The sequence below is a fragment of the Cinclus cinclus genome, chromosome 4 (genome assembly GCF_963662255.1).
Source record: "Cinclus cinclus chromosome 4, bCinCin1.1, whole genome shotgun sequence".
In the NCBI taxonomy this organism is placed as follows: Eukaryota; Metazoa; Chordata; class Aves; order Passeriformes; family Cinclidae; genus Cinclus; species Cinclus cinclus.
In genome coordinates this window covers 39,335,986-39,399,814 of record NC_085049.1, presented here as the reverse complement: position 1 = coordinate 39,399,814, position 63,829 = coordinate 39,335,986, and the positions used below count along the sequence as shown (strand labels likewise).

Below are 63,829 nucleotides of genomic sequence, written 5' to 3'. Positions count from 1 at the left end.
TGAAAATTTAATGTTGTAATGTGTTCTGATTAGCTATTTTTCTCTGTGATTGCTCTCTGCTTAAGAACTGTTATTTGTTAAATCTGTATATGCACCAGTTTTCAACAGCCATACATCCTGGGATGTTCATGAAATGGTGGCCCCACAAAGACAAGTGGGATAGTGTTCCATGTAAATGAGTTCCTTCATGTGCTGATTGATTGTCTGGTTTCAGAAAGGAAAAGGGGGAAGAGATGGGGGGAAATTAAGCATAAATAGTTTATTGATAAAGTGTACAGTAATTCAGTTTCTTAGCTTCCTAATTTTGCCATTAATTATAGGTGGTATAAGAAAAAGAATAGATACACAGTTGACTGATCTCTTTCATGAACTTAAATCTATATACTGGAGATAAACAAAAATTCTACTCAGTAGCAGGCTCAGTTATGCCATATAAAATTATGACTCCAACAAAGAAAGTTGAAATAAATTATATTTAAAAATTTAGGATTCTTGATATTAAGAGTCAGTAATTAAGAATATGACTAAAGACTTAATCTATTATGTGGTTATCTAGATATTTGATGTTTTGGGGCATAGATTGTAAAATCGCAAAAAATTATTGATTTTATAATTTGTGCACTTTACTTTTTTTGATATTATGAATAGCACATTTTCAAGTAGCCATGTGAGACAGTACTTTCTAGAATTTGTTCTATTGGTTCACTGTAGTATTTAGGTAGGTCTTCTAAACTTCACATCTTGCATCTTAAATTCTTTGCTTTTTTTCTTTCCTGTCTCAAAAGCCTGACAGTTTCCTATGTTTTGCTGATTGATTTTACTTTACTAACAGAATTGGTTTGGTATGGAACTGTGTATTGTGTACTTCTTATCCAGGGTTCTTTAACTGTATCTGTTTGGGTTGTTTTTTTTTTTCTTTCTGTGACATGCCTTTATTTGGCTCTTCTCCCTGTTAGGGAGTCTGGGTATACTTCATTCAAAATCAGAAACTGTAGGGAAATAGAAAGGCATTTACATTTAATTTCTCCAAAGGCAACAGCAAGTGCTATAGTTGTAGTAAATTTAGCCTGTGCTTACTCAGGAATAAGATAGATAAGATAAAAAGTTAATGCTGGTTTTGGCTAGTGAACCAGTCAGTCAAATATGGCATTTTGAAAATGCATACTTCTATCTCAATGTTAAGATTTGGGTGTGCTGGAAACACAGTTTGAGCTTTCAGGGGTTTTCCTAACCTGAAGTTATGCCCCATCTTACGTCAGAGCAGTCTCAGTTTAAAAGGTTATAATTTCAAACTAGCAAAAACTGTACTGTAAAATCAGTCAAACTGTAGAAGCTCAGATGGCTTTCTTTTGTGCTGTCAAAGTTTTTAAAAGAGGAGGAACTGTTAAGCGAGACTTAGAAGACTTGTCTAAGACAACAGTCAGATATTGAGTTTAGCTTGGCATCTAAAGAACCCATGTTTTAGCAAGAATTAACAGGATTTTACCTCTAATTAAACTTGGAAAATTACTTCATACGTTAATTACAAATCAGTGGTCTATAGAAATTTTGTTACTTCCTGTCTGGAATGGAGTAAATGGTACAACAGCAATGGACAGTTGCATGATTGCTGGAAAATACAATTATCCACAGCAAGTGATGTATACATGACTTTCCTAAGACATTATGCCAGAAGATAGTGATGTCTGTGAATGAGGCCCAGGAGTCCAGGTGTGTCCCCCTACCTAAGATGTACCATTAGATTCAAACAGTAAAAGAAAATGCAGTGGAAAAACAAAGTAGTTTCAGATTCTAGAGTCTTAGTAATGCAGGAGCTGATTATAGCCTCTATTTAACAGTCTTGGTAAAAATTAATAAAAACAAACCACCACTGAATCATTCTGATGTATTCAATCCTAATCTTGCCCCTTTTATTATGGGAGACAGATAAAAGTCATCAGAATGAACATGCTCTGTCTGCTGATGGCAGATTTTAAGAGCACAGGAAGTTTTAGGTGTACTTTTAAGAAGATGAAGGGCAAAAACATATTCCATAGCTCTTAATGATTATTATTAAGAATAATTACAAGAGATTGGTGTCCCATTTGGGGTTTTGTAAAAGACAAAATTGTAACCTTATCTAATCGCTCCTTGCCCCATATATTTAAAAAGAAAATTACCAACAGAAAAAAATACTGTTCAGTAACAAGATTCTAAAAAGTAGTTCTGAAATGGTGATTGTTTTGTAGAAAGTATGGCATATCTTGATAGATGAAGGACTATTTGAGCAGGACTATGTTTTCAGGATCTACTTGGAAAAGTGTAGTCCTTGATTGTACTGTTTTGTGTCATGGTTTAACCCTAGCTGGCAAGTAAGTACCACACAGCCCTTTGTGCATTCTCCCTCTGTACAGTGTGGGAGAGAATTCACAGAGTAAGAGTCAGAAGACTCATGGGTTGGGATAAAGACAATTTAAGAGGTGAAGGAAAAGCTGCACATGCAAGCAAAATCCATTCACCAGTTCCCATGGGCAGGCAGGTGTTCAGCCATCCCCAGGAAAGCAGAGCTCCAACACAGGCAACAGTGACCGGAGCAGACAAACACCATCCCTCCAAACATCTCCCTCTTCCTTCTTCCCCCAGCTCTGTAGGCTGAGCCCAACAAACATCACATGGTCTGGGATGTCCCTGTGGGCACTTGGGGTCAGGTATCCCCTCACAATTCCTTGTGTATTCCCTGCTGCCTCACTGGTGGGACAGTAGGAGAAGCAGAAAAGGCCTTGACCCTGTGTAACCTCTGCTCAGCGACAGCTGATCTCTGTTATCAACACTGTTTCCAGCGCAAATCTAAAACACAGCCCCCTGCCAGCTACTATGAAGAAAATTAACTATCCCAGCCAAAACCAGCACATCTGTGTGTAAATACTAGTCTTGGTCAAAGCAAAGTGAACATGCTTCCTCAAGCATTTAAGACCTGAAGCTGTAGACCAATGGAGGTCTAATTTACAATGGAGTTATTGAGAAGATAACTGAGGAAAAGAGATTGTTAATGTATTTTTTGATAACCTGCAAACCAAGTGCATGTAATTTTCCTCTTTATAAAGAAGAAAAAGGATGCAGAAAAAGGAAATAAATGTAACCCAGGCTAATGAAATGTGGCTCTTTACCCTCTTCCCAAGATCACTAGATTCTACAAACTTCAAATTCTGTTGGGTTCAAATATAGTGTCAGATATTTGTCATTAAAGAAGGATGGAGTTCTTCAATCACTTTGCATCTGTTAAGACAAGTGAGGGGTTAGGCCAGGTCTACTTTCTGAATACCCACTATGGGAACACAGAGATCTAATTTGCCATTTAGATGCATCTAATATATAACTGTCATCCATGAATAATCTATTTCAAGCTGATGCTTCTTTGCACATAAATAAATAAAAATGCTTCCATGTCAAGCCCAGTTCCTGATGGCACAGATCTCTCAGCAGGAAAATCTGGCATCTGGCTGATCATCTCTCTCTGTAACAGCCTTCAGCTATTAAGTAATCGAGGCAAGGGAAATATCTTCAGATTACATGTTTTATTATTACTCCCACCTCTGAAGGAAACACATTCTGATTCCTGATTCCTTCTTCTCCCTTTTCTTTTGTTTCTCTTAAGTACGTCTATAGTATAAGTGGATGCAGTGAGTTTGAAGTAATTTATTATGCCTGCTTTTTTAAATGGGGAATTTGATTGCTATTCCCAGTTCTTCAACTATGTTTTGGTTTCTTTAAGATTAACATGGTCATTCAGAATAATGGTATGTGGGACCTTAGTGGTCAATATCAATTTTATCACTGTTTTTGTTTCTATATAATTGACTATCTGAACAGATTCTTGCTGAGTAAACTTAGTTACACTGATCCTGTATCATTCAAGCACTCTGTCTGAGGTACCTGGCATTCTGGGATGCCAATTATCTGCAAATTTCTGTAAATGCTATTATTCTATGCTGGGAGGCTTCCAAATGTGGCAAAATAAGCAAAATTCTTTCCAACTGATGGAGGTGAATGTTGCCAAGTAAAATGCTTTTAAGTCCCCGCTGGAGAAGGAGATCTGAGGAGCATACACAGATACTGAGTGCTTTCTCTGCTTTCCTACAAAAATTCCAAGTAGAAAGCTTCTGTTTCTAAAATGTCAAACACCTTCAAAAACCCTCAGTCCAACAAAAAGAGTAATAAGGAGAGGGGAAGGAAGAACAAAGAAAATGTATTTTCAGAATAGGCCCTAGGAGAGCCATATAATGGCTTCTTTGTCTTTTTTGTCTGTTTGGTGTTCCTTTCTCTGTGTACTGTATTGGAAGTAGGCAGCACACACGCTTCTTAGAGGTGTGTCTTGCTTTATAATTCTTGATGGCTGTTGGTTGAGTGACATTTGGCCTAAAGATGTAGGGTTTTGTGAATTAAATAGTAAATACCATGAATATTTCACTCTTGCATACAAGTTATTTATTGAAAGCGTGGAAGTTTTAATGAAAGAGTTAGGAACAAAATTAATTCCTCTCATACAATTAACTACTACACAATTTTAAAGGGTCTAATTCCTGGACTGCTAAGAAAAGAATAGCTTTTTGTTGCAAGGGTGATAAGTACCTAGACTAGAATGGATGTGGCTTCTGAAGAGTTTTGTGGCCAGTAATTCATATGGCTGTTTTCAGTGATTATTCCACACCTTAACCTGTTAATCTTGAAACATTCTTAGAGCATCCTTACGAACAAATCAAAACTACCAACAGTACTGTCAGATGCTCTTAAAGTTTACTAAGTGCCTTACACAGAGCATCACTGAGGCAATGATTCAATTGCAAGGAAAGTTGATAAAAGATTTATTCCTCTGGTTGAAGTCACAGGTTGTCGATTGTAACCAAGGTGATGTTCCTAGTTATACACATTAGAATCTTACATTTTATTGCTGATCCAAGTACCTAATAAAAAACAGTCCAGAAGTTTTTGAGGCTTTCAATTTGTAAAACATCCATTCTTTGGAGGAGACTTTTTTCTTCTAGCCAGTTGTGATGGTCTACTGGAATATCACAGAAGTGAATAAAACTTGTGAGTATTTTTGGATGCTTTCACATTTCTCAGTTTCTCAGCCGAGGACAGTATTACCTTTCTTGGAAAGGGGTACCTAAGTTGGTTTTGTTCATAGGGATTATGTTTATCAAACTAGTTTTTTAAGGGTTTTATTATTAGAAAAAGGGCTTGTTATTTTGAAAATAAATATCTTACCTGCCAGGTGTCTTCCCCAAAATGAGTAAGTGCCTTTTCTGTTCTGACTCTTAGAAGTATTTACTTTGTCAGATTGAATCTGAATGTCCTGGATAAACCAACTATTAAGTACCAATGGTTTGAAATCCTTTCACTGGAACAAGAGACAGATTGTAAGCCACTTGAATTGTTTTGAGACCTGATGTTATCAGAAGTTTTGTAACTGCTACAAGTAGTATACTTCTAAGAACAATGTAACTTTTCAGGAACTTGATATTGATAGGAAATAAATATTTATTAAAAGAAGTATATTAAATAAATATTTATTTACCATTTTGAGAAAGAGAAAATGTTACACCATGGGGGCAACAGTCTTGCTGTTAGCAGTCCTGACCACTTAATGGAAAGTAAAACTGAGGCCCTGGACTCTTAACTATTTAAAAAAGGGTAGTATTTGGTGAGAGATTGGGACTGTGAATCTTATGTCCATGTTCTAATAAAGTAATTTTTTCCTACCTAAGTTTTTACCAATTCTCAAGCAGAAAAGAAAGCATGAGCAGGTATCAGTAAGAGGCCCTCTGGTTTAATCGGTGCTGCTTCCTATCTGTAGTGAATTTTTTTTAATTTTTTTTTAACTTTGCTCAGGACTGGTACAGCTGAAAGTATATTTTCCCTTCATTCTTAAGCCTAGACTTTGAATGGAGTTTCTCTGAGACACTTTTGTAGTGAAATCGTATTCCCTACAAACATTGAAGACAAAAATAAACATCTCTGTGAATGAAAGAACTTGTGTGCTTGTAATTTTTTAATATACATAAATTGAATTTTAAAAATCTAAAGGTACTCCAAGAAAAACATAGTGTATTGATCTACTTAAAAGGTTTTTGTGTAGCAGTCAGAAAGAACAATTTGCATAATGAAATGTTACAAATTTTCTGTCTGGTAAACCATGTTCAATTCCAGCTTAGTACTCCTTTAAAGATGACCATACATTGCATTTAGACAAGCGTATAGTAACCCATTGAGATATTGCCTCCAACTGACCTCTTCATGACCTCAGTTCAAAGACTATATTAAATAATTTAAAATTCTGAAAGCTTGGCAGGAAAGCTGAGGGGAGGTGTCTGGAAAGAAAGAAACAGAAGGAAACACAGTGGAAAGACTTTTTTTAAAATTATGTAAATTATTAAAAAATGTTACACAATTAATGATAATGAAATTGTTTAAAAATTTATATCCCTATAGTTATTTCACATTGATGACATAGTGTTGGTTTCAGAGGAGCATAAATAGATGTTTTTTATGCCTAGAATAGTGACACACATTGAAATGCCTTTCCCACGAATAAATTAATATTTCTTGCCTGTGCAATCTGACAAGAAAGTATTTTTGGTGAAAACTAATGTAAGTGGACTAAAATCTTGACTGGCATTGGTGATGCTTAGGGTGTGTTATGATAAAATGGTAAATAAAATTATTAAATTGTTCAGAACTCCTTTCTGAATGTGTTATTTGTACTGTCTAGGAGAAAGTGAAAGAAATACAAGTCGGCAATTCAGGGATAAACAGCAGACTTTGGGAATTTGATCTCAAAATGGCAAGAAGCCTCTGCTAATTTATTGGCAGAGATGATTCATTACTGCTTTTGGTTATGATGGAAGTTGAGATATTCCTGGGAGTACTGTTTCTGAAGCAAGAAACTATGAAAGCATCCATGCTTGCAAATTAAAGTAACAAATGAGGTAAGAAACCTGAGAAGAGGGCTTTGTCTACAGCTTCATCTTATTGTATATAAAAACTGTACTTTGCTACTGAAGCAATTTATAAAACAGTGGTCTGTGTGGGTTGTCTCAATTTATTTTCAATTCTACAGTTCCTGTGTTCATTTCTCTGAATTCATCTGTGTTGCTTTGCAGCATGAGGCAAACGTCCTACAAGGCATTCTTGAAAGAAGCTGGTTCTCTTGTAAAGACCGTCGGAGTTTCCCATTTGTGTAGCAGGTAACTGAAATGTCAGCCACGAGTATGGGACCTCATCCCCACTCCAAGGAGGCAGGATGTGAGGCCGATACCTCTTTGGGTGCAGAATGCTTTAAATGCTACCCTGCTGTTACTGGGCATAAATCCCGAAGTGCAGGCAGCAAGTGTTGGGAAACTGTTGACATAACGACCAAATTTGGTACTAGCAGAAATACTGACTGAATTGAGATCAGATACCAGAATAGAGCTATTGTCACTAATTAACAGGGTCTAATTTAGTCTTACTTACTCATCTATTTTGCAAGAACAGAAGGGATTCAAAGGAGGAGAGCCTTGTTAAGCCCTTCTATCACCCTTTTATTCATTTCTTTCTGCTATTGACTGGCTATTGACTGTTCAGCAAGACTGCTACACAATTATGTGTCAGAAGATCAAAACAAATTTCTTAAATTCCACACAAATGTTTTGGCAGCCGTGGGAGTTCACAGCATTCCCCTGCAGATACAGGCCTGGTGCCTGGAGATAATTTAGGACAGTGTCCAATTTTATTTTACCCTTTCTTGTCCTGGGGAAAAAAAAAGGAAAAACTAATTTTGTAAAGTTACAGATTAAAGATGGGCAAAGGAAGGCTGAGTTATACTTAAATACAATCCTGAGTTAGCAGAACTTAAAATTATTTTGGGTGTTTCAAGCTCAGAGTTCAGCACTACACAATATCCTGACTACTCGCTGGCTCTGCTGCCACTCGTGCAGCGGAATGGTCTGAGAACAATCCAATTGACACCATAGATAAGGCAGTGTAGTATTACTCTGCACACTCCAGGACTGCACAGGGCAGTGCAGGGCGGGCTGACTGCTCACAGTAGTTACTTCTATGAGCTTCAGGCATGACCAAGGTTGTCACCAAGTGTAAGGGTGCTGGGTACCTTAGGCATTTGTCTGTGGCGTGGCTGTTCTATTCAGTGTTAAGCAGCCAGTAAAAAGGGCAATATAAGTGTCTTACCTCTTCTTCCTGATAATTCAAGTCCTGAATGCTTTAAACTACCACATTTGACTGCTTTTGAAGCAGTCATGATTTTGAATTTGTATTTATGAAAGTTGACCCACCCTTAGAGAAAAATGTGCAGAGAAAAACAGTAGAAATTTCTCTATTTCTGACATTCTCTACATCTGTTTACATGTAAAAGTCTACTTGAAGGGGCAGTAAAACCAGTAAAAACAGATGAAGAAAATAAACAGGTAAATAAATGAGCAAAGTCAGTCAACACTTTACCTGGTTTGACTGACTGACTGCTTTCCAAAACACCTCCTTACTTAACGACCATATGTTGTCTTTTCCATTTTGAAATAGGAGCTCCTGGCTCCAGTGTATCATCTGGCTTGTACTGCTGAGTGGCTTTTAGGGACCTGACAACTCTCCTATACCTCTGTTACCACTTATAAGGACAGCTGGCAGTTGTCATCTAAATTTTTTTTCATTTTAGCTGTTTGCTAGATGTAGTTTTGCTTTCTAAGACATGCAGTCTTTTTTCATTGGAAATAATAAAAGCATAAAATTTTTGCATCAAATATGAAAAAAAAAAGCAAGCAATGTGTTTTTGTTTATGGTGTGAATAATTCCTGGGATAGCGCATTCATTTTAAGGATCTTCAAAAAAGTGAATAGGATGACATACTTAGTACAAGTAGTATAAATTCACTGTGTGGAATCTGCACTGTTAATGTGAAATGGAAAAGGTAAAAAATACCTTAGAAAACTACTTTTAGATTATTTGGTACATTTAGTCTTAAAAATTGAATTTTCAATGCATAATGCAAAGTTACTGTTGCACATGGTTACTGCTAGTAAATATTTTTTTATTAGAGATAAAAAAAAATATATTGTAGAAATTCAAAAACCTGATCTGGGTATCAGGACTCAAAACAGCTGATGCTGTAGCAAGCAACAGCAGGACACAACAAGGAATTTTAAACTTGAGTATTATTATGTATAAATAAACAAGTAAAAATCAGCTCTGCTTGCCTTATTTCTGTATGTTTTGTATATGGTACAGATTTGTGTAAGTTTGCTTTGATTCTTTGCAAAAGTAAACACAAATCATAGAATCACAATATGGTTTGGGTTAGAAGGGACCTTAAAGGTCATGTAGTTCCAACTGCCCTGCCATGGGCAGGAACACCTCCCACTAGACCAGGTTGCTCAAAGCTCCATCCAGCCTAGCTTTGAAAACTTCTAGGGATGGGGCATCCACAGCTTCTCTGGGCAACTTGTTCTGGTGTTCTACATCTTCATAGCACATTTTTTTTTCTAATATCTAATCTAAACCTAACTTCTTTCCATTAAGGCCATGCCGCCTTGTCTTACCAATTACATGCCCTTGTAATAAGGCCCTCTCCACCTCTCTTGTTGGCCCCTTTAGATACTGGGAGGCTGCAGTTAAGTCTCCCCAGAGCCTTCTCCAGGCTGAACGAGCCCAGCTCCCTCTTAGCCTGTCTTCACAGGAGAGGTCCTCCAGCCCTCTGGTCATCTTCATGGCCCTCCTCTGGGCTCTCTCAGCACGTCCATGTCCTTCATATGTTGGGAGCCCCACAGCTGGACGCAGCACTACAGGTGGGGTCTCATGAGAGTGGAGGGGCAGAATCCCCTCCCTTGCCCTGCTGGCCACGCTGCTTTCATGCAGCAGGTTTGGCTTTCTGGGCTGCCAGCACACATTGCTGAGTCACGTTGAGCTTCTTGTCAACCACTGGTTTAGAGACAAGGATATTGCGAGGCACGGTTTCATATGTTTTGCACAATTGCGGGTATGTGACATCTCTGCACTTCCCTCATCCATCAGCATTCTAAGCCCACTGCAGAAGGTCACCAAATTTGTCAGGCATGATTTGCCCTCAGTAAAGCCATGTTGGCTGTTACCATCTCCTCTATATTGTACCCATGCCAGGTACAGTCTTTGGAAAATTTTAGATGATGCAAAGAAACAAATGCCTAACAACACTGAGAATCCCTTCTGGACTGATGTTTGGGAACTCCAAATGTAGCAATCTTTACAGAAAAAAGCACTTGACACACAAATATTGAAAAAAAGAGTGCTCCTAGAAAGTATTCATTCTGCTTTTTTAATGTAGTAAACTACTAAATCCTGTGCAAGTCTACATATACAGATGTTTATTGATTTAGAGTGTGAAATTTGAACTTTCTTAAGAGGAATGATATAAGTATTTTGACTAATGTTTAATAACTTAAAATTGTTCACAGAGGAGCTATTAAATTTTGAAGAGCAATATTGATGAAATTTATTCAAATTGGAAGAAACTAGGAAAAAAGTATCACGCCATTTTCTAAACAGTTTACAAGGCAGCTTACTTAATTTTGTGCACTATTGTCCTAGATATTTTTCCTGTTTCTGTTGTCCTTGGATATTATTACAATTATCAACAATAATTGCAAAATATTTTGAGTTCCTGCTTGAAGTAGCATCTTAAACACACTACACTCCCACTTAAACACACTACAACGCTAAACAATGAGAGCTAAATAGAAAAGGGATGGGGGAAGGTATTATTTTGGTTATAAATAAAAGTTGATTTTGAGAATTTTTTGGTTTTGTACATTAGGACATTTGAAGGGGTAGATGCAATAAAAGTGGAAGGCAGTTATACCAGGCTGTCTTTTTCTTAAAAAGTAATAGGCAGAGAAAAAAGTGATATCTGGCAGCAAAAGAAAATGGTCATTGCCCCAAGAAGTCTGGTGATACCATATGTACAACACATGGCAGCAAAGCAGTTTCTTCCTGCTTACCCAACATTGCAATCTATCATAGCCAAGTGCTGACACTGCAGCTTGTATGAAAGGGCATGTGAACATCAAAGAAAGTGTCTTTGCCTTTGAAAACCCTTAATGGGTCTGCATACAGGGCAGTATTGACACAAATCTATCAGCACAAAATCTTATTGCTTTACCAACTTAATTAAGAGTTTAATTTTGTAAAAGAACACAACCATGGGGAATGAGACAAATGCATTTGATTAGGACTTTTTTATTATTTAAGTTAATTTGATTTATCTCGATCTAATGAGTTGTTAGAATGTGGGTTTCCTTTTCTGGCTTACAATGACTACACTTGTAGAAGTATCAGATGCTGATTCTTTCAAGAAAATTGATTGTCTTAACAACTTATTTAACACCTGTAGTTTATTAAGATAGCTTTTGTCTGGATTTGAGCTATTTTCCTAAGTAACTGAATTCTAGTCAAGAAAAGGATTTAAAGATTTAAAATTGTTAATAAAAGGAATCTTGCATCTGATTATAACTCTTTGTGTTTGAAGCTAAAGACTAGCAGACCTTGTAGCATAAAATGTTACCTATTGTTCATAAACTATTCATGATAATAAAGATACATAATTATTGATATTTAAAGAATTTATAAACTGAATTGGTTAATTATATACCATCTGATATTTTTTCTTCTCAGTGATACAATTTAGCTATAGCATTTCAGTTACTTTTGCTTATGTTCCTTACTCACAAGGCCAAGTTCATAGTAAGAAGCGTTTCATCTTTTAGCAGACCAACTGATAGATTAAATTGACAGATTTTGCAGTGTGAAAAAAAGACCCTTGTGTTTGTGTAAATTTAGCTGTTTTTTTCTCCCCAATAGCAACAGAGAGCTTAACAATGACACTTTCTCTCTGACCTTCCCTTAGTTATATTTTTAGAGTACTGCAGTACATTCTCATTCATTAATTATTCACATATTACTGAACAGCACTGAATGAAGAGAGGTCCTTAAATTCATATTTGGTCCTTAAATTCATATAATGATATGGTTGATAATAAAAAAAAATTCTCCCTATGTCACCTCTCTTTAGCACTCCTTATTTATTCTTTTCTTCTCTAAGAATATAATTTCTTCTTCTGAAGCATGAGACCTTTATTACTACCCATCTGCCACATTCATTCTTGGTGCCACTATAACACCCTTCAGACCTCATTTTCCCTGTGTGGAGCACTCTTCCCACATAAAAGACAGGTGCCACTCCTCAGCAGGGAATGAGTGGTCTCTGCTTTTAAGGTTGCTGTCAGTAAATACTGCATTGTATCTCTCTACTCTGACTCTCATATCTCTGTGTTAGTCATGCCCAGCCATATGGACTTGGCAGTGTGTGTAAGAGGCTGTGAAGTGGGAGAGTGCAAGAATTCATGACGCAGGTCAGCAGGTAGATATGCAATGAGAGCAATGAATCCAATTTCGAGCACAAACAAAATCAGGGAAGCTGAATGGCAGCCTGTGGCAGAAAGCACTGAGAAACACAGAACAGAAGGGGCAGAAAGCCCAGCTAAGACCTTGGGTGGTGCTTTCAGAGCTAGTTCCTCCTGCAGTGCAAGCCAGTACTCTCTTTCCAGAGTTCTTACAAATCCTCTGCCATTTCATCTATGACTCTCCCATCACCACCCTGCCATCTTTGGCCCTGATTTCTCTTCATCCTCCCTAATTCCTTACTCCTTTTGGATTCTACATTCTGTTGGGGTTTTTTTCCTCAGCCCAAATTTCCCTATTTGTATCTTAATAATCATCCCAGTATCTCCACTGCAAACAGAGCTGAGTATCCCGTATTTTCTGAGGACCACCTTTTCTCATTTGTTTTTTATTTTGATGAAGAGGTTATGAACAATTTTGACATTACTTCTCTTCCAACTACCACAGTAGCCAGCTGGCATCCTGCTTTCCCCTTATTTCAAGCACAGCCAAGAACAGCAGTAGGCTAAGGCTCAGGTTTTATAGGCATTCACATATAGCATACATCTTTAGACCACAAATCTAGAACTGAACTATATTTTATGGCTTATTGGAAATCATGTTGGCACTTCTCTTAAAATGAAGGGTTCTGAATGGGGATACTATCACCTAATTTACAAAAGGATGTTTCTAGTCCATAGAAAAAATGTGAGCCAAATGCACTGTAAGGACAAAGAAGTAAGCAGAATTATTCCAAATGTGTAATTTTTTTTTAACCAGCACCAGAAGCTGAGGGAGCAGCACTGAATGATGACTTTAAAATACTTACCTTGGCAATAGTATAGGTTAGTTAAGATGTTAGGCCTTTGCTCAGTAGTCTGGACTCGAGAGAAGATGCACTACTGTGTTGGATTCAGCTGAAACCAAATCTATATTCTCCCTATCAAGATGTACAGCTGTTATTTCTTCTGCCATTTCAGTCATCTGTGTGCCAGGGCCAGAAGAGGGAAGGGGGCTGGGGGCCAAAGTGATTTGCATGCTCAGACTGTGTCTGTACAAGGAGAAAGGACATCTGTATAACTTCAGCTGCCTAAGGAATGAGTGGGAATATCATAAAATGGGTAAAGGTTGAAAGGGAGCACTGTGGGTAATCTGGTCCAGCCTCCCTGCTCAAGCAGGGTCTTCCTAGAACACATTGCACAGGATTATATCCATATGGTTCTGGAATATCTCCAGTGAGGGAGACTCCACTACTTCCTGGACAATCTTCCAGTGCTCCGTCATCTGCACAGTAAAAAAAGTTGTTCCTCATATTCAGGTGGAACTTCCTGTGTACCAGTTTCTCCTGTTGCCTCTAGTCCTATTGCTTGGCACAACCAAGAAGATTTTTGTCTCCATCCTCTTGGAACTCTCCCTTTAGATATTTATATGCATAGAATATCCCTGCGCAAATGCAGCTGTAAAGCTTTCACGCAGGTAAAGTTAGTACAACAGAAACACTGAGAGCGGGGAAAGAGTGTCATTTTGAGGGAGCTTTAGCCCCACTTTTGCCCTTAATGAAGGCACACTCCCTCTAACAGCATTATGTTCTTCTTATATTGAGGTTCTCAAAATTGCTCACAAGATTCAAGGTGAAGCTGCACCAGTGCGGAACAGACCGGGGCTGCCACTGTCTCTACTTTGGCTATTTCGTCTCTCGACTTTTCCCAGGGACCGATGTTCGGGAGGCCCGAATGGGGATGAGACCAAGCTGAGCAGGAGGCCGCGGTGGAGGGAGGCAAGCAGCGGGAAAAGGGCGGGGGGGGAGGTGCAGCTGTTTTCACTTTTGGAGCAAATAAACAGTGGGCGGCACTGCGGCCCCGCCCTGTGTCCCGCCCGGCCCGGTCCCGGTCCCGCCCCTGCCCGCCCCGCCCCTCGCACGCCGGGATCGGGCCGGGGATCGCGCCGCTGCCGCTCCCGTCGAGCTCCCGCCGCCGCAGGAGCCGCGGGCCCGCCCGGCCGTGCCGTGCCGCGCCGTGCCGTGCCGCGCCGGGCGGGAGGATGCGGCGGTTCGCGCGGGTGGCGCTGCTGTGCCTGGGCTGCGCCGTCTGCTCGCTGCTCTACGGCCTCAGCCAGCTGGCCCTGTCCCTGGAGCAGGAGCCTGGCGGCGGCGGCCGCGAGAGGCAGGCCCGAGACCCCGCCACGCCCGGCGCCCGGCGGCAGGCAGGGAGCGCGGGCCGAGGCGAGGCGGGGACCGGCAGGTACGCGGGGCCGGAGCCGGGGCCGGGCGCGGGGGGCGGTTCCCGCCGCATTCCTGCGGGGAGGGCCGGGGGGCGCTGGCGACCCCGGCTGCGCGGTGCGGGCCGGGCGGCGGCGCGGGGGCCTGGAAGGCGCTTTCGGGGGCGGCGGGCGGCGCTGTCTCCGTGCGCTCCTCCCGGCGGGCCGGACACCGGGGAACGGCGGCTGGGGAAGCCTTAAACGAACAAGGAAAACTTTCTCAGTTTTCAGGCCGTGCGCGGCCCCTTGGCGCTGAGCCCTTCCCTGGCCCCTGCTTGGGTGGACAGGGCGAGTGAAGCGACGAGGGTTGCGTTTTCTTTTTCCGAAAGGAGAAAATTTCACGGTGCTCCTTCAGGTCTGAAACTTAGTAACTTTATGATGGTTAAATATAACTTCAGTGGAGCAAAACGTTATTATGGGAGACCTTAATACGGCCAGTCTTCTCACAGAAACCAGTGAGTTCAGTTCTGTAATTAAAGGGGTGCATATCCGAGCATCTCACACTCTGCATAGTTCTTTTTCCCTCTGTCAGCAGAAATTTTAACGTGGCCAAGTGGTGAGTGAGGTTATGGAATGGAAATTACTAGTTTTCCTTTAGATCACAGTTTTGCAATCCTGTTTGCCTGTGGCTGCTGGAGTCCTAAAGCCAGGAAAAGAGGAGTGATGAGAAATCTGCTACTGAAAACGGAGGGAAAATTAGAACCAGACCATTCTAGCTGTACCTCTGCTCAGATTCTCCAGCAGTTTAAAGAAAAGTGAGTTTATTGGTTTGGCTTCCCAGTGCTGTACAAGTTCTGGCGCCCCCCAGTCCCTGTGCTGCTTGTGCTCCTCTGAGCGCATGAGTGAATTGATGTGGTGTGGTTACCTGCCTGAAAACCACCTAGTTTTTGGCCAACTCAGCGCTCTGTATTGCCTCATCATGTAATTATGAAAGTGTCGATGCTGTTGTAAAGGGCTTACGGAGGATGGCAGGATGACAAGGTCTGACTTAATAATCTTAAAATACCGTGAAAGAGCATTCTGAGCTGCTAGGGGTGGAGTCAGCTGAAATGTGAAACCCAGCTTTCGACTGGTGTAACTACTTAAAAGAATATTTTCCTCCGTGTTTTTGCTTTAGTTCAAGTTAATACAGATTGTAACGTGAGCTTCTAGTTCATGATTAAAAACTCCTTGTGAGTAGTTGAAATCTACTAGTTCTAAATAAAAATATGATGAAAAAACCATGTATGATTTTGCTTTACTAAAGAAAACATGCAGTTTAAATGAAGCAAACTTTTTTTTTTGGGTAGAAGATGATAATGTAAATAAATGATTTGTACTATTAAACACTGAAATGACTTTAAGCTACATCATACTGCTAGTAAGCAAAAGAAGAACCAAGTTTATTTTAAAAGCCATACTGTTTTAGTATTTGTACTAAAAGTGTAGTTTTAAAATATGAGTGAAGAAGAACCCCTCAGCAAGGTTCAAGAAGCTTCTTGCTGCAGTGATGTTAGATAAGACATAAATCTGCCCTGTGTTGTCAAATAGAAAAGCTTTACTGACTGAGAAGGTTCTTTTTTAGAGCTCTCAAGTGTCACAGATAATTCCACTACATACAGTTTTGTGGGGGCATATCTCCTTCCAAAACCGGTGTCTGTTGTCACCTGTGTGACAATTATTTGCACATAAACTGCTGTCAAGCTCAAGGCTCAGGTTAAACATCCTCTCTTGTAAATTATGGAAACATGCTGTATGTGCTAAACTTACTTGTGAGTCAGACTCTTAGAAAAGTCCCTAAAAGGCTTTTGTTTAAGGAAGAGCTCTGTCCTGTGGCCGTTAAGAAATGTCCCACTGAATGTTCGTTTAGATGCATTTGGAAATTATTCTTGAGTGTTAAACTGCATTACATTTGCTTTTGTGACACACAGATCTTGCTGAATGTGTTGGTGTTTTTCAGTTTTTATGCATCAGCTACTTCTTCACTATGTGCAATCACACAGTTCTATGGCCATCTGTCTGTTTTATGCCCACTTCTGACTCTCTTGTGATCATATAATATCCTGAAGGATGTATAACCTTGCAGAGTAAATTGCATTTAGCTCACCTTCTAATCCTTAAGTTTAACATTTTGTATGCATTAATAGTAACTTTCCTAAATGGGTTGCTTCACCTGTGTTCACTGATAGCTTAAAAATACAGTTCAGCAAAGCAAATCTATTATCTGAAGGCATTAATGCGCTCATCAGTGTTCTTCTGTTTTCTTTAGCCAAGAAGTGTTTTCTTTGCCTGAATAGTCAAGTTTGGTGTGTGCCACAAGGGCAGAAAGATCTCGATCATGCTCTGGGATAGGGGACGGAGATGTTGGGTTTTCTGTTCGTTTTTGGAAACATGCAAACATGAAAACCTCCAGCCTTGAATAGGGTATTGTAATTCTGCACCAGAAAGAATTTAGCAATGGTGATGACATGCTTAAGAAGAAAATAATTTAAAATGAAGTACAATATTGAAACTAGAATTTCAGGCTGAGGCAGGATCCCCCAAGAAACATCACAATTCACAGGAATTTATTGGGTAATCAGTTTGGTAAGGAGTTGTTTGTTTCAAGTGCTACTCTGGCCTGAGGAACAAGAGGACTGGAGACTAAAGTCTTGTATCTCAAGACTTGATGTAAACAGCTGAAGAACACTTTTAAGACTTGAATAGCTAAACTACTTCATAAATGCCTTGGACTCAGGACTGGAAGGGATACTTAGCAAGTTTGCAGATGATACAGAGCTGGGAGGAGCTGTCGACTCCCTCAAAGGCGATATTTTGTCAATATTGCCACTTCAGTTAGGCAGATAGCGTTCATCTTTCTATTCAGGTCCAAAAAAGTGCTATTCTAATAGCAGTTTTGAGATACACAGAAGGAATCAGTCTGTTGTCAGTTCTGTGAATTTAGTGAGGTTAGTGAATTTGATCCTACTAAAATGGAACATGTTTCCCTTACAGTGTAGTTTAGCATTTTTGTGCTGCCAGCCATACCATTCTGCTATATGCAGCACTGATGTTTGATTGTACTGGTCTCTTGCTCTCTAACTGTTCTGGTAGAGGGGGAGTTACTTGGATTATAGTGCATGGGAAAGGGTAGCAAGTATATCCACAAGCTTAGCAGAGGACTGTGCTTGTGACAGGTAGCTGGTTCTTTCCTTGGCCTGTACGCGGCTGTACTCATCAGTACCAGAGCTTAACCAGCAGTTTCACCAGTTTGCTTCTCAGCTATTCTTATTTTAAGAAATTGGTCCAGAACCTGTCAAAAAACTTAAAAATACAAGGTAAACTTAAAAGGGTGAGACGTTGAATGATTTGAAGTTGAAACTTCATTTTAAAACTGCTGAATTTGACAAGCATTTGACCAGCAAATATTATTTTGCATGGGAATGTTGCAAAGCGATGAAATGTTATCAAGATTTTTCCAGTTAAAAAGCTTAGGTATCAGACATCTAGCATTGCATCAACTATCTCCTATCTAATAAAGCCATTGCCTCTATGACAAAAGATGTCATAACAAATTTGTGGTATTGCTGCAAATGTTCAGGAAGAGCTATTGAGGAGAATTAGAAATTCTTAGTGCATTTGGGAGTTCAATTAAGCATCTTATCATCCCAGTTTTTTACTCCTGTGTGATTATGAGCAGAAAGGAAATTCATCCTTCCTGTTTTGCTGCACTTGTGGGATATGCTGTAGGAGAGACCTACATGAGTCTGTCTATTGGTTGGTTCATGTAGTTGATAAAACTTAGGTTGTTAATGAAAGGAATTACGACAGGAACGTAGTCATCAGGGCTGCACCCCTCACCATTTGGACGTTCTGCTGAGTTTGCTGTAGAGTTACAGTAGTACAAAAGGTGCCACATGGATTGAAAAGTATTTCTGACAACCATGATCTCCATTAGAAAAAGGAGGTTACTACTGATTGCTGAGGGATTTCTTATGGTTAAAACTTGACTTGCCTGAGCACAGGGTCTCAGTCTTCATGACTGCAACTTACGCACTGCTGTGTATTTTGCACACTAATATGAAATCGTCCTTTCATTCTGAAAAGTTTTCAGAAATAGACTTTTTCTATGTCTGCAATACTAGAATTTCTACTACCCAGGGTTGTTGAAGCTAGATTAACTGGTAAGGGTGGTTAAGAAATGGCTGGTTGCTTAAGGGAGAGATGATTTGAATTGGCAAACAGATCACTGAGAATGCTTGTCTGTGACACCAGTGATTTTTGAAACTTCGTATTTCTTGTTTTTTATATTTTTGATTGTGGAGGGTGTTAGGAATTGTCCAGCCCAGTAGTGTGATGGAGGCAAGGCTGCTGCATTTCCATGTCACTGGGTCCAGGCAGTAGCAAAGCGCAGCATTTATTCCAATGGGATCATAGGCTCTTAGTGCACACACACAACTGGCCACAGAGATCAGCGCACAGGAAACAGTGCCTGTACAACCACAAACAAGCGTCCTGATCCTGTTCCTTTCTCTGACTGATCAGGGTAAAAGGTTTTAGTGAAAAATACAATGTATGTAAGGTGGATTCCTCCAGTTACTGGCCTTACTTAGACACTTGCTTCGTCCAGGAATGGGTTTCTGATCCTCTGGCCTCCACTGCTGCTGACCTGAGTGTGTGAATCCTTGAGGTTTGCAGCCCCAGTTAATTTTCTGGTACTCACACCCTCTTGCATGTGCAGTGACTTGTACAAGTGAATGTGCTGGATCTTTCCAGTTACTGGCCTTAGCCTTGTGGTAGCGGGCTGCAGGATTGCCTCATGAAAGGGAGTGTTTTGGCTAGCTGGTCCTTACCTATATCCTTAAACATTAGCCACTCCTCAAGCCCCAGGTGGCCAGCTCAGACTTTCTGGTGCTTCCAGTTGCCATCCCTCAGACCCTAATCTCTTGTGGCTATGTAAGAGAGAGGTTTTTCAGTAGCTCAGACTCGCTGTTCCCTGCAGAGCCTGGCCCAGTCTGACTCCTGGCTCCTGAGCCTCCTGCTCTGCTTGCAGGCTGGTCTGGTTGTGGTGGTTCCGTGTACCAGCATATACACACCCACACGCTGTGTGCACACGTGTCTCTCCAGCCCCTGGCACCGCAGGCTCGTGGGCCCGTAGGATCTGTGGCCATCTTCTCATTTGCAGGCACTTTGACCTCTGTATGTGCAGATGGAATGGAGCCAGTCCTGTCACCCGGAAAACAGAAGTCTTCACATGTGACCTCTTATGTTCTCTCTGTTTTTTGCATTCACCTTCCTCCCCAGTCAGCCTTTGATCCCACAGTGAGTCAGTCCTACACCCTTTCAGGCAGTAGCCCCATTAGGCAGTTGGTAAACTGGCCTGGAAAGTCTCTCCTGTTGTCCAGGCTGGTGGATGGATCATCTGCCTGGCTCACGGGCTGTCTCCCCTTGTGAATCAGAGCTGTGTTAGGGTACTCTATGTGCATTGGTTAGTTTGTTTCACCTGACATTGTTTTCAGCTTTCTGTTTGTGAGGACTGGCCTGTAATCACGTAACAATAACAGATTTGAGCAAAATATCCCTCCCTGGTACTGAAGGTAACTATTCCTCTCTATTTCTGTCTGACTAGTAACCTCTCTGAGGTAAAAGTGATTGTGCCTGTTTGTGAATGGGTGTAATGCATCTCCCTAGCTGTGAAAAGCAATTGATTGTAGTCCAAGCTTTCCTCAAATTTTATTTCAAGTAAAAATACCTTCATGAGTATTGAGGCATTTTAAATGATCTTACTGTGAATGACAAGAAGAAAATGCTGTCCAATTATTCCAGTCTCTTAATCCTTAATTTAAAAAAACTTTGGGGAATATGGTAGCACGTGGTCAATTGAGATAAATAGCTGTTGACAGGAGAATGTCTTGAGCTAACATTAGGTAAATGGCATACCTATGTATCCTGTTTTAAACATGAAGTTTATGAATCAAACCCAAGGCTGATAATCTTGTACTAAGTGGAATGTTAGAAATGCCTAATGTGTCAGAGAAATGACTTAGCCACTACTTCAGATTTGCCTCTTGCCTTGGTAGTTTGGGTAGGGTAATTCTCAAGAGAGCTAAGAAAACTCTTGTTGACAACTGGAAGAGGAATCCCCTGTAATAATAGCATAATAATCTTGCAAACCAGAAAACTCTTTTGGAGACATTGGCTATTAATTTATCCTGAAAGTAATGAGAAACAGTTACTTCAAAAAGCTAATAATAGAGATTATAAAAATTGTTCTTCATATAAGTGCGAGACCTTATGTGCCTTGAAGTTTTTATAAAAGTTCAAAAGCCATGAAGAGTAATGTAAGAAACAATCTGGTAGAAAGAGCTCATGGTTTTATACTTTGGTAGAGTAGTGCAGGTATCCCTGAAATAGAGTTGCAGTCTATATGCTCATTTTTTGTGCCTGGGTATTTATTTGTGGAGAGCATTCTTAAGTCATGAAATAAAATCATTTGAAAATTCTTGCAAACACATTTATCTACAGAATACAAGGATTTCCTGTGATCTACCAAAGGACTGCACCATCCCCCACAGCACTTAAATGAGGCTTTGTGAAACACAGTGTTCATCAGGTCATTTTTGTCAAGTGTTACAAAAAGCAGAAATTACTCAGCTTGACATTCTTTGGTGCTATGTTAAGCTATTGTTGTCTGGTGTTAGCAAAACATTGGCCTTTGCAGGTTTCAGATTACATTACCAGGATGATACTGATTAATTTCAAACCTGCAAAGCCAACTTTCAGTAGAGTTCTGAGCTATAGTCCTTAAGTACCTTTTCGTCAGCAGCTTTTGTGTCAGTTTTCTTCTCGCACATGTCTTTCATTCACGGATGCTAACTTTCAAAGGAGAATAAACACTACTGGCTTTGTATCACCAGAGCCCCGAGCAGAGAGCATCGAGCAGAGAAGGTCGCTCAAGAGAATATCTCTTGCTTTACAGTATTATGCTTACTCATTTCAGATCGTTATTCTTGATGTTGATTTTCCCACCAGAACCTTTGAAATATACCCTTTGGTTTCTATTATAAAATACTTCCTATATTGCTGTTGCATAAAATGTAATGGTGAACTAGTAAACCCTGCTCTTTTTTTAGCTGTTAGCATAGCCCAAGTCAATAAATTATTAGTCTTTCTATTAGTAGGACGAAAGAAAACTTGTGAAGTGTTGTGTTTATTTCTGTATTGCATTAACCATTTGTGTTGATGAAACAATGGAATTCCTTGGTGCTGCTAAGTCCTGTTTTTTATTAAAAATCAGATTTGCAGGTTTGCACTGACTAGAGTAACAGATGAATAGGGATTTTGTTAAATGGATAATGTAACCTCAAAAGTGAAAAGTTACAGTTGCTCCTCTGCTTTGAATGGACAAAGGTATTGAGAAGGTGACATTTGTTGTAGCAGTAAATGTTGCCATTCACTCCTTACCTGTGGGTTTAATTTAAGCCAAGAACATAGAAGGATCCTTAGAAATCTCAGCCCCTCTGTTTTTCTCATTCTGAAAATATGTGAAGAGGAAAGGCTAAAGGATGGGACCATTCTACTTTTAAAAAAATCTGATTGGCATCTAATACCTTCTCCTTTGTATTCAAGTTGCATTGCATAACTAGTTTTCTGCCAACTAATTAGCTGTTCAAGTTATGCTTGAGCTAGGAGACTATTCACTTTGCCATAAAATCAATAACATTTATATAGGTTATTTTTGTCTTATTCTGTTAGGTGTAAGAATTTGTCTGTATCTTTCTGGAATTCCTATTGGATGCTGCCCTCTGATGTTTGTGGAATGAACTGCTTTTGGGAAGCTGCTTTTAGGTAGGATGTTGTTAAATAGTACTTTATTGTTTGATTCAGACAGATGTAGATGATGTTTTTTGGCTCTTTAGCAAGGTGACAAAACAAAATATCTTGATTACTTCACAGGCATTTCATCTGCTTATATTGTGATTGCCTTTAGCTGGGTTTTTACTTGTTACATTATGTTCTGGAATTGTAGACTCAAGTGTTACTATCAAGAGTAGATTTTTCAATTATATTGCTTTGTTAAATATAAACTTGCTAACTAACATCTGTTAAAAGCCCCTTTTAATATAGTCTGAACAGTTAATGATAAATTATTTTCCTAAAATAAAATTTGCTGCACACTTATACCTGTGGCATAACTTTCAATAAAATGGTATGCTTAGTAATTACATATTGATTTTTTAAATTCAAGTTACATGTTTTATAGAATTCAAGAATTTACTTCATCCAAAAGCACTGAAGAAACAGTTTTGAATGTTCTTTAACATTTAGTATGTTAAAGACTAGACTGTGTTCTTAATGCTGCATTTGTAACAATAAGTTTAAATGTTTTGACATGGTGGCTCAGAAGTTTTAGGTTGTCACATTGCATACGTAGCTTGAAAAGAAGTAAGCTACTTATCAGGTTGTCCTCTAACCTGCATAGTTCTCTTCAGTATATAACTAAAGTTGTAAGTCGATTTTTCTTACATTTGAAATTTTGTTGATCATCCTTGGATATGGTTATCTTTTCCTGTTAGTATAAGGGGAAAAAATGCTTAACTTCACAAGACTTAGTATTTTTTTGAATATTATGATTATGGGAAAGGCTTTAGATCCCTTCTTCTTCTCTGCTTGTGTGTTGTCAGTGCTTTTTAAGCTCATCAGTTGTCAAGAAATTCCTTAAAGAGGTTACTTAGATTGATTTTTATTCTGTTAGTGAGCTTCATCTGCAGTTTGGGGCTGCTGAGTTTTTCTCGTTGCCATTGGTAGCAATCCATACTGTGTCAATCCATAGGGATTCACCTGACTTTGTTAGGCAGATTTAGCTATTTGAATAGACATAAACAACTTCTAGGTTAGCTTTTGGGAGTTTAGCCTTATGAAATTTAGTGCAGTGGGATAAACTAAATGCTGTTGTGATTGATGGTGTAGGGGTTTAGCTTATGCTAGATGGAGAGACAGGATGTGATTATAAGCTTCATTTAATCCTTGGACATCTGGGCCAGTCTAACACTTGTAGTGCTGGAGAGGAGAGGCTCTTGCTGTCTTCTGAGCCCACTAAGCATGAAGAAGTACATGAATACAAAGTAATGCACAAAAATAGCAGAAAACTTCCTTTCTGGATATTCTGTCAGGCTTGAGGCAAGTGGAACCTTGGAATCAGAAATGGGTAAATCCCATGCAGTTTGTTGGAACATACCTTAAGATGAAACTTGTATTAATCTACTTAGAATTCCATATGTGTCTGTGTAGACAATTCTGTTGAGGTATGCATTGATTATGACTTTCCTGGATGAGTCCACTTGCATGATGAAACATGGTTCATGGTGAACACCTAATGCTTGCAGAATTTAATGTTTATACATTTTGAAATTGAAAGAGAAAAAGCTGTTTAAATGAATAAAGTGTGTGTAGCGTTCAGATGAAGCATTTCACATTATGACGGATTGTTTTATCAATTACTATTAAATTAATCCCCATGTGTTGTGCTGACTTCAGTGCTTGTTGAATTCCTCAGTGAGATGCTCTAATATAGAGTGGGCCACCATGCTTCTCTCAAACTTTACTTACTCTAATTCTGTTTAAGCTCAGTTGCAGTTGGAGAGGTGCCATGAGTTTGTTTAACAGAAGTGGGGAAGACGGCAGGGAGAAGGAGGAAGTGCTCTCTCTTTGGATAGCAGCAGCAATTGCAGTGGGCCAACATCTGAGCCTGTCCTAATCCTCGTTTCCCAGTATGGACTGGAGTAACAAAGAGATAATTGCAGTTTGCTTTCAGCTTTGGGTATGAGTTATAACTATGTTTAACTCTCAAAGTGTGTCCATTGTACTGGGTGCACTGAGACTCTGAAGGCTGCTTCAAGTATGGTACTTAATAGTTGTTCTCAGGTTTGCAGTAGGACTTTTGGATGAAAAGGAATGAATTTAATTGCAAGCATGTCTATTAACCACAGCAAGTGAAGTCTAGCATTCTTGTTTTCTGGGATAGTGTGTGTACGGCCACTTCAGGATTCTTCATGAAGATGGTCTCTTGAAAGCTTTTTCCATAAAGAGGCAACATTGTGATTCTAAATTGGTTATCTTCTCAAATGGGAAGGAATGACTGTTCTACTTAGGCCAAGTAATTTCATCCTAGATTCACTAAACCTTTGTGTTTGTCACAGGTGTGATTGTTGCAGTGAGGTACAGAATGAACTGTGAAGAGACTGGGAGAGGGATATAACAGTTATATATCTGATTGAAATCTGAAGATATCTAACTCCACTGCTTATAAACATGCCAACAAAATAGTAGGAATACCAATGAATTTGCTTTTAATAGAGGTGGCAGAGTCTGGTTATTGAAGTGCACTAATGCAAATCTTGAATTTATTTGGCCTGATTTAATCCACGAAAACAGACAGCACTGTTTAACCAGATTGTAAAGGAGCTAGTGAATGGAAATTCTGATGTTCTGTTCTTGCTGTTTCAATTAACCAAATGAGTTTGTTTAGAAGAGCAGATCATACAGATGGAATAACTTTGCTAATAGTACAGTCATAAAATTTATCTGAGTTAGACTGTCTCCTTTCCATTTTCCACTGGAGTTTTTAAAACATTGCGAGCTTTTTGATTTTTTAAGAATTTTTGTTGAAAAATCTTTTTTATCTCTTTGTTTCTAACTTGTAATTCCACTTAGCTTTTTTTCTCCTGGATATCAGAACCACAGGGATTTGTTTACCCCTGAGAGAGCTTGGCATAGACACTTTTGAAATGCAGCTTTCTATGTTATTTCCTCTAAGTAACTCTAAGTGTATTAACTGAAAACTAATATTGTATGGATTTTTAAGATACAGGTATGTGTTATAAAAATGTTGGAGACATATAGAGGAATCTGGAAAATTTTTAAGAGAGAGGTGTGTATATAAACTTCAGTATGAGTCATGCAGTAGTTGAAGATCATTTGAAATTTATGAACTCTGAACAGATCCTGGTTCTAACAATGAATAATAAGGATCTTCAACTCATTCAGTGTAAGATCAATTGCTTTTGCTGTATGTGGGAAGGACTTTGTAGCTATTCTGCACCCATGTATTTTTACCACCATTCTGATTATCAGCTTTTTTGAGAATATCATGTGTTGTCCTTCTGGCATAGAGTATTTGTTAACTTTCACCTTGACAGAGGAAGCATGGGATTGCTTTTACATACAGTGCATAGATTTTTATCAAAACTTTAAAAATGCTGATAAAGATAACATGAGGCTGAGATTTCGCATGCTCTAGATGATGCTTTTCTTTTTCTAGTACACCTTTCAAGGTACTCAGTGTTGTCTAGCTGGTATGGCTGCTTATTTCTTACTGGGACTGACTAAGAAGAAATTCTTAGGGGTCATTACTGTGGCTATCTGACCAGGCTGATTTCAGTTGTTGGATGTTGCAGCTAAGTGGGTTTTAGCTTGTGTTGCCTGCTAAAGTAGAAAGTTTCACTAAATTTTTGGGTGTATTGAGCTTCATGTGGTGTTGTTATATTGAGATGAATTCTGATAGTCCTTAGAGAAGGAATTTCTCTGAACTATCTGGCTCATTGGAGAATGGGGCTTCTATTTTTATAGTCAATTTAAAATTATTCATATCTTTTAACTTCAAACCTAATCTACTAATTGAGTTGGCATTGAGTAGATTACATTTGGACATCATATGCAGTGGTATCATTCGTATACTTTTACAAAATATGGTTTTGATTATGACATGTTTTTCATGCAGTGATGCAATAGAATATTAAGCTAAAAAAAAAACCTAGAATTTTTTTCACTTTCAAATCCAGATAATGTCCGTAGTTACCTTGATCCTACTTGTAATAAGTGTGGGAGTGAGTGATTTAACAGCTGCATTTTAATCAAGTGTAGCTTTGCTGTCTTCTTCCTCTGCCTGTTTGCTTTGTTTTTTCTGGTGACAAAGGTTGCTGGGTTAGGCTTCTTAGTGGTTGATTGATTTATATCAAATAGGGCATTAAAAGCAAAAAGGATGCAATAAGTAAGCCATCTGTATTGCATTTAAGTATCTACCATTTGATTTTCTGAGGTATATTGTAATGCCAGCTTTGAAATAATACAGTTTGATTATATGAAAATACTTCCCTGCATAGTTTAGTAAATATAAGTAACATTTTCTATGCTAATGATGAAAACCACTTCTATTACACCAAATTAGATGGAACTGTATACAGGATGAGGTTTTGGTACCCTCTCACCTGTGCTTTCCATGTGTTACGTGAGAATAGGAGAACCTTATACAGATAAAGGTGACCTCTACTGCAGTTCCTTGTGTCATGTCTAAAGGACAGAGCTAAGCTTTTTGTGGAGCTGGTGGATATTTTAGTGCCAATAAATTAGTGTTGTTTTTTTTTTTTTCCCCCCCAGGAATTGCAGCGGGGATGCCATGAAAATTCTAGAAAAGGATAACATGTCAAAACATACCTCTAGCTTTCTGTCAAATTACAGCTTCATAATTGTACTTGACCTAGAAATGCTAATTTAATATACAAATGTCTTGGTAAACATCTTTAAATATAAGGCAGTGTCTTGACTGACCAGCTCTGGGAAACCTTGTTGTAGCAGATTCACTGAGGATATCCACTTACGTTCTTCTCTTAGAGGTTATTAACAGCAGAATTAGTCAGTTTAGAATGAAGGTCTACACACACATTGGCACAGAAATACTTCAGGCAAGGCTTGTACCTGGCCTTTTTCTGCTGCTGAGTAGCATGTTTTAAAATATATGTTTTTTACTCACAGTGTCAAAAGTGAATTGTTTTAAATGTGTTTCCTAAACTCATGGGTGTGTATGTGGAGGTCTGTCTCAAGTGTTTTATTTTTACTGTCCCTACCCCTCACATGTAATTAGTATCCTCATAAAAATAAAATTCTCTTATTTCTTCCTAAGACTCAAATCCTGTCATGGCATCCTGCTCAGTATCTTTTGCTGGGTTACAGGTGCCTTCTTTCTCTTCCATTTTGATTACCTGAGGTGTTTTTTTCCCTGCAGGAGATAGGACTCACACATTATTGGAGATTATTTTTTTAGGAATTAGGTCTGTCAAGTTTTGTTAGTCTGTCCAACATCCTTACTAAAATACAGTTTGTATTTCACTCTGTTGTTGCTTTTTACCCAGCTTTTCCACTAGGTTCTCCCACACCAAAAGATGAAGCTATTAATAATTAGAAATGTGAATATAAAAATTTACTTTTGTGTTTTTCTACCTCAAGTTTTTTGAAGGTATCTTCTCACTTTTGAAAGCATCTTAACCCTTTCAGTACCTGAATTTGAGTTTCACTGAAGGTTCATACCAGAGCTATGATACCTAATACCAAACCTGCTCAGGTTCAGACAAGTTACTGTTGCTGTAGAATACATTTTATTTTGCACATTGTCAGCTCAGCAACTGAAAAAAAAAACAACCAAAAAAAAAAGAGATCTTGTGTCATTTGGTCATAACAGATACTGGACCAGTTATCTAAAGGAACATGGTTTTCTTTTCCCTGGCTTCTAGTGAGGTAGCTGCATGCCTAACTGCAGCAGAGAAAGATGGGGAGAGGTAGGAAAAGAAGAAAAGAAGGGAGCGGTTGAAGGCAGAAATTTGAGAAGAAATTTGTGGAAAAACTAAAGCCATATAAAACATGATAGTAAAGAAGGGAATGCAGCAAGTAATGAGAAACATAATTGGCCCTGTGCGTGGAACACATTCACATTGAAGGTGAGACTGCAGAGCTCAAGCTGATAAACTCTGCTGAACGATTTACGCTTCATGCTGCCTGTAGCATCAAGAAGAGGAAAAAGCAATGAAAGACACTGGCAGCTGAGGGTTATCAGTAAATAGTGTTCCTGGATGAAGATGGGGATAGGACTTCTCTCTGGCAGTGGGCAGAGGTGTGTGTATATGAAAGGGAGAGGAGCAGCACTGAGGCCTGGTTGCTAAAAAGGAAACTGCTTCCCAGCGGTCTGCATGAAGGGAAGTCAAGTGCAGTTTACAGTCACTGAAGGATGTCTTTTTATGGATCTGGAGTAAGGACCACAATCCTGGAGTCTCCTAACTTCTGCCTTAATACATCTAGTATGTCTCATTCCCTTTGTAGTGGATAGTCCGCAGAGGGAATGGTGGCCTCTTCTTCCCAACAGCTTCTTCCTCCATCTGCTTGAGGGATAAAGCTTTATCTTGTGAATTTATGGATCTGAGCCCAGCTGTTTCCAATTTGATACAAGCTGAAATTCAGTTTTTGTTAACTCTTTCTAAATTTTGTTTTGTATTTAAATAAATAATTTTTAATCACAGATTAAAAAAAAATTGACCTTGATAAATCTGAAACTTACAGAAGAGGTTGTGTGAGCAAAGTGGCTATAAGAAAAGCATTATGGCTTGGTCAGTCAGTTTTTTTGTTGTGTGGCTTGAAATGTTTTTTATTCACAGAAGTCTCTAGATGTAGAAATAATAAAATAGAGTCTTTGAATCCTAGTGCATTTTAGAGTTTCTTCAGCATAATTTTTGTCATATGTTATCCATGAAAAGCTGTGTGTTACATGTAGTTCAGGCGCTTGGCTTTCAGCTATGCACTTTGTGTAGGTTTTGCCCTTATTTATCACATGACCTTGTAACATCACTGTAGGTTCTCACGACTTCAGGGCTTAATTATTGTAATTCCCTTTTCAGTGGATTAATGATGAGGCTAATCTACTGCCTGCAGCTTGTTCACACTGTGGTAGTGTACTTATTTCTGGGTTTCAACCACCCTCGTCATATTTAGCTTGCATTGTGTTTTTTACATTACCACTTACTGTATGGTGTAGTGTTTAAATTAGCTTTATGTATAAAGGTCTGAATGGGTGGGCATGTCTTGATTATATTCCAAGATCTTTTTTTTTGTGAGTGTGTGTGTTAACCTGAACTAATTTTCAGATTTTGCTTCAAGATTTATACAAGGTTTCAATCTACAGATTAAATCATCTGAATATAGATGTCTGTATATTGGTGTCTATGTCAGGTAGGTTTTAACAGTTACTAAGATTGAAAGGGCATAGAGGATGATGCAGGTGACCAGCCATTTAGTTGCTGAGATGTACATGATTAGTGTTAATCAAGAAACACTATCCTTGACTAGTGGGCATAAAATGATCTTTGAAATACTCAGTCTTTTTAGCATCTGGAGATCAAATGGAATATTCTAGAACTTAATAAATGGCACTATATCTATGTAATGAAATAGATTCAAGCCTTAGATGTTTACTTTGAAATAAGCTAAATTACTCTCTATACTCCATAACCTGTTCACTGAACTTTTTTAGTTTCAGGGCATTGAATTCTTTCAAAACTCACAATGTTTTTTAAATGCAGCAATTATTTATGGCATTAAAATTCATCAGTTTTGCGGTGATAACTTTGCTTAGATTTTGCCTTATGGAAGGGAAAATAATGTGTGTAGTTCTTCTGTGCCTTAAAGAAAAGAGGCATGTTTGCATATTATCTATTGCAAATTTGAAGGAAAACTTATATGTATTTACATACATACATAATGGTTGCATAAATTATGTGGATGTTATGTGCTGAGATCACATCTGGTAATTTCTGTTTTAAAGAGTCTCCCTTCAACAAGTTTCTAAGAATGGGTGATTTGTCAAGAATGGGTGATTACTTTGGTGAAGTATTTTCTAACTTCAGAATTGGTTTTGTCTGTATAATTTGATATTAAACTTGTAATTTAAACATTCAGATACTTTTGGTTCTATTAACACTCTACTGCTGTAGTCTGTGCATACAGCTCAAGTGCATAATACTGTTTTGCAGATGGGCTTTGAGTTGATGTGTGTTTAAAAGTTTGAAAGCGTTTCTGACTAAATCTATGAAATCCATGAAATTTTTAGTATACCCATTGTGTTTCCCACCAAGCTAATGGAATTTACCTGATGACAATTTTAGTCTGTTATATTAAAGTAGTGAAATAGCTTTAAAATGTGCCCTTTATAATACATTCCAGGCACATCTCACCATAACTGTTGCAAAGGTGTCTTCAGGAGTAAAGGATTTCCCGGCCCCACTCCCTGCAATGATTTTGCCTCAAGGCCATGGACAGTGTGTGTGGTCAGTGTACCTAAGGGATTTCCCAGAACCACTGGGAGCACTGGGGCATCCCACAAGGCCAGCTGAGCTATTAGTTTCCCCCCTCATCCAGCTCATATTGTATTCCTTCAAGATGGAAGGACAGGAGAAAGCTTTCTGTGTTATTTTAGTGCTTGGGAGAAGCACTGAAGGGTGTGTTTGACAAAAAAAAAGGACTTACTGGAGCAGAAAAGGGACAAAACCTAGATCAGTCAAAAATGTTCTTAACAGAACTTCTTGAAAGTAGGGGTTATATCACTTTTGTTGTTGAGTTCCACTTTCCTGTATTTGTCATTTTCTCCGATGTCTGTATTTAGTCCAGGGAAAGGGGAAAAAAACCTCATGTGTAGACTTAATGTGCTGTCAGCCTTTGACATTTTGATGTAATTTCACGTAGTCTTTCTTTTAGCATAGCTATTTTGATGAATTTCCTTGCTATAATGAACATGAAGATTGTGAAGAACAAGTATTTGTGTACAGATCTTCTAGACCTTTTTTTCCCCATGTAGGCTGGGATTGTGAGAGTGATTATGAGAAAGGTTCAGGTTAAATGTAAGCATACATATGAAGTGTAATGCTATAGTTTTGCATGTTCTGTTGAGTTATACTTTGCTGTTTTGAGTATGATAAAGAGTATTTTGTTGATTACTTGCTGCAGTAGAGTTTTTCTTTAAGCCTGTGCTAGAAATAATGTCAAATGAAAAAATATTTTTATATCAGATATGATTATATGAAAACACATCCTTCTGAGAAAATGCATCTAGCAGTGGTGGCCTGTGGTGAAAGACTGGAAGAGACTGTTACTATGTTGAGATCAGCCATTATTTTCAGCATCAAACCTCTCCATTTTCATATTTTTGCTGAGGACCAATTGCATGAGAGTTTCAAAGACATAGTAAGTATTTGAAAATGTACTCAATCAAATTGTAGCACAATATGTAGCAATTCTACTTGTTTGATAGAGTGGCAGAAATGCAGGAGTCTAAAATAAGGTAATAAGGCAGTCATAGAGTTGTACGGGGATCTTTCAATTTTTTTTCCTGTGGAAGAATGCTAGCTGCTGATACAGGAGTTTCTCCTAGAGACAGAATAAAAATTTCTGATTTGTTATCTTGAATCTGTTAAATACAAGCCTAATGTTCTGAATGCAGACCAGTTACTTTGTCTGAGCTTGTTTAGAGTTGGCTTTACAAGAAGAAATTAGAGATCTGTCCTTTTTTTGTCTCTGTGCTTACAGCATGAGTCAGTCTTACATTGTTTAGAGAAAGTGAAACACCAGTTTTTGAATATAGTAGATACGGTTATGTCTAATCTTAGTAAATTTCAGTTAATGAAATTGAAACATAATTGCATTATGACTGGAGTAGCAGTTTTAAAAGCTGATGAGGCCATAACTTTGGAGGGTTTTGCTATTTTTATGCTTAAAATGTCCTATTAACTGACATTGTGTGTTACACATGTTTATCTATATACACTGTTATGCAAACAGTTGCTGTGGCAAAAATGGAGTAAGATTTAATTTGGAAAGTTTTCATTGGTACTTGTACTGTGTTAACTAGTTAAGGGGGAAGAGTTTTAATTAATGTACTTACTTTTTGTAAATACTAGTTTATTTTGCTTCCTCTTCCTTTAGCTTGTGATCTGATATGATGTGTTTTCTTCATTGTGGCCTGCAGGTGCCACTTTTTGTTCAAGTCTTTTGATTAGCTGACAAATTCTTAGATTTCTGTCATGGAAAAGAGACATTGCACTTGTGTTCAAGTATCAGTTTTAATGGTAAATTGATTTTTTTTGCAACAGAAATGAAGTAATTTTTGTGGTTTTTTTTTTTTTTTTTTTTGTTTTCACATAGCTTGATGAATTCCCCTATGAAGGAAAAGTTAATTACACATTATATCCAATAACATTTCCATCTGAGAGTGCAGCAGAATGGAAGAAATTGTTTAAACCATGTGCTTCACAAAGACTGTTTTTGCCAGTAAGTTACTTTGTCATAAGACGATCCAGAAGTCTGTTTATGAAGCATTGAACTTCTGATTTCTGTTTGGTTTTTAATGAAGAACTATTACTACTCCTTAAAGTTTGACTCCTTAAAGTTTTATGACATCCAGAAAAACCCTCTGATTTTAATGTTTTTCTGTGGCACTAATACCATATGGAATAGAAGCTCTTTTGTCACTTGATGCATTATGGCACAGTATCCTCAGAAAGAGGTATGGGTCATGTCATCATCTCAGATGTAAAATGGATTTATCACACCTCATCTTCTCATTCTGTTGGAAAGTCTCCTGCGTGCGTGAGTCTGAGAGGTGCTAGAGAAAAGGAAACAAGAAATGAGCTATTGTACCCTGTGTTTTGTGCATATGCTTCTCTAAGACACTTCAGAAAACGTACTTCAGGCTTGGTGAATTAGAGCAATGGCATCTGTCTCCCAAAGATGGAGACACTTGTTTGATTAGCTGCATGGGAAAGCGAGGGAGCAGGAGCAAGAGAGGAGCCCCTGTTAGAGTAACATTACACCTGACCTCCACCTACTCCTAAGGAACCCTGACATACATAATGTAGGATGAGTGCCTTTGCATTGCTGTTCTATATAAAACTTATTTGCCTCTACAAAAAATCTTTAAAATGTGAGAAAAAGGTATGATGACAAATTTATTGACTGCAAACTGTCAGTGTAAAGTGACTTTATTTGCATATGACAAAAATTCTTTAAACTTTCTTGTGTTTTATGAAGAGAAGTTCAATAAAACTTAAAACTTTGGTTTTAAATTTCTTTCCCTCACAGTTAATCCTCAAAAATGTGGATTCACTACTGTATGTTGATACTGACATCTTGTTTTTGAGGCCTGTTGATGATATTTGGTCTTTTCTGAGAAAGTTTAACTCCACACAAATTGCTGCAATGGCACCAGAACATGAAGAGCCACGTATTGGGTGGTATAATCGTTTTGCTAGACATCCCTATTATGGAGTAACTGGAATTAATTCTGGAGTCATGCTAATGAATATGACACGTATCAGAAGAAAATATTTCAAGGTATGTGTGTTGCCTCAATTGCCTTTTTCAGTGGATTTCCATCTTTTAATTCTATTTCTGTTTCATATTCATATGTATTTTTTAAAATGTTTTTTTTCTGTAATTGTAATAATGAAAGTACACTGTTTTTAAAATAGTATCTATTTTTAAGTGTCATTCACTGTAAGACTTGTACTTCTTGAATTTCAAGTGTGCCTGATTGATTTAATTTTTCTTAGTTCTGAGAGATCCTTTGACTTGCTATAATTTGCTGTAAATTGCGTTTGCAAATAGATATGCCCACATTATTTCTTCACTACAGGCATCCCAGAAAAACAGGAATTGTGAATTTGTAAAACGTGTGTAGTTGTATGACCAGAAGGTGGTGCTAAAACATTTAGTAAATGGTTGAAAACGAAGATTTCCAAATTTTGTTCTTTTACATTGTAGCCAGGTGATTATCACCCTAAATATCTTTTTATTTGCTTTGAAGTCTTAGTTTTTGTAGACAAAGAAAGATCATGGAAGTAGCTACTACTACATGCATGGAAGCGATGCCCACAGCAGTAGAAATAGTCATTCTACTGACTCAGACTTGAAGTTTTTTCTCATGTACTTGAAACACAAGTACAGAAGCAGTGCTGTGTGATTATGCTGGGGAGAAAGTGCATCTCTGTTTAAGAGAAATTTGGTTAGGGTAAAATAATTACGCAGTCAAAAACTTCTGAAAGATGCATCCATAAGAGGAGCAATATAAACTTGCAGTAGATGTTAATTCTCCCCCATTTCCAGTGTAATAAGCAGCTTTCATCCTAGCATTCTTGCTATGTATTTTTCTTGAAGGAGATTCAGAGAATTTAGGAGAAATGGAGAGTGGATTATCTCAGTTGAAGTTAAAAGCAGAAAGTTATTACAGCTGTAGTATATGGCTGAAGTTTCTCCAAGAAAACGTCTCTATAATAATTATATATATATAAAAATTATAACGATATGTAATATATAATATATAATTATTATATATTTAGAAACATTTTATATCAATTAAATATACTTATATTTTATTTATATATAATTATAACATAATTACAATATATAATTATACGTGCAATTATATATATTATATATATAATCAGTGAAGTATTGAATTGTCTACTTTGTTTGATTTACTGATATAATCGTAAGGTTATGGAGAAACGAAAATAGTGAAAAGTATAAAGACAAAGATGGGATTGAAAGCTATATGTATCTTAAGATCTGATTTTGCATTTTTTGTATAGTGATTTATTTTCAGTGTAGTAAACACTAAGGTAAAGTTGGTCTTTTATTGTTACTTTTCCAGTATTCTGGTTTGTTTGGCTTCTCAATACAACTTAGGTTATCAATTCATTGGAAACTATGTATTTTTGGTAAAGTTGGAGTTCAGATTTTCAGAAGCATACAGATTATGTAGGATACTAAAATTGTCAATAAAATGAACTGTAGTTTTCTAGTGGACAACATAAAGTCCTTTCTCCTTAACACCTAAAACTGGTGTTTTCTTCAAAATTAACTGTGTGTATATATATGTATATATATATATATATATATATATATATATAGTTAAAATACAAGTTTTGATTAAGTGAAATAATTGAGTATTTTAAAATGAAACACTGCACTTTCCCTTGGTTCTAGAGGGCTAGAGTATTTTTTCTGTGATTCTGTAAGATCACTAAGCGAGCACTGAGCAGGAGAACCATTTAGTTTCTTCTCCCTCAGTACCTAGAGTATGATCCCACAAGCTTGCAGAGACAGTGCCTGAAGATGCACAAGCTTTATGACAAAAACTACTGTTCATGGAAACTTGCAGAGACTATGTTTTCATCTTCAGGTTTCTTGAATGTCTTATTATAAAGAGAATAGGAAAAATTGCAGACATCAAAGCAAAACTTGGAAAAGGATTTAGTGTAGCTAAGTCTATATACAGTGGGCCTGAGAGTGTATGACTTTTGCTTGTGGCTGATAGCAAAGGAGCTGCTATTCTCACACCTTTGGAAAAGAGGAGGGACAGTAGGGACTGAGTTCAGGTGTAGGGACTGTCCTAATCCTCCTTGCCAGTGACATTGCAGATGCTTTTGGACCTTATAGGTAACAGTTCCATGTTGTGTCCCATTAACTATTCCAGTGAAATACAGTAGAATTAGAAAATGCTTCATTGTGTTATGGTAAAGTGTGAATTTGTTTATATTTTTCCGGGAGGCTCAACAAATTCTTCAAAGAGCATATAAATTCTGGGAATTTTTGTATCTTTTAAAAGATGCCTGTAGACCTTTTTGGATGATACAGTAGTGCTGGAACGTTTATCTGAAGTGAAAGTTTTGGATCAGGATATTCCTCCAGTGCTATGGAACTGTGGGTTCTTTGTCTGTTGTAGCCCAAATTACAAGCTGAGTCACTTGGGGCCTTTAAGCATGTTTCTTCTGTTGCCACATTGATTTTTAAGGTTCAGGAGGATCCAGAAGATGTATAAATAAAAAATAGAACCAGAGGCTTTAGCCAATGGTTATAATGTTCCATCTGGATGGCAATAACCTGTAGTTCCATGTACTGCTCTAGGATTAAGTAATCTTTTATCCACTTACCTATTCAAGCCTCAAATCTTCTCAGGACTGTCAGGGCAGGCCATTTCAGGCAAGCATCCCAGCTCCTTGGCTGTCAGTGGTGCCTAATGGATATTGTTCCTTCTGGTCCTATCTCATTTGTCTTGTGTGTGTGATTCTGTGTGTATGTATGGCACAAATACATACACTAAATTCACACGTGTATGCTTGTATATAGATATATGTGCATGCACAGATGAGTTATTGAATATGATGTGGTCATTATACTGCATAACTGCACATGAGACTAGAATTCATAATGAAGCTTCTGATGGTTAGTGCTTACATGTTGTCTCTGCTAAGCAGCAGTTAGAAAATGGGAATGTAAAGCATACAAGACTGTTTAGGATATGAAAGAGGTAACAGTATCTGACTTTTTTTGAATTGTATACGTATAGATGCAGATTTTTTTTTTAAATGGAAGAGATATAGCAAATGTTACAGGCATGGTGCTTTTTAACAAAAATACCAGTGAGGCAATGTGAATAGAGAGGAATGACTTTTGTCACATTTATTAAGAAGGCTAGTCGTGATGCCCGAGATGCAGGCAATCAAGGCAGGGAACAAGCTCTTAGAACATCAAACAAGCCTCAAATAAATTAACGTCAGATAGAATGTGCAAAGTAGAGGTTTATGGGTATGCTTTAGAAATAAAAACCAGGTTCAGACATCTTCTCTGATCTAAATCATTGTAACCTTTTTATCATTTGGTGTTGCTTGGGGCTGTTGTTTCAAGAAATATGGTGAACCTGCACAAAACCAAATTGCTTCTAAAAGGAAGTTCCTGTCTCTTACCAGCTGCTTTTCCCCGCTTTTCTTATTTACTTGGTTGTAGCCTTTGGTGTTCAGTCCTTTCTGTGATTCAGTTCAATTTGCTAACAGTAGAAAAGAGGAATCTTTCTGCTGGGTTATTGAAGTAAATCAGCTTACAAAAACATGCACTAAGTGTTAGCATTACACTATTAGTGCAGGAACAGAGTACAATCATGTAGCTAGAAGGAAGAGGGCTGGCTCTCTTGGCATTAAGGAAATTTAAGTTGGTCAGCTGTTTGTGGCACACAGCTGCAGTTTGTTTAGATATTGGTTTGTGATTTGAGAATTTTTCCTCAGCTTTGAACTTCTTCCTAGAATTTAGGAAAAAAGTAAAGGCTGAATGTGACAGCTTTTGCAAGTCTGACTTCAGACTTGGCCTGGCAGAAGTTATCTGGTACAAAAATGAGTAATGACCAAGACAAAGAAAGAACCAACCTGAAATGTGGGAAAATACTTCAGTGTTCCTGCATATATTTTGTTCTTACACATTTTCTTCTGCTCAAGTAAACTAGTTTTGAGAGTTCTTGAGAACCTGTGTGTGTCAGTTTGATGTCATCACAGAAATGCCTACTACCATTTGGGGTTTTTTTTTTCAAATCGCTGGCATTCTTTGCATCTTCTGGAATACTGGAGAGAAGGCTTATATTCTGGAAATTTTAAAATTATTGTAGCATTTTTTCTTTGAGGTTTTTTTACGTGAGTAACTTCTGAAAAGCAATTCTATTAGCATCCTACTTCTCAGGCTGTTTCACCTCACTGCAAGTTAAAATGGAACATTTTAAAGAAGGAAAACAAGTAGTTATTCAAGTAGCTTCTCTTGCTCCTACACCAGTGTCATTATTTATCACTGCTATTTTATTAATGTGTAGCTCTTTTCTATTTATGCAAAGGTTATGGAAATTCTACAATTTCCAGTTCTTAAATCCAACAGCATTATTTGTCAAGTAGTATTGCTTCTAGACAACTGGCTGTGTGATGCATGTTCTCACCTGCTTTGCATCTTCTTGGGATATCCTCTGGGTTTCTCTGCTATTAAAACTCTGAGTGAAAAGAAAATTCTATTAAATAATGACTAACAATTTAAAGTTCTATTTCTGTGTGTTGCTCTAAAATTATATTTGTTACTGTATATTCTTTTACCATTATTTGCCTGGTATGACTTAGCTAATTTAATTCTGCTTTTAATTCTTAGCATTTTATCTAAACTTAAACCCTAGGTCAGTATTCCGTGAATTGCAAATTTCAGGTGAGGGAGTAATCTTTACTGACTGTGATTCAGTCTTATTTATTTGCTTTTTTGGAAGGTTTTAGCTTAGTGTTAAAGCCTGTGTTTTATTTAATTTAATCACTTTGCATTGAATTTAATGATAATTCATACTAGTGAAGAATGTTCTTGTGCATTTCTTATGCCTGCTCTCATTGAATACTTGCAGGCAGTCATAATCATAAATTTTTTAGGAGAGAAGGGACTGCAATATTCTGTTTGGCTTCTTGCATAATATAAGGTATAGATCTTTTTCTGTATTAATTCTTGTCTGAAATCCTGTAGTACTTCTTAGTTTAGTCTTCAGTTCTGAAAGCCCTTCATATTTGATGGCTGAAATGATTTGAGGGGAGAGTAAAAACTGAACTGCAATTTTGTGCAGTTTCTACTTTGTCAGTGTAAAGCTCAGAGAAAGAAGCCTTTGATGCTGTAAATCTCAAACTGCATATTTTGCTCCTGGTAATCCATCTCTTAAGTTGATATCCTTGTATGCAAATCCCAAACTATATAATGGAGTGAAAAAAAAATTTTTTTTGCCTACTTGCTTATAAAGAAGAAAAGGTACAGTGCTTGTACTTGTTCAGGAATTTTCTCTTTATGGGACTTATTGCATCCACACTCTCAAAACTGTGAAGTACAGGATACAAAGTGAGCAGCCTTGTTCCTTTTCTGTTTTAGTTGAGTTTAAATAAGGTGTAAAGATCAGAGATTAGAATATGAAGATACAATTAGAATATGTAACACTTTAAACTGCAGTTTTGAATCCCTTTGTTAACATGCAATTCCGTGTAGGCCAATTTCCTCCAACTAGCTACTCCTCAATCAGAACCTTAGAAAAACTTCTTTTCTTTTGCAGTGATTCTGCTAAATCAAGAATTCAGGAATTTGGTAACAGCTGATTCTTGCTTACTGGCTTTTGCTAGTGAAAAGTTGTCCTGTTATGTGGATATTTAAATACTCCCCATCTACTTGCTGCATGACTTAAACACAGTTTTGGTGCTAGATCCTACTGCTGTGTAAAAAATCTATTGCTATTCTTAGAATTTTTGGGTTAAGATGGTAGAGGGGAATTTTTTGGTAAGTTGATCATTGAGAAATAAAGCATCTTGGAAATTACTGTAACTAGTTTCCTTAGATAGGCTTGTTGCTTTAAAAGGAAGACATTATCTCTACATTTGAGATTTGTACCTTTGAAGTGCAAGCTACTTTGAACATTTAAGGCATTTCCTTCCCTATAGGTACAACTGTCCTGAATGTGTGTTGTTTTGCTTTGTTTTGTTTAATAGAATGATATGACAACAGTCCGGTTACAATGGGGAGAAATTCTGATGCCACTACTGAAGAAATATAAGTTGAACATAACATGGGGTGATCAGGATCTATTGAACATTATGTTTTTTCACAATCCAGGTAAATCCACACTGATTTTCAGTCTAACACTGTGAAGATATCTTTTCCGTGGAAAAAACAGTCCAGGAAAATATTCAATTAGCAGGCTTGTGGGTGGAAGCATTCAGGGAACTATTCACTTCTTTAATTCTCTGAAAGCATTTGAGAGACAGTGCTGGAGCTTGCTAGAGTGTAATTAACTGTTAGGTTTCAAAACAACTGTACAGAAATTTATAAAGCTGTCCTAAATAAATAAAGAGAAGATTGGTTTATTTCCTGAAACAATTTTGATACTTAACCCAGAGCTCTCATTTTTCCACACAGAAAGTCTTTATGTCTTTCCTTGCCAATGGAATTACCGGCCTGACCACTGCATTTATGGAAGTAATTGTAAGGCAGCTGAAGAAGAAGGTATATTTATACTTCATGGAAATAGAGGTGTTTACCACGATGATAAACAACCAACTTTTAGGGCTGTCTATGAAGCAATTAAAAATGTAAGTGATTTTTGCATTGTGCTTGTTATTATTTCATATATGTTTATCTGTACTGGTATGTGTATTTTGTAGGTATGTTGATATTCATCTTGATTGCAACAAAATAATTTTTTTCTCTTTTATGTAATGTCAAGAGTTTTACCGTTTTTTTTCTCCTTTATTGTTTGGATGGAGTTCCAGTGTATTCCTGTTTTGATGAGCATCTTTTGAAGAGTGTAGACTGTTACCTAGGCTAGGATTCTAAGACAATGCCTGTAGTTGTCAGTGTTTATTTAAAAGGCTTTATTCTCATTTATTTAATAAATCATCTGGTAAACTGTTTCTGTGAGCATTTGGACATCTTAGAATATTTGAATAAGAAGGGGCTGACAAGCATCACTAAAATCCAAATACCTGGCCTTGAACAGGACCATCCCTGAGGGTCATACCATGTGCCTGAGGATGTTGTCTGAAGACTTCTTGTGCTGTGCCAGGCTTGGTGCTGTGGCCACTTCCCTGGAGAGCCTGTTGCAAGTGACCAACCACCCTCTGGGTGAAGAAACCTTTTCCTGATATCCAACCTAAACATACCCTGACACAGCTTCAGGCCATTCCCTTGGGTGCTGTCAATGGGCACCAGAGAGCAGAGATCAGTGCCTGTCCTTTCTCTTCACCTCTTGCATGAGGAAATTTTAACTGCAATGAGACTTCCCCACAAGGCCCTTCACCATCTTTGTAATCCTCCTTTGGGCACTAATGGTTTTATATCCTTCTTATATTGTGATGATCAAAACTGTACACACGGCTTACTCAAGATGAGGCCACACCAGTGCAGAGTAGAGAGGGACAATATCTTTCTCCAGGCTCAACAAGCTATCACCAGAAGCTTCATTTTTCTGGAGATTTCAAAGTGCAGAAAAAAACTCCCTCCTTCCCAAAGTTTGTATGTATTTACTGCTACACTTTAATACCTAATTGTATCTAGATTTGGACTGTAAAAAAAATTATATACTATGTTTTGACCTTTTCCAGAAATTGTGTATTAATATGTTGCTGTTCCTTTAAATACTAAGCACAGTAACTTCTTTTCATTCTGCAAATAAGTCATCTAATGAACTATTTATCACTACATCAGCATACTCACTGAAGAGCTGTAAAACTTAGCACTGATGCACATTTTAATGTAGCAGGCTATTGTGTGTGTATAACCTACAAAAATCAAGAGTATATTTTAATGTTGCTTTATTACACGTTGTCATATTTAGATATAAAAATGAAGAAAAGTACTTTTGGGAGTCTGAGAATACATTGCAGGAAAAGTGATTGTATTTCCATAAAAATATTATTTCTTTGTTTCCTTTGAGCATTGTGAAAAATAGAAGAAAAAATTATTTCCCTTTATTTATGATCCCATTTCGTACATGAACATGTCAGAGGAAGTACGTAAACCACTACTGATACAATAGTAATAAGATGAACAAAATTATGTTACTTCAAAATGCTGTTTTAACTTATCATTTGTTTATAAAAAACACTGCAGTGTTGAGCTAATGACAACTTTATTTCATGCCCATGTTAAACATAGTATGTTTTTACCATCATTCAGTTTAATGAAACTTCAATACTACTTTTTATACTGCTGTTTCATTATAATTTGATAAGAATTATATTGCTTACAGGTAATATGTCATTTGAGAAAGTGACTATACAACAAAAAAAATCCAGAAATAATTTTAGAGCTGTAAATTTTTAATTGGTAAGGTAATTTTAAATTTCCTCCTTGCTTGTCTGAATATATTCATTTCCTTAACATTAAAAAAAGTAAAAAATCTTTCTTGTTAGGTTTATTGAAAGCCTGAGAATATACTTCTGTAATTTAGAGGTGCTTTTAAATTACTGCATTCAGAAGCACTCGTGAGTTCTTGAAAACACTGAATAAACCTATAGACAGCAAATAGGATGCTGAAAATAATTTTATAAGACTCTAATACCTCTGAGTAATGACAGTTTTCCATATTAATCTTCAATTTTCTTAATCTCTTTACAGTATTCATTTGGAGATGACCTGGTTCATTCTCTGCTGCAGCCCCTAGAACAGGAATTACAGAAAACCATGCATACATACTGTGGAAGAGTATACAAAGTATTCATAAAGCAGCTAACAAAAAGCATAAGAGACTCGTATGCCAGAAGATCAAAGGGAAGGTGATTTTTGTGAGTTGTTACATCAAGAGACTGAATTAACACAGCTGGTCAAAAGGTGCAAGAATTCTATTACAGTTTGAATGGGCTCTTAATGTGCCCAGAAAAAAGTTTACTAGCATACATAAAAATGAAGAAATTATTCATGTAATGAAGAACAAGAACTTTTTTTCAGCAAAGGTGACTTTTGGGTTTCTTGAAGTTTAATCAGTGCTAATGTTTATCTCATATATGATGATTTCAGTGTTACTGACTTCTATGGTCAGTACTTGTAGTCTGCATAATTCAGTTATCAAATGATAAATGAACAAAGAAGAAATGAAGTCAGCTCTGTTTGGGAGTGTACCTCATATATTGTCTAAAATTCTCTTAAACTGTGAATGTAGCAATAACTGAGTCAGCAGCACTAACCTCACTTTAAAGGTGTGAGCCTTTATGTAAACAAAGTTGTTTACAAGTGCAGGAAATACTCTCTTGTCAAAGAAATGTGTTGTAATCATTGACAATCTGTATGTGCCTTTATATGTTCATCTCTTACATGTTGAAGTACTGTTTTGACAATCTCGTTTTGTTTATCTCAGCTGTAAACTGCACACTATAAATATGATTTTCTGAGAAACTAATGTCTAGTATGTGATACTGGTTTTCTTTGTTAGTAAATACAGAAACTTTATATTAAAAATAATTTGTTTCAACATTGTAGAGCCATTAGCACCAAAAGGTAGAGCAGAACTGAGGGGGTTTTAAGTAAGAGTCCAGTTTGAAGTCACTTGTCTTCCAATACTTCTTAAAAATTTTGTGGTTTTGCAGCTTTATTTTCCTGTATTTCCATACTAGGAATTATTACCTGATTATTGTTATAGAGTATGTGGTAACTGAAAGTAAAGAGCTGTAGTAAGAGTTCTGATGCTTCATCAGACTGTGTAGTAGATGGGTTTTTTAGAGAATATATCCTGTTACAATATTTTTTTTAATACATGGCTTTAAAATAGTTTTGGGGCAGACCCTCAGCTACATGAATGCATTACTGTCAATGGGGTGATAGTTATTTGCTACAGGTAAGGATTAGGTTCCCTCCAATTATCTTAGTGAATAAAAAGAACTTCTGATTGAGTAATGAAAACTTTTTCTCCAGAGAAAACCATGAAGAAAAGGGCTGAATTCTAGTGTTACGGTAAAATATTTAAATTTGCATGGTATGAAATGTATTTGTAAAGTATATATGAACTTAGATAACCTGTCTAAGTAAGATGAAGTCTTCATAAAGTGAGCTTTCGGATTCCAGGACAGTTCCTGTGTGTTGAACATGGAGGATCCACTCACCGACTTGCACCTTCATCCCAGCCCCATTTTAGAAACTTAATTTTTGTAGCTGTTTCATTGTCAAAGATAGATTGGCTCTGACTTCCAGATCTATGTGAGCTGGACAAATTCTCTAGCAGTACAAAAACACACCCCACTGTCAGCAGAATTTGTATCCTGCTTCTAATTTCCCTGCAGGTTCAGGGTATAAGTTTTTTGGGATGGAATCTAGGAAGCAGGCTGCCTCTCATGTAGGTCTCCTTTCCTTGCTGTGTAACCTTTTGAAGTCTGAAAATGTAGAAATCTCTGTGAAGGTGAATACTGTAACTGACTGATTTTACAATATGCAGTGCATTATTTTTTTACATAAATACTGATTTTTATATCAATTTGTCTTCAGCTCTCCTTTTTCTTGTATCATGTGTTTGTATTTAAAAAAAACTCTCGACTTGTTTTTTGTGTTTGTCTTTGCAGAAACTTTCAGTTTTGAATTTATTTTTAGTATGTTACAGACATGTCAAGATACTCTTAAAACCTGATGAACCATTTAAGAAAAAAATGGGAGTTTGGACTTTAGCAGCAATATTTCCACTTAAATTTCAAATTTTGTGGGGGAGTAGAGCAAAAATAATTAATATTGATGCTTGTTGTAGGACAAAAATTCTTACTTTGTGCTTATGTCTTGAAATTTTATGTCTAGAAATGTTTACTTAGCATATTACAAATAGCAGAATATGGCTGTATGCCATAGGTTTTGATTAATGTTTTTAATATAATGAAAACTGCTCATCTCAGGTCACCTCAATGAACACGTTAAAAAAGCAAGTAGCTTTCATTCAGTAGTTCTCCAGAGTATTTGTCTGTTTCAAATATATTTTTTGTTCTCTAATCCCTGTGTTTTAAATTTAGAAAAACAACATACAAAAGCCCAAATCTGGGGCTTATAGGGGAAACATTTGGAGACACTAAAAAGACTGGGAATCCAGATAGTGTGATAGAAACCAGGTATGCTCCCAAACGTTTCAATACCTGATTCATAAGGTTAGATGCTTAGAAGTGTAGAGCTTACATCTAGCTTGGGATTCCTTACTGCTGTCTAGGTTTCGAAACATTTGCTTTTTCCTAAAATGTAGTGAGTACTAGCAAATACAGATCTTTAGGAATCTCATTTTTAATTATTTAATTGTTATAAAGTTATTATAAAGTGTAAAGTTTGATAGAAAAATGTAAGCATAAGGAAATACACATTCCGATTAACTGGAGATAAATCTGTCTTCCTCTGCTTGATCAGTCTCTACATCATGGTACCATTACTCTGTCTCTTCTAAAGGGATCACATTATCATGGTAAAGAGATCTGCGTAAGGATGTTGCTATCTTGTTTGGATGAACTTTGTCACTAATTGTAGACAGTATGAAAAGCAAGCTATCCCTTAATGGGACTGAAACATCCTTGTGTGTGGTGCCACTGCCAGTTAATAAGGCCTTATAAAAATGTCTGTCCAGTTATTTGTAGTTTTGCTGAAATTTAGACTGAGGTGATCTTTAATGCCAGTTGAATTGGTTTTGGTAAGCTTTTGGTTTAAGTTTACAATGATTAAGAAAGCGGGGTTTGAGGGGGAAAAAATATTTTTCATTATTCTTATTTTAAACATATTTTAAAAGACTATGAAGTTGCCTTCTGCTGGTTTTGACCTAATTTAGTCGAGTTGTAAACTTCTGGTGAAATGCTGATTGGAAGACTGAACTGTCAGCGTATTTCTTAATTTGTACCAGATTTCTGTCCCTACCAGACATACTCCAACCATTTAGGCTTTCCACACTTCTGTATGTACCCTTGACAAAACAGGATGACTAAGAAGCCAGCTATCTTTCTTTTCTCCTCTTAAGTTCTGCTTCCTATCTACACAGCATGGAAAAGGAAGTAGCTACAGTTCCAGTGGTAGGAGGAGGATATGGTCTGATTGGTTGGTGTAGAAGCAGAACATGTAAGAGGTATAGCTGAAGGTGTAACATGTTAGCTCTATATGCATTGTTAGGCTCTTTTTTTGAGTGGAAATAACAATGAATTACTGCTCCTTTTTAACTGACGTTTATGGCTGTGATAGTGTTTATGACAGATTAAATGGGGTGAAACTGAGCAGTAACTTCAGCTTATCTGTAGGAAAACACTAGACTTCTGGTTTCTTCTGCCTGGTTTATAATGGTGTCTCCAAATGTATAGACATATATGGAATTACTACTCCTTAGAAGGCTTAAGTTATTTTTCATTGTCTGTTCTCTGGTTCAAATTGAAAGATTTTCAGCTATCAAACAAGTTTAATGATATACATTTACTGGCAGTATGATTTGTTTATTACTTGATTAAGTGGAATATTCATATATAAGTAAAATGAACATATAGGCTTTTTGTCCAGATTTTTTTAGTAAATTATCAATTTTGAATAGTTACTATTTTACTTTCTCTTTTGTGGTATCGAATGTGATTATCATAGTTACCGTGGCTTTTCTGCCCACATCACTACTTTGTGAATGAATGGCATTTGAAACAGCTCCAGTGATTTTGTGTGTTAAAGTAAGTTGCAGAAAACTTTAATGTGAATTCTGTTAGCAAAAAGTGGATTCTTCTGTTGCAGAGACAGTAGAAGTAGGAAGTAGTGGGGAGGTACTTCTCATCACCATGGATCTTGCAAAAGATCTTGTATCTGTCTTGTAGGGTTGTTGCTGTCAGTCTGAGCATTTTTCTATGCACAGGAACTTAGATATGATTTTTCTGTTTTATTTCTAATCTCTTTGAATATCCTCTGTTTCTTTTTTGTAAGTTTGGGTTTGTCCAGCTGCATTTTTTTATATATTTGAGAAGAATAACTGAAATTCCTACAGAGTTTTGCACAAATAACAGCCAAGTTACTTGCTCAAGTTGTCCAAATGGGCAAAGCATGAACCCAAGAAGTAAAAAACAACTAAAACACGAGTGTATGCGTGCTAGGTTCCCTTAGGAAACAAAAAACATTGTTTGATCTTTTTAACACTACAGAGAAACATTTGACAACTTGCTTTCTGTATTCAACTGCCAAATCTCAAGTAATTCAGGATAATTTCCTATAGAAATGCAGGTTGCCTCACAGTTACATTGTTGTCTTAGTAGAGTATTCAAAACTATTACTCAGGTTTCAAAACAGAAGATGTTTACAGAGGCAATAGTGAATTTTCTGCTTCAGGATGTGAAGTAGCTCTTTTAAAGCAGTTCTCAAAATCTCTCTCTTGCAACCATTTAGTGGATGTATATGAGAACAGCTTGGCCGGCAAAGTTGTCATTAAATTTAAGATATATTGGTCTCCTAAGACTTTTCAAGCCTTCGTGGACCTATTAAAATTTTAAGTTTCTTGAAGGAATACTGAGTAATTGGAAATTCTGGTGTTAAAGTTCAGTTGTGTGTCTTCAGTTTTGTGGTCGCTTTATGCACAGCTGCAGTCAATTCTTGAGAGAGTCCTCATTTAAACTTATGAATGTGCATCTTCCTCTATATTTGCTCACAAATTTCTGCAGGGCTTCTTTATGCTCCCTTCTGCCTTTTCCCTGCACTGCTTTTAAAGGATAATCACTAAGCTCTTCTTTCATTTGAATGCTTATAAAACTTGCAGGAGGTATTATTACAGGTCTCTGCAGAAACCTGTAATTAAAGGAGGACCTCTATTCCTGCTGTGGTTGGGTTTTATTTTTTTCTTCAGACTGCTATTTGATGATGTTCAGGTAGGAGGAAGTTTGCAGCCATTAATAAAATCATTATGTTCCTTGAGTCATCATCTGGTAGTTTCTTCCCTGAATATCTGTTCTGTTATGATAGATGTGTGGCTGGTGCCTGTCTACTTCATCCATTGCAAGTTTCTTAAAGCAATAACCATCAGTTCTGTTAAAACTGCATTTTAAATGCTTCTCCTGTATGTGGATGCCACCTAGTTGCACAAACCAGGGACCCAGTCTATTTCCACTTAGAGATCATAGAATCATGGAATGGTTTGGGTTGGAAGGGACCTTAAAGCTTATCTAGTTCCAACCCCTTCTCCTGGGCTGGGACACCTCCCGCTAGACCAGATTGTGCAAAGCCTCGTACTACCTGGCCTTGAACATTTCCAGGCATGGAGCATTTACAATTGCTCTGGACAATCTGTTTGAGTATCTCACCATCTTCACAGTAAAGAATTCTCTCCCTGTTACCTAATCTAAACCTTCCTTCTTCCAGTTCGAAACCATTCCCTCGTCCTGTCACTAATGCCTTTGTGAAAAGTCCCTCTCCAGCTCTCTTGTAGGCCCCATTCATGTACTGGAAGGCTGCTCTAAGGCATCCATCTTTTATTTAATTTCCTTGTTTTATTTTTCAGCTAATCCATAGGAATAAAATAGAGAAATAACAAGGAATACACAGTTTTTCACAACAGGAGCTAGATAACTACAGATTTCTGAGATACAGTTAACAATTTTGAAAAAGTTCTCTATCCTTGAATCTAATTTTTGATTTGGTGGATGTAAGGGTTAGTGTCCTTTGTTTGTCCAATGATTTGACTTTTCCCTGTGTCAGCCTGTTATGTGGAAGGATGGGTAGGTAATTCTTAAAAGACTGATACCTTGTATACTGTGAATTTCAAGGAAAGAACTAACTTGTCACTGTAGATCATTAGTATCATCCTATCTAAACTCTTTTGTAACTAGGAATAACTGCGCCCCCCTTCCCCCCCCCCCCCCCCCCCCTTCCCCCACTGCTGTGTTTTTGTAGTGGTTTTGCTTGTTTTTTAATGGTCATGCTAAAAGGGGAGGGGAAATGATGCAGTTATTTGCATCTCCTGTTCGTTCCTGGCCTTCTGTGTTTGAATTCCACATGGCCCTTAAAGACCAGCAACTAAACCCAGTTTCAGAATATGGGTCAAAACCAGAGATTAGCACATAAACACCCTCATTTAGGAACATTGGTCATGGGCCATACTCACCGATTAGACATCAGGACAGTTTCCTTGTGCTGTTTTACTGAAACAGGTCTACAAAAGCAGGAAGGACATTTCAAGCCTGATAGAGTTTGTTGCTGTTTTAAGAGTGCCAGACTTATAAAATACAGGCATGGTATAATCTGAAAGTGTTTTAGAATCCTTTAAGCATATAATGTAACCCTATAGTCTGTAAGTGTTATGACTACTTTTCAAGGTACCTGTTGAAGTAATATTCTCACTCAAATTCCCCTCCCCTCTTTTCCACAGATAATTTATTGATTTGTTTGTTTCAGAGCAAAGCAAAAATTTGGGAATTTGCTTTAATAAATGTTCATTTGAAACCAAACAGAATTTTTCAAGGGGAGAAACAAGTGTGAAGTTTGTTTGCTAGGGATTGTTTCTGCACTTGATAACTGTCTAAGGCCATGGAGTACAAAGTTGAGGCTTATCTGTGGCTTTCTCACTACTTGGAGAAGTGCTGCTAGATTGTGCTGTCTTTAATTTTCTCATTACTAGCATTGACTACTGATAGCTAAAAATGCTTTTTGTGCCTTTCTAAATGGCCTTTCTATTTTATGCAGCTTGTATTAAATTATTAAACTGAGATGAGCAATTTATTAGAATTTTCTACTACCTTTGTATTCTGGGAGGTCACTTTTCCTCCTGTTCTTGCTTTGGGTCATTTAATATCATGCCCTCATTTTCAGAATTGTAATCTGGGTACAACAGGTCCATTTTTTTCTTCTAAGTCTTATGAATGTTAATGTTCTGCCAGTCATTTCTGTACACATTTTACTAGAACAATTCACATTAAATCAGTCTGTAATATTTATAAGAATAACTTTGGAATACAGAAGTAGATGTAGAAGTTATCATAAATTGCAAATCTTTGTGGTTGAATTAATGAGTATTTAGGGCATGTTTTTTAGGCTTCCAAGAAAATTAAAGCAATATAATCCGTTTTAACTCATGATTTAAGACTGGGAAATCAAATTTAATTAAAGCTGATGTTTTAGCCTTATAATGCTGACCTACTGTGTCTCACTGAACAGCTGGTATCTGGGAAACTCTGCTTGCCTGTTGGATTTCATAAAACTTTTGTCAAGTATTCAATGTAGTTCTGACTAGTGACTGGTATTGCTATTTTTTTAATCTTAAAATATTTTGCTATGTTTTACTTTATTATTTTGTTCTACACTTTTATGCCATGGATAATATTATCCAAGTTCTGTATATAATCCAGTATTTGGATTGCAGATATAAGCCCAAGAAGTGAAAAAAACCCCAGTTTTGCTACCCAAAGTGTGTTGCATAGGTTTGTCTTTTGATTTGCTATTATTCATCAGTCTTGTGGGTAAAATGGATGTATTGGGGGTTAACTGTCTCTTACCCTTTCTGCTTGTTCCTAGTGTGTCTCCATTCTTCACTACCCCTCCAGTCTACTTGCTGCCTGTCTTCTCCAGGGGTTGGTGTCACTCTGCCTTTCTGATCTTTCTGGATCTCACTGGCAGTTGTGTGTCTTCTGCCACCAGGTCTGTGCTTTCAGAATTGTTTGCTGTAATAAGGTAACTGTACTAGCTCAAGCCAGAAGGGTTCCCTGGAGCAGGCATGCTGCTTTCTCCACAGAACTGCTGCAAGAGCACCGTGTCTGGGCATCTGAGCTTGTTCTTGACCCAGTGTAGTTCATAAGCAGTGCTGCGTGTTTCTTGGCTGCAACTTGGGGTATAAATTTAGTTTCCCTTTCAGCTTTTTATAGACTATTACAAAATTTTAATCATCTTTATTTTCCTATAGAGATAAAGGTTTTTTACCAGAGGCATGCTTTGAGGAAGAAAGCTTGGCTGTTGAAGCCATTACAGTTGAAAGGAGGTGATCTGAGTCATTCTGCTTGCCTGAGGGCTTCTGAGAACAGCATGAGCACCTGGCTGCCAGGGCACCTGGTGTCAGAGAAGGGCTTGGTCTCTGCCCTGTTCCTGTAGGTGCTGGACAACCTCTAAGGAAGAAGCAATCTCCAATCAACTCTTTTTTTTCTGTAACGGTACAGGAAAGAAAATTGATTTATGACTTCAAAAGGCACAAACAAAGTTTTAGAGGGATTGCTGAATGCGATAGAGTGCACAGTGTGTAAATTTTTTTTCTGGCTGAAAAATTAACAGCAGCAAATAGCTCATTGAAACACACAGGATTTTGAGAAGTACCTTCTTCATTGGTCCAATAAAATGATGAATAAACTGAGCAAAAATTGGTGATGGTAAGATACTGCTTAAAAACTAGATCAATATCTTATTTTTGCAGTAATCCTATTTTGCCTATTTTGATTATTCTTTGCCCAGAAAGATAGGGTGTAATTAATGAAAATTGATTTAACTTGAAAAATAAAGCATTAACAGTTTGCTGTTGTAAGAAAAATGAAGCAGCTAGCAAATTTGCTGTATTTTTTATGTGCTAGACCTCAAGCAGTCTCTAAATTAATTTCAAGTCACTTTCTTAGTGTACATTTGTCAAATAATACGTTGGAAAATTTTATATATTTGTACTTGAGTATAAGTTTTAGAATCACAAGTTTCAGTTAATACCTTTTTGCAAAATAAATACGTTTTGAAAACAGCACCAGCACATCCTGTGCCGTAACTTTAAAACTGTTAGATAAGAAGGGGCTTGTTCTCTACATAGAATAGTATTGTATCTCTGAAAAGGTGTTAGTTTTTAAGAAGTAGGTTATGTGGTGCCTTATGCATACCAGCACTCTTCATTTTCGTCTGAATTATGACTCTCTGTGGATGCAAATTTTTTTGTGTGTGTCAGTAAAGCAAGCATCCATTACTATAAACAGCACTGGAAAATAAAAAGTTTTGTCATTGTACCCACTGGCATCTTGGCAGGCTTTAGAGGAGAGAAGCTGAACTGAGTTTCTCAAACAGAACCATTTAGCACTACTGTGCCTGACTGAAATCACTGGCTCACTGCTTCAGAATAAGCATAAAAGGAAGTACAGTAATACTCAGTGTTTAACAAGAAGGACAAACACAGACCTTCTGACCTCTTCAAAAATCCTCCCCTAATTAGTTTGACTCCTGAAAGTAGATGTTTCAGAGCTCCTTGAAGTCCATTAAGGATTTTGCTATTGATTAAATATGAAAGTGCTCAGATACCCTAGCAATGGATAGCAGCACAAAGCACTGATAAATCAATTAATAAAGTTTGGCCTTGGGGGGAGGATGTTAGTTCATCTAGTCTCATCATTCATATATCACAAGCCATCAAATTTCTCCCTGTTATAGCTGTGATGAGCCCAGTAATTTATTTGACCAAAGCATAACTTGTGTCCATCTAGCCCATGTTTTTCAGAGAAATGTCCAGTCCTGGTTTGAGTGCATGAAGGAAAATGCTTCCCTTTGCCTATTTGTTGTAATGGTTCATTGCTCTCACAGTGATGAGTGTGTGCCTCATGTCTCATTTGAATTTCTTTCTGGTATTAGACTTCAGCCATGGATTCTTTTTATGCTTCTCCCCACTGGGGTAAAGAGGTCCTTAATATGCTGCAGTTTCTCCTTGTGGTGATACTTAAATGTAGTGATCAAATCACTTCACAGTTTCATTTTGGATAAGTCGAAAAAATTGAGTTCATGAACTTTAACTCAAATATGTCTCTTAGGTTTTGTGGCTCTTTTTAATACCTTCATCAGTTTCCCAGAAGCCTCCTTAAAATATGGGCACAGCATAAAATATGGTATACAGGATTTCGGTATTGTATACAGTTTTTAGTTAAGGATTCAGTAATTTTAATACATAGGTTAAAATTTTCCTAGTAATTTCCACATTTTTACATTGAGTGCCTATGTTAGCATACTTTCCATTTCTGGGCTTACATATCCATTCCTTGTTGTGGGGACATTTGTCTTTGTTAATATGAGCTCAGCCTAATGCTGTTTCATCACAGTGATGCAGATTCAGCTGTGCAATTGCTGCTGTTATCACTGTTTATCATCTTACCAGGTACTGTCATCTGCAAACTTCACCAGCTGTGATTTTATATTTACTTCCAAATTACCAGTGAAAGCTTTTAATAATGTTGTCCTTCATAACTTCGCTGGAAACAGCTCTTTGATAATGATTTTCTATAAAAGATTATTTGTTGAGAGTGGCCAGTTAATCTTGAAGGTTTTTTTTTTTTTCTGATTTTATCTGCATAGCATAATCTCAGCTTTATGGAACAGAAAAATATATTCAGGAATAAATACCATATTTTTTTGACAAGCTTTATTTTCCTGGAAAGGACATTGATTACTTCTGATTGTAGTATTTTGTTTTAATTTCTTTCCAGATAATTGTGTTGCAACTTCTGTAATGTTTTTTTGTAGTCATACAAAAATGTAGTCATAGTAATCTTAACTAATTAAAAGTTACTCATATTTTAAATAATAGTAAAATTATTTAGATTGTTTTGTGGGAATTCTAAGATTTGTTGAACCTATTAACAGCAGTATTCTTCCAGAAATTACTTCCTGGTTTCCTACTGTTAATTGTCGAGATCTGCAGAATTTGAAATGTTTATACTTGGTTGGTCAATGTTTGCTTAACTTTCTTCTGGTTTGCTAATGGACACAAAAGTATTTCAACACTTGTGTGATACAAACATATTTTATTTCTAAATCCAGAAGACTTACTTGAATGCCTTCACATTATCAACAGCATTAATTAGTAATGAACAGTTTTAATTACTTTTGTTTTTAATTTATTCCCAAAAGTTCAGCATTGTGTCCTGCTTAATTGGGAAGGGAGGTGGTGGGAAGAAATGTTGTTTTTCGAATTAATTAATTGGTAAGCACAAGTGCTATATTATCATTTTAGAGCTGGTATCTTGGACATGTGTTGGAGTGATGTCTTGGCAAAAAAAGGAGATACCGCAGTCATTTATTCACTTTGGGATCATGCTACAAGGTTGAGAGGCTGTGACGTAGTATTGAGTCAAACAAAAAATCAATACTTTTACCCCATCTTCTCTGTCTCTTCTTCTCTTTGTTTTGTGCACAAAATTGCCTGTACACATCTAGTACAAAGATACAGAGAAGAACATTCCTTCCCCCATCTTCTAGTTATTTTAATATCCAGATTGGACATAGAAATGAAAAAATAACTTTTGAGACTTGAATGATGGATGTTGCACTCACTTTTTCTGGATGTGAAATAGCTGGTAAACTGAGTAAGAGTACCTTTTAGAGCATAAACAGCAGAACTCAAATACAGAGTAATTTCTAGAACTTACAAAAAACCATCTTAGAATCACAGAAGGATTGAGGTTGGAAGGGGCCTCCAACCCCACTGCCTAGGCAGGGCTGCATAAAGAGCTGTTTGCCCAGAATGGTGTCCAGTTGGCTTCTGAATATCTCCAAGGACTCTACAACCTGCATGGCAACCTTTGCCAGACCTTGGTCACCCTCACAGTAAAAAAAAAATGTTTCCTGATGTTCAGAGGGAACCTTCTGCATGTCAGTTTGTGCCTGTTGTTAAAATTATTGAAAATCTAACTCTTCAGGGAATGTACATAATGCCCATTCTCTTCAGTCAGCAACAAGGAGAAACCTTGCTGGTCAGGCTAGTACCTGCTTCAGAACAGGGACTGTGTCTTGCAGCGTATTCTCTCCTTAAAGTTAACAGTCTAGTTATATCACTTCAGCAAATTCGTAGGAAATAAACAGATTATGAACTTTGAAGGAATGGAGATGTATTTCCATGAAAACATTTCTGCTACTACTAGTGCATTCACTTTATTTCCATCTGAGTGCTCCAGCTTTTGTGTCTAGTGTCCTTGAAGGGGCCTGTAAGTTACTTTTTATATGGCAATCCTTGGAGTTGCAAACTTGTATTGATACAAAACTATGTAATTATTACTAATGGTCTCATGTATAGTTATGTTGGATAACAATTCTGAAGTAGCTCATAGTTATTTCTGTTGCATTCATAAAATTTAGGTACAACTCAGTTTTTTATCACTGTAATAGTATTGAACCTCATAACTTTGTAATGGAAGAGAAGGATTTATACCAGGTATTACTTTTCAAGTATTCTTTGGTGCTATCTGTTAGGACCCACCCCTGAGGCAGATCAGAGCACAGCATCCTGCTGTTTTTTGCAAGTGGTCAATTGTTTGAGTCATTAACTTTTAACATTTCAGTCTCTCACACTACCTTAATGAGGGACCCATGCATCAGGAAATTTATAGCTCCTTTCCTGGAAACATATTTTGGATTCCTAACACCAAATTCACTGAATTAATTGTTCTAGACCACCATTTAAAGGAAATTCTGTAGCTTGATTTTTCTCATCCTAAGGTAGATATATACTGTAAATCAAAGACATTTTACTCTAAAAGCAGTTGTTTTTTCTCTGATGATAGAGATGAGGAAGTGAGCTTAGAATCAAGTGCCACAATGCAGATCCCTAATGTGAGCTAAGGTGAATCCCAGACAAAGCTGGATCCATTTAAGGTTTATTCCTTGCTATTCCAAGTATTTGAGAATATGTCCAGGAAAGAATTTTTCTTCCTGAAACACATTTGAAACTATTTAAATGCCAGGTGTTGGTCTGTGGTTAAAGAGAAATCAGTAGATAGTAAGTGATACGGGTTCTGCTTCCTGGCAGGGTAACATCCTGCATTAGGGTTTCTGATGCAAATACAAATGTAATTTTTTTCCCCTAGCTAATACATCTGAAAAATCCACTCTGTTACTCTTGTTAGTTACTCTTGTTAGTAACTTCTAAGGGGATCTAACAACAATCAGTGAAGTTTGGATTGGGCATTAGAAAAATGTTCTTCATTGAGAAGGTGGTCAGTCATTGGAACAGGCTCCCCAGAGAAATGGCCATAGCTCCAAGCCTGCCAGAGCTCAAGGAATACCTGGACAATGCTTTTAGCCATTTGGTTTAGTTAGTCCTGTGAGGAGAAGAGAACTGAGTACGATGATCCCTCACAGGTCTTTTACAGCTTGAGATATTCAGTGATACTTAAGAAAATTAGCTTCAGGTCAACTGACTGTTGCTGCATCTACCCATTGCATCTGTAGACTATTGCTGATCTGAGAGTTTTGGCTGATACGTGTATTCTGATAATCTCTATGTCTGCTCCTCAGTCAGCATTTCTAATTCCGGCTGCTGGATTGTTTCCCAAAGTCCTTTTGATCACAAAAGAAGTCCTTTGTGTAGGTAATGCATAATTAAAATAAAAAATACTGAACTTGAGAGACTGATAGAAGACTCTTCTGCCTTTCATTTCTGGGAAGTAATCCATCTATGCCAACAAAGCCAATTAGGAAGTTACTGTCTTTTCATTTGTGCTCAGTGTACTCTCATAAGTATTGGCTAGACAGCAGCTTGACCAAGTCTCTGCCAAATACTCATATTCGAGATCTGCATTCATTTTCAGCATTGTGGAAACCATATTCACTCCCTCCCACCTACTGTGATACAGAGTTGAATAGACATAGAAAGCCAAGTAAGTAAATTTCTGGCCAAAGGTAACTACTGAGGGATCTCCAGGGAACTAGAAGCCTTCAGCCTGACCTCAATGCCAGGGATGGGGATGGAGCAGAGCATCTTGAGTGCTGTCATGCAACATCTGCAGGAAAACCAGGGAATCAGGCCCTGCCAACAGGGGTTAAGGAAAGGAAGGTCCTGCTTGAGCAACCTGAGCACCTTTCACTTTGTGGGTGGGGGAAAGACTGTGGATGTCATTTACCTGTACTTCAGTAAAGCTCTGATACTATCTCCCATGGTGTTCTTCTGAAGAAACTGGCTTCTCATGGCTTGGACAGCTGCAGTCTTCACTGTGTTAAAAACTCTCTGGATGGCTGGGCCTGGAGAGTGATGGTGAATGGAGTTACATCCAGCTGGCAGCTGGTTACCAGTGGGGTTCCCATATCTTCAGTGGTTTGGACAAGGGGATTGATTGCACCCTCGGTAAGTTTTCATATGACACCAAATTGAGAGGGAATCCTGATCTGCAGAGGGATTTGGACAGGCTGGATCAATGGGCTGAGTCTGACAGTACTGAAGTTCAGTAAGACCAAGGGCTGAGTCCTCCACATGAGTCACAACAACCCCACACAATGCTACAGACTGAGGGAAGAGTGGCTGGAAAGGGGCCTGGTGGAAAAGCACCTGGGGGTGTTGGTCAACAGCCAGCTGAACATGAGCCAGTGTGTGCTCAGGTGGCCAAGGGCCAGTGGCATCCTGGCTTGTATCAGGAGTAGTGTGGCCAGCAGGAGCAGGGCAGGGATTGTCCCCCTGTACTCAGCACTGGTCAGGCTGCACCCGAGTGCTGTGTCCAGTACACACTGAGAAGGAAGGAGCAGCAGAGACATGTGAGAAACTGACTGCAGCTCCCATTCCTCATCCCCCTGAGCAGGGGCTGAGGAAAGGGAGAATTCAGGAGTGACCTTGAGCCTGGGAAGAAGGGAGAGGTTAGGGGAAGGTGTTTTTAAGATCTGGTTTTATTTCTCACTGTCCTACTCTGATTTCATTGGTAATGAATTAATTTTTCCCCAGATTAAGTCAGTTTTGCCCCTGACAGTGACTGAGTCCATGATCTCTCCCTGTCCTTATCCTGACCTACAAGCCTTTTGTGCTGTTTTCTCTCCCATGTCCAGCTGAGGAGGGGAGTGATAGAGTGGCTTTTTGTGGGTACCTACTGTCTGGCCAGGGTCATCCTACCACACAAGATCTACTGACAGTAACCCTTCCTCACGATTTCCAGTCCTGAGTTTTAAAAGGAGATTTTGGGAGCTGTTTATGAGTGGAAAAAATACTGTTTTTCCTTTGATACTGGTCAGGCATTTTATTTTCCCTGCGGCTGGCTCCACTGAATTCAGAACTTCCCCTTCCCCATGGCCATGGCTCTCTGTGGCAGCTCTGCACACCCAACACACCTTGTGCCCCGCTCCTCTCCCAATTACATGTGGGTGAATCTGCAGCATCCCCCAGCCCACCTGGCTCTGACGACAGTGCCCAGTGTGGGCCACAGTCATGCTGCAGTGAGGCAGGGTGTCAGCACCAGCTCTGGAATTAGGGGTTGGTGTGAAGCCCCTGCAAATCATGGCTGTGGGTATTGAGGCTCTCTGGCTCCTAGCAGCCTCGGGGAGAGGCAGGAATGTGCACCTGATTTCCTCCTTATGGTCCTCTTTATCTGGCCCATCATATGCTTGAGGGCATCCTTGTGGGATCTCACTTGGCAACAGAGTTTTCTTAGCTGTTCCTTTTTCATCTGGAGATTGCAATAAAGCACCGAGGGGGCTTTTTGCCTCTTGAAGATGTAGCATTTATGCTTTGTCACTGGAACAGTCATTATCAATGCCTATTTGGGTCTCTTATTGCTGGTCTGCTGGGTGTGGAACCAGCTTGCTTTTTAATAGCTTCTGCATTGGTATCTTGCTGCTTTGAATAGCGAGATTTATTTGCTTTACATTTCAATAATGAAGTAGCTGAAAGTCACCTTTAGTACAGTCCTTAAAAGTAACTAATCTTTTAATACCCTAAGGCTTTGAATCAAGGGGTTTAAAATCAATATTTATAAAGTTACTGCTTTTCTTAACCCTGCACTCTATGGACTGAAAATCTGTGGGGTCCGTTTAGGAATTGTAGAGAACATGGGATAGGCAAAGAATTAGGTGTTGGTGTTCTTTTGGGAAATGCATGAAATTAAGAAAATAAGTGGCACTCTTCTCAATAAAACACCTAGTATGATCATTATTTTCATGCAGTTTTGTTCTTAAGTATCTCTTGGATACTAATTGAAAAGGAAACAGAATTTTATTTTTCAGGATGCAGGGAAATCTCAAACAGCAATTAAAATACAGAATGGTTTGGCAGTCTGTAATGTAATTGGTTCCATGGACAGGAAGAGCTCACAAACTGCTTTGCATTTCCTTCACATTTGGTCTTAATTTTAAGAGACCATTACTGCTTGCAGACATCTAGAAACCCTAGATTCAGCATATTCTCAGGGGAAAGGGAGCACAACAGTGCAACTCTAATAGAATCAGATGTATGTTTATGTCAACATTTTAGTTTGCTTTCTGAATCTGTTGTATTAAGAGTACTTATATTAAGAGTGTGTATTAAGATACACAAAGACTACTACAAGCTGTGTTCTTTGAACTTCTTCATATGTATATTCTTGAGAGAAGTCACTTGGTGCAAAATCGAGTTTTCTAAGAAAACACATTAATTTAACATAACATTAACATAACATTAGTTTCGGTTTTCTTATGTGTGAATTAAAAACATTCCTGTGGTCTGGTGTAAAACAGAAAGAATATGGCCATGTTTTTGATGCCCAAGGCCTTAATTTTGTTAAAGAAGGTTTTAATGAGGGGCTGTTTTTTGAAAACAGTTGCTGTAGACTTTCAACTGGTTACTCATTCCAGTGAAGTGATATAAAGTCAGAAAAATTTAAAAAACAGGTGCAATTCAATAGCTATGATAAATAAGATGTTTCTAAATCTCTTTAGACTCTATAGCTGCAGGATAAACTGAAATATACAATTTTGATTTTGTTACTTCAGCAGAAGGACAAAAAGTTTTCATCCAAATGTTTTCATCGCAGACTAGTGTGAAAGATCACGCTACTGCATTTCTCTGAGGAAGGAGAATGGCTTTTCCTATATTCTGTCTTGGACTTACTGAACCCTGTGAAAGTGCTCAGTGAAGGGGGAGAAACAAAAAAGTGCTGAAATGTTCTGCTTCCTTTATATAATGGCTTCTCATTTTTAGGGTGAAATCTGCTGGCTTTTGGTGGTTTTCTTTAGTTGTTTTCTCTAGTCACTGACAGCTTGACTGTTAAAGTAAAATCCATTTCTTAGTCTCACCTTGACTCTTACTCTTTTTAATCTCCTCTCTGGATTTAACTGTGTATTCACTTGTTCCCCTGACTGATGGGTGCTGCTGACTGGGCCACTTCCACAGCAGGCTGCTCCACCTGGGACTTGTGGTGCTCCCCTGCCAGCATCCTCAGTTCTCTCCACCTTCCTCACACCTTCACCCTACACCTGTGTGTCCCCCAGTATGCTCAGCCCACGACCTCCAGACTCACCATCCCATCCTTAGGGTCATCCTGATGGGAATGTTTCCACTGTTATCAGCCTGTTTGCTCAGAGCTTGGGAGGCTGCAAACCTACCTGTCTGCTCCCCTCTCTTTTTCATTTGTTTCAACCTCTCTTCATGCATTGCCATCAGCCTAATTCATCAGTTCATGGCAAAAGACAGCTCTTTACTGCTTTATATAATTTCAGCTGCTGGGCATCAATTCTGAGAGCAAGCAACCATCATATAAATGGTATCTTGACACAGCAGCAGCCCACAAAGTCCAAATGAAATGGCAATGACAAAGGCAGGTCTGTCCAAATTAGGATGATGATGGAAGCTCCATCCAGTTAAGGATTCCCTACGGACCAGACCGTGACTACCCTTTCATTTTGGGGTCTTATCCAGGTGCTTTTGTAAACTGGATCAAACTGTGGATTGTAGATCTCTGCAGGCTATTAATAGAGCTGTCTGACTTGGTAATGATTGATATGAAGTAAGTTATGTGAGGAACTCTAATTTCTTATTTACACAGACCTGTAGAAGGACAGTGACAGTGACAAAGTACAGCTTTTTCCTCTAAGAGAAGGGGTCAGAAATGGCTTGTGTTTCTTCTGGCTGGTTGATGCAATAAAATATCCTTGCACATCACAGACATGATTTAGAGCTCGGGGGAAACAACTACTACTCTTAAAAGTATGGAAGGGTTGAACCAACTTTTTTTCTAATAGGTTTCACTGAAACCATGCTAAGTGAATGACAGGGCTGAAGTGAGCAGAACATTGCCAGCCTATTCCACCGGTCACAGAGATGTTTGGTCACTGTGCCTCCAGGTTTGCATTCATTGGTATCTATCCACCTGAAAAGCTACTTAGACAGTCCTCTTTTCTTCATTCTTACTCCTCTTGTGAAGCTGTAATAAATATGCAACCCCTCTCTACTTAAATCACACTGTTAGGTTGGTGTTGGTTTGGGGATTTTTTGTGCAGGTTTTGTGCAACTATCACTCTGTTGCCCCTATTTGGACATGTGCCAGTACCTTAATATCCTTCCTGTAATGAGTAGCCCAAAATTAAACACAGGATTCAAGGTGTGGCCTCACCAGTGCTGAGTACAGAGGGACAATCCCTGCCCTGGTCCCACTGCCCACACTATTTCTGCTATAAGCCAGGTGCCATTGGCCTTCTTGGCCACCTGGGCACACACTGGCTCATGTTCAGCTGTTGTTGAGCAATAGGTCCTTTTATGATGAGCAGCTTTTCAGCCACTCTTCCACCAGCCTGTGTCACTGCCTGGAGTTGTTGTGACCCAAGGGCAGGACCTGGCACACTTGGTCTTGTTGAACCCTCTACAATTGTCCTTGGCCAATCGATCCAGGCTGTCCAGATCCCTCTGCAGGGCCTTCCTTCCTTGCAGCAAATCAACACTACCACCCAACTTGGTGCTGCCTGCAAACTCACTGAGGGTCCACTTGGGAAGAAGAAGGAGGTTGCAATGTGTTTCTTGTTAATGGTATGTTCTGTTATTGCCCAAGCTAATGGTTTAGTCCAAAATTATACCTTCCCACCCACCTTGTCAATCTGTCCTAAACTATCTGTTAATCCTGCTCTGTGCCATCCCCCTGCTTGGAATTCCTCTTTGGAAATCCCTAAAACTCCAGGTCTCATTAGTCCATGGGACCCAGTTTCCCCTCCTACCTCCCTCATTGGACAATGCCTTTGTAAACCCTACCCTTTAGCCCTCCTCAGAATTTATCCAATTTTCTTAGCATTTGTACCTTCCCCTTGAACCTCCCCTATATTTGTGTTGTTGAACCTTTGCCATTTTTGTCTTTTGCCCCCTGGACTCCCCAGAGTAATAAATCCTTTGTATCCTATGCAGAAGACCTCCCCCTCCTCCTTGCCTCCTTCGAATGCAATCTGCCAGCCAAAAGGCCATGGAGCCATAGTTCCAGCCACATCTAAGGGCTCCTGTTCCCTGGGTGGAACTCACTCTAGGCACGGGACTGTAGTGGCAAAGTGAGTGCAGCTCTGGCCAATACGACAGAAGGGCAGACACTGTTCTCTGTGCTGACCAGTGACAGGACCTGAGGGAGTGTCAGGGGAAGTTTAGGTTAGATATTAGGAAAAGTTTCTTCACCCAGAGGGTGTTTGGGCACTGGAAACAGGCTCCCCAGGAAAGGGGTCACAGAACCAGCCTGACTGAGCTCAAGAAATATTTGGACAATGCTTTCAGGAACATGGTGCAACTCTTGGGATGGTCCCGTACAGGGCCAGGAGTTGGACTTGATTATATTTGTGGGTCCCTTCCAACACAAAGTATTCTCTCTCTGTGTGCTTATTGCTCATTTATATTGCGCATTGGATAGTGGGCAATTTAGAAGAGCCTCAGTGACTCTTCTGAGCAACTGATAAAGAGTGGTGATCATATCTTGGGATGTTAAGGTTATGAAAAGTCCCTTATTCTCTTCAGGACTGGGAAAGATCCATTTCACACCTTTTGTGCTCTTTCAGTTGGTGGCTTTGAAGTCTATAGTCTTTAAAAGAGGCAGCTTTTCCTCATCTTCTGTCAGAGATGGTCTTGATGTTGATTTGGGCATTTGGAAGTCTGAAATGTGAAGTTTCTTTTCTATTCATAGGACAGAAATCAATCACTTTCCATCACTTTGTGCTGATCAGTGGTTCATGCTGGATGTGTTGAAGATGGGTCACCCTCACATCAGGCTTGCTGGGTGCTTCAGGAGTCACTGGCATCCCTTTCCCTAACTCTCAGATCCTCTGCAGCCTGTAACATGCATACCAAAGCCTGATCTGCTTTTTGAGATTCCCCCAAAGAGCTTTTGCAAAGAAAGGTCCCTCAAAAAGCTCATCTTCAAATGGCTCCTGACCATGAGGACAATTTGCACAGAGATGTGGCCCCCCCGAGCATATTAATTTTCTTTTTCCTGAGGTGTAGGCATACTAACACAACCTCTGAGTAGTTTTTCGTAACAGTGTTTCAGCCTGAGCTAGTGGATCTGCCAAATGACATCAATACAGTAGCATATAGATATACTTATGTAGGCTGTCAAATTCTGTACTTTTAAAAATCACTGCCATGCTAGTCCCTCCAAAGAAATGAAACTCCATGCTTTGCTTTCTCCCTGTAGCTTTTGACAACTTACTGTGAACCCTGGGTCTTCATGTGTCTCTCTAATTTTAGACTCTCTCCATCCAAAGCTCATGGTTGTGCATTGTTGGATGTACATTGCATGGAAGGTACCTTCCATATATCCTAACTATTTGTAAAACTTTAAGTAAAAATGGTTTTCTTGCAGCTTTTCTTCTGAAACATTTGCAGGGCTGTACAGCAGATGGTGCTCTGTTTCCCTTTCTTCTAGAGGCTGTTGTCATGAGCTAAACTTTTCAAACTGGATATTGTTAATAATGTTTTCTGTACTGGCTGAGAAATTGGAGCCACATATTTTCAGAGATGGTTTACTTAGCCATGCACTGGTTTTGTTTTAAGGAGCAAGAGAGCATAAAGTCTGTTGTGGGTTAATTTACAGCATTAATCTATCTTCCCAGTGCAGCTAGAGCAGAGAAGTGACTTACATTTATTAAGGTATTCTTTTCAGGTTTGCAAAACCAGTACTTGTTTTAAATGGGTAATTCTTCACTAAAATGAATGAATCACAAAAGAAAGTACAGGTTGAATTTAAACACTGAATCACTAAAACTATCAGAATCTCTAAATCCAGCAAAGAATTTCACAGCTTAATTAACCAAAATGTTTATTCAGGAACCTGAAATTGGATGAAATAAAAATGTGTTTTCTGTTTTTATGCTGAATAGTTGAATTCCTGCTCTAGCT

At 38.1% G+C, this 63,829-nt stretch overlaps 1 protein-coding gene across 1 annotated transcript; it reads left to right on the top strand.

Annotated features, from left to right (window-relative positions):
• Positions 1 to 14,478: 14,478 nt before the first annotated feature.
• On the top strand, positions 14,479 to 44,245 carry GXYLT1 (glucoside xylosyltransferase 1). The gene is made up of 8 exons (XM_062491940.1): positions 14,479 to 14,678; positions 22,408 to 22,500; positions 31,536 to 31,710; positions 32,668 to 32,793; positions 33,604 to 33,855; positions 39,837 to 39,960; positions 40,264 to 40,436; positions 42,463 to 44,245. Exons 1-8 carry the CDS (start codon positions 14,479 to 14,481, stop codon positions 42,622 to 42,624), a joined length of 1,305 nt encoding a protein of 434 aa, XP_062347924.1. The 3' UTR covers positions 42,625 to 44,245.
• The last annotated feature ends 19,584 nt before the right edge of the window (positions 44,246 to 63,829 follow it).

Excerpts from the sequence above, each read along its gene's own strand:
- GXYLT1 (XM_062491940.1), top strand. The coding sequence starts at position 14,479 with ATGCGGCGGTTCGCGCGGGTGGCGCTGCTGTGCCTGGGCTGCGCCGTC. Across the intron at positions 39,961-40,263 it reads TATGTTTTTTCACAATCCAG|AAAGTCTTTATGTCTTTCCT; the intron begins GTAAATCCACAC and ends TTTTCCACACAG. Across the intron at positions 40,437-42,462 it reads TCTATGAAGCAATTAAAAAT|TATTCATTTGGAGATGACCT; the intron begins GTAAGTGATTTT and ends ATCTCTTTACAG.